A 72089-nucleotide genomic window follows, 5' to 3' on the forward strand; every position below is an offset into this window, starting at 1 on the left:
TTAGTTGCTCATGGGTCAAGGTTCTTTTCAAAACTACTCATGCACCATCATGCTCACCCTTGCCATGCCATGATCCAAAGAAGAACCATCTCATCCCAATACTTGTGAGTCCTCCACATCTTGCAACAAAATAGAAAGGCCTGGATCCTTTGAACTATGAGGCCCACCATCGGACCACACCTAATATTGCATATGAGTGACACCCTCTTGTTGTAACCAATCATGGTGTAGCATGAAGCAATGTTTCATAAACAATGTATCATGCACCTTGTCAGCTGATATGAAGAAGTGGATTGTTTTGACTACCTCCCTTGCCTTGCGGGTAGTACGTTATGTGTATAAAAATGGTTACCTACTAGAGCACAAATGCATTGAATGAATCTCATTTTTCTCCTTGAAGGCGTAAGCAAAATCAACAATTGAGCAACATCATCCAAAGACCAAAGTAGACAATTCTTGAATTGTTGTCCTTGCCATCGAGATGCATAGTTATGAGTGATGAAGAGCTTCAACTTGGTCTTCAAGAGTTGCAAAAACTCCAAGCACTACATTTCTTTATGCAAAAGTTCTTTTCTTTTTTAACGCAAATACTTTCACAGTAATACTCTTACTTGGCTTTGTGTCTCCAAGCAACATAATTCTAACCTCTTGACTCCACATATCTTATAGTCTCCCATCAGGCATTCTCTTCTATGGAAACTGCATCTACTGGCTTTGGACCGAGAATCGACTCCCACATTTGTGTGACACCTCTGAATGTGTGATGTGAAGCCGTACAACCCTTGCTAATGTTCTCACATGTGGCATAGAGACTACATGGATAGTTGCAACCCACATCATGCAGCCCAAAGGCACGAGAGTGCATGTGGTTTAGTGAGTCCTTTAAAAAGGACATATGCACATGATATTTGCAACAACATGTGTATTTATCCTTCAAATATCTGCAAAATAATGGCTTCAACATCTCAAACATTCTCATGCCAATCTTGCTATTTGCATGTTTTTCTTTGAATCTATAAAAGAGCTCAACCTACAATATCCATATTTGATCAGTATGTTTACTAGGATAAATAAATCCAAACAGGAATATATAGATTGCTACCTAGGACATATGGCATGTTCATGGAAACAAATCAGAGTGTTAAATAGCACATTCAACATCCTAACATGCATGTAACAGGGTGTGTTAACTACCATATATAGTGTTTTCATTAGCATAATAAGTATGCTAACTAGCATACTCAGTGTGCCAACAAGCACATGTAAATTGCATGTGTGCTAAGTAGTGTACAAGGTATGCTAGCAAGCTCATTAGGTACGCTAACAAGCATAGCATCTATGCTAACTAGCATGGACAATGTTCTGATCAGCATACCCACGATGCTAACTAGCATACTAGCTGTGCTAACAAGCATAATCATTGTGTTGTTTAGCATATGAGTTATGCTAAACTACATAGAATGTGTGCTAATTAGAATAGAAAGTATGCTAACTAGCATGGACTAGGTTTTGACCAGCATAACCTGAATGCTAACAAGAATAATAGGTGTGCTGATCAGCATACCAATTATGTAGTTGATCATACCCAACATTGTAATTAGCATACTAGGTATGCTAACAAGCATAGAATGAGCTAACCAACATACCCATTATGCTAGTTAGCATACTAGAAAGGTACATAGCATACTCATTACGTCAAACAATATACTCAGCATGCTAGTTTGCATACTAGGAACGTTAACTAGCATAAACATTGTGTTAAACAACATATGCATCATGTTGGTGAGCATACTAGGTATGTTAACTAGCATAAATGGTGTTAATTAGCATGCTTATTGTGTTAACTAGCATACCATGTATGCTAGGTAGATTACTAGGCATGCTAACGAGCATAAAGGATGTTAATTAGCATACATATTGTGTTAAACAACATACTTAGCATGCTAGTGAGCATACTAGGTATGCTAATTAGCATAAAGGGTGTTAATTAGCATACATATTGTGTTAACCAACGTACTATGTAAGATTACTAGGGTGTTAATTAGCATACATATTGTGTTGACTAGCCTACTCTCTATGCTAGGAGGTTACTAGGAATTCTAATTAGCATACTCATTATGCTAAACAACATACCCAAATAACCGAGAATGCTAACTAGCATAAACCTTGTGTTGAACAATATACTCAGAATGCTAATGAGCCTACTAGGTATGTCAACTAGCATACATGTTGTGTTAACCAACATTCTTTGTAAGGTTACTAGGCATGCTAACTAGCATACTCATTATGCTAAACAACACACCAATATACTAGGAATGCTAACTAGCATAGACTTTGTGCTAAACAACATACTCAGAATGCTAGTGAGCATACTATGTATGTTAACTAGCATAAAATGTTAACCAACATACTCTGTATGCTAGGTAGATTACTAGGAATGCTAACTAGAATACTCATTATGTTGAACAGCATAGTCAACATACTAGGAATGCTAACTAGCATAAACGCTGTGTTAAACAACATACTACGTATATTAACTAGCATAGCATATTGTGTTAACCAGCATACTTTGTATGATAGGTAGATTACTAGGCATGCTAACTAGCATACTCATGTCATGCTACCTATCTTACCTAGCATATTAACAAGCATTTTTAGGGCAACACCTTCACCTACGCACTATCTTCCACACTATCTTTTGATCCCACAAGAGCATACATCACTCTTAGCTAAGATCACAGGCTCCCATTGCGTTCTCACAAAGCTTCCAATCTTTCTTGATCTCTCTACCACTGAGAAAGAGCAAGCTATTGCCTCAAAGCTCTTGAAGCCGCCATGCTCCCCGTGATTGCCATGCACTCTGATACTAGTTGAAGTGCGCTATGCGGTGTGTGTAGAGAGAGAGAGAGAGAGAGAGAGAGAGAGAGAACACACGGTGTGGGGTGGAGTAGAGCGGCAAGAAGCAACACTCACTCCTTATTCTTTGATGTATAAAGAATAAGTAAGTACGTTAGTAGAGTCAGTGGATGCTAGGACAAAGGATGTCCAACCTCAACCAAAGGGACAATGCCTTTACCCCAACACGATGCAACCACAATGGAAGGGGAAGAGGCTACCTTAGCTAGGAGATGAACGGGCACCTTTGCTATGCACCTTGATGGGAGGTGAAGAGGCAGAAGACAAGAAAGGGGGGGGGGGGGGGAGAGAGAGAGAGAGAGAGAGAGAGAGAGAGAGAGAGAGTCCTTTGCCCAAGTTCTTGAACAAGAAGCCATGAGAAGAGTGCAACAACTAGGAAGAAGGCAAGAGCAGTACTTGCCAACTTGTAGTGCCACTTCTTGCACGAGAAGCTTGCAATAGCTAGGAAGGAGGCAAGAGCAGTGGTCGCCAGCCCGTAGGTGCCACACACACTCTGTGTGTGTGTGTGTGTGTGTGTGTGTGTGTGTGTGTGCATAGTTGGGACAATTGGTTGTCTTCTTGCAGCAACCATCATTGTAACTCTAGGTGAGGCTCATATCTCCCAAACGATGCAAGTTCTGGGTGTTGTTGCCAGTCACAAAAGTGTCCGCCATGGTTGAAGGGCTCAACTACAAGCGTGGGGAGTAGGCACTAGTGGGTTTGCATCAACAAACATAAGGTCGGTGAGGGTAACAAATGATGGCATACAAGAGTAGCTGACAATGGGGTTGGATTATGAAAAAATTAACAAGGTGAAAGTTGTGGCAAGCAGTAGGGTAACACACTAGCTACATGTTTGTGGCAATTGTAGGCAATGCAGGGGGTGGGAAGGCACATGCTATGGGGGCATAGACAAGGTAGTTGAAGGAGGAGTAGGGACCATAGCATGCGGTGGAGTTGGAGAAGTCGTAGCAAAGACCATGGCACAACACACACAGGCAAAAGTGATGGGGTGAAGGTCGACCCCTACTGTAGCATCTCCTCCTCCTCCTCTTCCTCTGCACCATTTGCTTGATCAACCTGCCTCTATCTATGGACTCTTTAACATAGGTCAACTCTAGATACGAAGCATGAGCTGACGAGGTGGATAGTGAACGAGCTGAACAATCGACCCTCAAGCATCGAAATCAACGGGAGAGAGAGAGAGAGAGAGAGAGAGAGAGAGAGAGAGAGAGAGAGAGAGAGAGAGAGAGAGAGAGAGAGAGAGAGAGAGAGAGAGAGAGAGAGAGAGAGAGAGAGAGAGAGAGAGAGAGAGAGATCTCGCAGTCAGAGAGTTGTGAGGTGGGAGCCTACATTTTTTGGGGAGTTGCGCTAAAAGAGGAATCTCCCATGAAGGGTAAAAGCGGTCTTGATGAAATTTGCAAAGAGGCATATTTTCTTCCCGTGCTCTTCACAAAACCTAAGTTGGTCTACCATGTGAGACAACATTGTAGAGAACTTTGGGTGCAAAACTTTAGAGAGATTTGTGTTGCACAATACCTCAAAAGAACCTAAATTTAGTATAATCCAATCGACAAAGTTTAAATTTACCTCTCTAAAAGTTAAACCTGAGACGTGAGAAAAATTATAATATTTAAAGAAAAATGTATAAACACGTTCAAATACAAGCAAATCTTTCTATTCTATTATGGAGAAGACTATTTAGGCGAGTCCACGTGGTAGTTGCACAAGACATTGAGACTGTAGGACAATCGAGATCTCATTTGGGAGCTTGGAGAGAGATCGCCAAGAGCTTGGACAGGAAGGAAAATATGCACGGAGTGGAGGGAAGGAAAACAGGCAAGAACAGATAGTCAAAGCGATAGCTAAATAGACAGCACACAAGGAGAGAGAGAGAGAGAGAGAGAGAGAGAGAGAGAGAGAGAGAGAGAGAGAGAGAGAGAGAGAGAGAGAGAGAGAGAGAGAGAGAGCTCAGCTTGCCCGAGCAGCCCGTGAAGTTACAAGGATGATGACAACAAGGACTAGTTGTTGCCAAGTAACCCCCCCCCCCCCCCCTCTCTCTCTCTCTCTCTCTTGTTGGAATTAAGGTTGCAGAGAAACGCACACAGCTTGGAGAAGACGAAGGAAGCTCAAGGCATACAATAGAGAGTGTGTTACTTAGTGCCCTAGAGTGATGGGCGTATATACAATGCTCGGGGAAAAAAATCCTCCTAAAGAGAGAAAAATGCCCCGGTGGTCCTAATGTGTGCACACACATCACTACCACATTTATATGGTAACAAATCCCCCCTGGAGTGATGCGGTGAACGAGAGTTGGCACATGAGTAAAGGGAAGTGCCATGCCTTGAGGACATGATCAGTCAACAAAGGGGAGTAAGCCCAAAGGTTTGCGAAAAGCTTCAAGCTTCTCACGAGACAATGCCTTTGTGAAAAGATCTGCAAGGTTGCCTTGTGTTGGCACATAAGCCAAGCTGATCTCTCCTGCTGAGAGCATCTCCCTGACATAGTGGTAATGCACCTCAATGTGCTTTGTGCGAGCATGAAAAACTGGGTTCCTCGCAACTGCCAATGCACTCTGACTGTCAGTGTAGATAGTGTTGGCAGTGTCCTCTCCAACACCCAAATTATCCATAAGGTGTCTGAGCCATACACACTCAAACGTAGCTGTGAAGACTGCCCTGTACTCAGCCTCACAACTCGAAGTGGCCACAGTAGGTTGCTTCTTTCTCAACCATGATATACATGAACTGCCAAGCATGAAACAAAAACCACTTGTGGACACTCGCGTGTCAAAACAACCAGCCAATCTGAGTCCAAAAAAGCATGTAAGTCTGGCGGCAATGATCCCCCCTTGGGAGAAAACAAGCCAAGATGTAAAGTGCCACTAAGGTAGCGGAAAATACTCTTGACAACCTGCCAATGCTTAGACCCTGGGCTATGCATAAATCTGCTGACCTGTGAGACTGCAAACTGAATATTTGGCCTCGTGTTGCATACATAAATGAGGCAGCCAACAGCAGTTTGGTAAAGAGTGACATCAGCAGGATCTCCAGCATCATGTAGACTCAACTTCAAACCTATTTCCATGGGAGTGGCAATAGGTTTGCAATCCTAAAGTACAAACTTACATAGCAATGTCTCTATGTAACTTTTCTAACACAAGGCAATACCACCATCACACTGCTTAAACTATATACCCAAGTAATGATGCAACAGTCCCAAATCTTTCATCTTGAAAGTAGCATTCAAATCAACCTTAAATTCAGCAATATGTCTCTCATTTGGTCCAATGATCAACAAATCATCGACATAAAGAACCACAATGAGAAGTGCATCACCCTCACGCTTTACATACAATGTGCTTTCTGTTGGACTGTTATGAAAGCCTCGTTTGACCAAATGAGTGTCAGCTTTCTCATACCAAGCACGAGGAGATTGCTTCGACCCATACAAAGCCTTATTACATCTGCACACTTTGTCCTCGTCCTTTTATGACAAAACCGCGAGGTTGCGTTACATAAACTTCCTCAAATATATCACCATTTACGAAAGCAGTAACAATGTCTGATTGATGTACATCCCAACCAAAATGAGTTGCCAATGCACATAGAAAACGCACAGTAGTCATACGACAAGTGGGAGCAAAAGTCTCTTCATAATCTATGCCTTTTTGTTGTGCATAACCCTTTGCAACAAGTCGAGCCTTATGGCGATCGATCTCACTATCCGGCTTGCGTTTCAACTTGTAAACCCACTTCGTACCGATGGCCTTTTTGCCAGGAGGCAGATCACATAAAGTCCGTGTGTCATTTTCTATATGTGCATCATATTCTGATTGCATGGCAGCCATCCAATTTTTTGAATTTTGTGCTTCATCAAAAGATAGAGACTCCTCAACATTATGTAAGCTAGACACAGCCAAAGCATAACAATCTGATGCATAAGATGCATGGCGAGAGCCTGAACGAGTACAGCTAGACAAAGGTGGATCCAATTTACTGTCACGCAAAGTGTGCACCAGCCATTTTGTCATACCTCTAGCCTGCTCATTTTCAGCCCTTTCCTCATCAAGTACATCATGTACATGTGCATCAGTAATAGGCTGATCTGTAACATTTTTAGAAACCCCCATAGGCTGTACATTTGCCTCATTGGAACTTACATTCGTATTTCCACCACTGAAAAGAGGCAACAAAGTGTCATAAATGTCCTGTGAGCTTACATTACTGTCTCTAGTACACGACAGCAAGGGCTGAACATAATCTTCCACAAACACTACATCCCGTGAAACCAGAATACGTTTTGTTTGCGGATGATACAACCTGTAACCTTTGCTTTCAGCACTATAACCAACAAAAATACATTTGACAGCCTTATCATCCAATTTTCTGCGCTGTGTTTGTGGCACCAAAGCATATGCCAAACAACCAAAAACACGCATGTGCTCAATAGAAGGCTTTCTATCATGCCATGCTTCATATGGAGTAATAGACTGTAAAGATTTTGTAGGACACCTGTTAATTACATAAGTGGCACACATGATGGCCTCAAGCCAAAAAGAATGCGGCAAAGCTTGACTTTTGACCATACATCGTGCCATTTCCGTCAGTGACCTATTTTCCCTCTCAGCAACACCATTTTGCTGAGGTTTATAAGGCACTGTACATTGGTGTTTTATCCCACGACTAGCCAGAAATGCATTAAATTCATGAGACATATACTCCCCCCCTTGATCGGAACGGAGGGTGCCCATAGTATATTTCGAGACATTTTCAGCCATAGCCAGAAATTGTTTGAAGCACATAAAAACTTCGGACTTCGCTTTAAGCGGAAATATGCATGAATGCCTGGAGTAATCATCAATGAAAGTCACGAAGTACAGGTAATTGCCCAAGGACGGAGTTTGCATGGGCCCACAAACATCACGATGCACAAGCTGCAACCTGCATGTGGCCCGAACTGAACCGTCCTTTGGAAACTTAGAACACTCAGATTTCTGCAAACGTAGCAAACTAGCAAAATTTAGATGACCAAAACGTGCATGCCAAAGTTTTGCATATGAAATAGCCCTTGAATCTGCAACAGCATTTGCAAAATTTTGTCCACACTTGTCATACAAAGTGAGCTTATACAGCCCACGGCACAGAAGGCTAGTTGCAACAATTTCATCACCAAATCTGAGATCATGAACTGTACATCTGTCATTCACAAATTTGACTACAAGTCCAAGTCTAGCAACTGCGGATACAGACAAGAGATTCTTCTTGATCCCAAGTACATAAAGTGCATCAACAAGTGTGAAGGAACTGCCATTTGCAGCAGTAAGCACAATCTTTCCAACTCCATTAACCGGATAAGAGGCATTGTTGGCACAAGTGACTGAATTTCCATGAGGGACAGACTCGAGAGAGGTGAACAATTCACAATGTGAGGTAATATGCTTTGTGGCACCACTATCAAAATACCACACATGTGAATCTGCAGCAACTGACAAGCATGTATCATGGATATCAGGATTGTAAGTGCACTCTGCGCTAAAAGCCCATTCTGTATCAACATCAGCAACACAGTCTCCTTTCACAGAAGACTCAACAATGGCTGCATTTGTAGTGGAACTAGCATTTGCAGTGGAACCACCCTCTTTCTTCTTAGCCTCTTTGGCCTTCAACTTAGGACACTACTTGATCAAGTGATCATTAGCTTTACAATAATGGCAACGCATCTTCTTTTTGCCCTTATCACCAGAATTTCTAAACGAATTGCTGCCAGCAGAAGCATTAGGAATAAAACTTTTGCCACTCGCAGCAGAACCATAAGAAGTGGCCGCATTGTTGTTACCACCCTTTCTTTGAGAAGCAATAAAAGTTTGTTCAATTGCACGCTGCCTACTTCTGTTTTTTCTGGAAAGTGACTCTTGCAACAACAATGTGCATAATGCATCAAACTTGACAACTTCAGGATTTCCTTGGGTCATCAGTCTCTAAGTTCTAGCAAAAGTCTGGTAAGAATCTGGTAAGGCATCAAGAACAGTCTGCACAAGGGAACTGTCTGAAATGAATTCACCTACAGAAATAAGTTGCTCATTGATATCTTTGACACTAGCAAGGAAAGTGTCCATATCATCTTCCTCATGCATAATGTTCGACTCCAGCTCTTTACGTAGCAAAGCAATTTTAGCCTCATTGCGGCTTGCATAAAGACCTGCTAGAATATCCCAAGCCTGTTTTGCAGATTTTGTTGAACGAATGTGAGGAACAATGATGTGCTTCAGAGACAATGAAATCAATGCAGGAGCCTGCGCATCCTTTACATCCCAACGAGCTTGTTCTATTGTAGGCAAAACAACTCTAATAGCAGCAATCCTTGCAGCAAGACCTACAAAATCCTCAACATCGCCTACATCCTCAGAACCAAGACGTACATCAATGCCCTGCACAATGTTCCAGACGCCCTTTGACACAAGAACATGTTGCATCATATAATCCCACATAGGGTAGTTGTCCCCATCCAACCTGTCCTCATCAGCAAACATCTTGAACACATTTGTGTTGTTGTCAACCATGGTAAATGCTTCACCTGATGTGAAAACTGCTCGAAAATAGGAGAAACAGTGCGGGAATAACACGTGGTATATAGCACAAACCGTAGAAGATTATAAGGCACCTATTATGCAGAAAACGGCGCTGACAAAAATTTTGCACAAATGATGAAATGCATGTGCAATACTACTTGTAGTGGAAACGGAGGCCGAAATGAGGCCGAATAAAAAATCTGAGCAGACTAAGCTCTTCAAGCTTGCCCAAAATATTTATCGACCTGTGAACGCTCGCCAAAGAAACGCACACAGCTTGGAGAAGATGAAGGAAGCTCAAGGCACACAATAGAGAGTGTGTTACTTAGTGTGCAATGGAAAGATAGATAGCCCTAAAGTGATGGGTGTATATACAATGCTTGGGGGAAAAAACCTCTTAAAGAGGGAAAAAATTCCCCGGCGGTCCTAGTGTGTTCACACACATCACTACCACATGGATATGGTAACATCTCTCTCTCTCTCTCTCTCTCTCTCTCTCTCTCTCTCTCTCTCTCTCTCTCTCTCTCTATTTTTGTTGTTGGCAGGTGACTTAATAGCTACAACACATCGATGAAAACATGGGACTATCTCACAAAGTTGGAGGCGCTCACAAAGCTATGTTGATGCCTTGCCAGAGCCACATGATATGCTAAAAGTGATGTGATGGACTCTCTCTCTCTCTCTCTCTCTCTCTCTCTCTCTCTCTCTCTCTCTTTATGTGTGGGCAGGAAATCCCCAACATGACTGCAACATGTCAATGAAAAACCTGTAGCTCATCTTTTCAAGGTGCTTCAACTAGCTCTCACAACACTGTGGTATGCTACCATTGCAACATGATATGGAGAAACGACGAGGATGATGGTCTCTCTCTCTCTCTCTCTCTCTCTCTCTCTCTCTCTCTCTCTCTCTCTCTCTCACACACACACACACACACACACACATACACACACACACACTGTGTTTGCTTTGGTGTTCCCAACTAAGAGCGCGTTTGCACGGTAGAATTTAACTCTTTCAACTGATCTCAACAACAAAATTGAACAAAGCTTTCGATTCCCAACTCCACTAAAACTGGCAGAGTTGCCTCAATGAAGCCATTTTCTCTCTTCTTGGATGTTGAAGCTGCCGCTGCATGACAACTTCTCTCTCCTTGAACTGTAGTTATTTGTGAGTATTGAAGTAAAATTGAAAAATTAGCTAACCTCCCCTTCAAATTTGTCTTCCTCCCATGTGAAACATACCAAACAAACTATAGGAACCAATTATCAGCCAACAGACTCTGTAGATGAGTAGACGTGGATGATGGCAAAGCGAGAACACAAATTATGGGCATTGAGTAGAGGCTAGATGCCACCGTCGTCGAGGGAAAACGTTATGCAACGAGGTTTGTAGATCCAAACATGAATTATAAAGTAGAAATGGAAATTTGAAGTGTTGGTTATTAATGCGATCACTAGCAGCTACTCGGGTACACAAACATTGCTTGATGTTTCTACGTTTTTTTTCATAGCTCTCTTTGCTAGGTGCATTGCAATCAATGACGGAAAGTTTTATGAGAAGGTCTCCACTTCAACTCTCTTTTCCATCAATACACACTTGAAAAGTTCAATTATAAAGAGAGACCAATCGAGTTTAATTTGGCATTGACCACTTTATTACATAGAATAAAATTTAGGCATGTCTTGTTGCTCTACAAGAGAATTTTAGGCTCTCCTTCTCTCTCCATGTTTTCAACCCAACAAAATTAAAGTGGCACCTATACGTGCTAGAGGAGACCAAGGGGCTGTGTGTGTGTGTGTTTTTTTTTTTTTTTGGGGGGGGGGGGGGGGGGGGAGAGAGACCCTGCGTTCTGCAGCCTTTGCACGCGAACAACCTGCCCTTCGCCCTGCAAGTCTCTGTGTGCTGCCCTGTCCTACGCTCTGCTACCCCTGCACGCTTCCTAACTCTGCACCTACAATCCCTGCATGTTGCTCAGTTCTGCGCGTAGTTGACAGCCATCCCCCTCTACCTGCTTTCAGTTGCTGTGTTTTTGTCTAGCTCTGTGTGTGTGTGTGTGTGTGAAAGAGAGAGAGAGAGAGAGAGAGAGAGAGAGAGAGAGCGAGCTGCACAATCAATTCTCTTTTTTCTGTACAATGTTTGTTGCCTTTTTATGCTTTGCCTTGTTGTGCATGTGTCTGTGTGTATTCAACCTTCATTATAATTTTTTTTTAAAAAGGATCTGTGTGTATATAGCCTTGACCCTTAGGTTAGATTGTTGGTCTTCTTGCCTCCTCAGTCGATCGGAGGAACGGAATCTCATTAGAGGGTTAGATATATTGCTTTGGAAATATCAGAGTGCTTAAGTTCCATGACAGATTTCTCTTGCATGTATAAAAGACGCAAAGTGATGGACTCCTCTTTAGATGATCCAATGGCCCTCATTAAGGAATGTTTGCATGAAGATTTTGAAGACGCATGTAGGGCCTGGGAGGTTCCTAAACCTGAGAAGGAAGTTGTGATTCTTGTTCAGCAGTTGATGGACCTATTGCCCAGTATGCGTTAAATGTTTCTATATTGTTCTTTCCTCGTAGAATGCCTACGGCTCAAGATGTAGGACAATGGATGGATTTCATGCGAAAACGCCTGGCGGTTCGTGGGGTTTACTTTGGAGCTCGAGGATTTTACGAGGTTTTGTTGGCAGATAGTGAGGCCAGGGAGGGCCTGCTTGGAATGTCGCCATTATTCTTCAACACGCAAATGACGCATGTATTACCATGGGCTCTCACTAAGGGCTACCAGAGTCTCATTAGACATAAATGCCTAGTATGGGTGGAGGTGGTGGACTTCCCTCGTACATGGAGTCACTTTCTTCCGCTTTTGGCTGACCAATTGGGAAAAGTGGTGTGTCCTTTCAGATTGGATGCAAATACTAACAGATTTTACGTCTTGTGGGCATAGATGTTCCCACACCAACTGGTATAATGATAAATTCAGGTGACCGGTTGGTAGGGAAACACCCTTTTTAGTTGAAACGGGGCAAGTTTGCCAACTCTTGTTTTCGATGTGGCAAGTTTGGTAACATGCAATCAGAATGTCCAGAACCTCACTTGTAGCTTCCTCCTTCGGCATTACCCCCTACACAATCTTCTCCACCTTCAAAGTCCCCTCCGAAATTTAGACACAGTGGTGCTTTGAGTTCGGCAGCGCCCTCTTTGTGGATAAGGGGAAAGGGAAACACGTGCTGCACCCCCTTCTACGATTTCAACAGAAGGGGGAAAAGAAAAGGAAAAAGAGAAAGGGATAGGAAAAGGCAAAGATAAAAACACATTGAGAGATGCTTGGATTGTTCCCAAAAAGACGATCAAGGTTCGAGCTCCAGTCTCCTCTCAAAATTATGTGCCCCCATTGACGAGTGCATCTCAAATGAAGCTCCTTTATAATGATAATAAGTCTTTGGTAGAGGCATGGGATAAGGTGGTCTGGTCATATAAAGAAGCACTTACAAGAGAATCGGCTTCTTTGTCGGGAGGCTTCAGACCTTCTCTGCTACCCCTGCTTGTGATCTACCTTTGGTTGTTTCTGTAGTGGATGTGGATGTGCTCATGGGGACTTCCACTTAATTCTCTTGCCTTGTTGTCCTCTGTATATATCTCATAGGATGCATGTTTCATTGAGATGCATTTCATATAACGTGCACGGGTTATGCAATCATGACAAGTGGAGGCTAACCTGGCATTCTGTACATACATGTAAAGTGGATGTGGTAGTGCTTCAAGAGCATAATCAACATCACTTTGCTGGTCAGACTTCTTATTTTGCGGGATACTAGATTGCCTGTGCAAGCATTACAAATTACTCGGGAGTGCTTATTCTTGTTCGGCATGAATTACAATCAATTATTGCTTATAATGACCCAAACAGAAGATGGGTAGTGATTCAATGTATTGTTAATGGGGCAGTCTTCGAATTAGGAGGGGTTTATGCTTTTACAATTCCTAATGATCGTGCCATATTATGGGGATATTTCCATGTATAGTTAGCGTTCATATGCATTTCTCTGTGGAGATTTTAATAATGCACCAGCCACTGCCGATAATACTAATGGCCAGCCATATGTTGCGTATGGAATTTCCGGCTTGGGACCATAAGGTGCGTTCCTGTGATGCATTGGATCTGTGGCCACTTTTGCATGATGGGGATTCAGGATTTACCTTCCAGCATAATGTTCATCCTCTTATCGAGCTTGCCTTGACTGATGGTATCTTTTTCACAAACAGCAATGTGATACTTTTGTATGTGACATGAGGGTCAACTACACTTTATGCCCTTCGGATCATGCTCCTATATGTTTGGCTTTACACTTTGGTCTGTATACGGAGATTGCTTCTTTGCCTAAGAGATGACTTTTACATGTCAATAATGCATATCTTTGCCTAAGAGATGACTTTTACATGTCAATAATGCATATCTGAAGCATGAAGTTTTCCGTGCTATGATTGTGGACATAATCTCGCCTTTGCTCTCCCATATGTACATAGATATGGATGCTACGTGGTTCCGCTTTGTGATGCAGATCTAGAGTGTTGTTAGCGATTATGGCAAGTATTATATGTCTTGGATGCCTCATGATGTACAGTAGGCACGAGACACATGTCAAATATTGATGCATATGGCTGATTCCTCCACGTTTTTGGAAACTGAATTTAATGCATTGGTTTCAGCCCATACTGCTATACGGCATAATGATGAGCGGAAATTGGCTAAATGACAGACGCGTGCAAGGCAACAACATGCTTTTGTTGATAAGGGATGTGCTTTCAAACAGTTTTTCAAGCACTTGCATCATTCTCATCGCTCGCAGGACATTAAAAGAGTTAATCTTTCCTTTGGAGAGTAGACATCTTCATCCCGACAGTTGACAGAGGCTTTGGTTGCGCACTATGGACAGATCTTTGAAGCTCCGGCCCTTCTTACCCATGAAGCTAGTCAGGCATGTAATCTTTTCCTGTCACATGTTGCTCATGTTATCTCTGTACAGCAAGCACAAGATTTGGAGGTTGCATTCACTGAGGCAAAATTGCATGCAAGTCTGAGAGACTTAGGGAGATGGAAATCTCCTCGTTGGGACGGGCTTACTGTTGAGTTCTTCCTGTCCTTTTGGGAATACCTTGAGGAACCTTTATTGGTAATGATGTATATATCTTGGGAAAAGCAGGATGTACCCCTTTCTTGGAAGGAAGGGCTGCTCAAGTTATTGCCAAAGCATGTCTTTTGTGAACAATTTTCCCATTGGCAGCCTATCACCCTTCTGCCAGTAGTATACAAATTGATGGGCCAAAATGATAGTCAATCGTGTTAAAAATTACCTGCATGAAGGACTTCATCAATCCCAGTATGGTTTCATACCTCGCTAGCACATCACTGATAATTTGGCGAATGTCATCATAGGCATGGAATATGCAAAATACACTCAGCAGGATGTGTTGGTTATGCAAGTTGATATTGAAAATTCTTTTGATATTGTTTTATGGGATTATATCGCAGAAATAATGCAAAGGCTGGATTTGGGCCGAAAATTTCAAGGGTGATTTTTCTCATGTATGCTCAAAGCAATTTTGCAGGTTTGTTGGGTGGTTTTATCACGGAAACTTGGAATCTTGGGCGCTCGGTTAGAAAAGGGTGTCCTCTTAGTACTTTGATTTATGCAATTGCTTCGCACCCCTTGTTGTTTCATCTTGAGGCCCTCACTTCCTCGGGTCATCTACATGGTCTTGCTCTGCCTTCTGGAAAGCAATTTACTGGCCAAGCAAATGCTAATGAATCTCTTTTCATGCCCAAAAACGTTAAGGAGGATGTGCAATAGATAATGCATGCTCTGCATTTATTTGGCTTGGCAGCTGGATTGCATGTTAATTTTCGTAAATCCAAGTTGACGCCTCTGAAGGAATTTGATTGGCATAGGCTTCTATGGCCCGAGGAGATTGTTTCCCCTCAACTATAGTATGCCATTTGGGTTATCCGATCAGTTGGTATGTGTCCGCAACATAGAAACTTGAATGGATGTTACAAAGAATCCACTTAAAGCTTAGCTATTGGAAATTGTCAACTTGGCCATTGCATATGTGACTTAGGATTGTTCAATGCATAATGATGGCCTATGTGCAGTTATATTTGCCACTCTTATATTGGCCTCAGCGGTGCCTTGGGTCTCTTATATCATGTATGCTAGAACATTTCTGGTGTACATCCTCCCACAAAAAAGGATCGCGGTTTCTATCTATGGATAAGCTATACACGCATAAGCGACTGGGAGTGATTGATATTCTGGACTTTGCGTCAGCACGTTTTGGCTCACAAAGCCATGCTTCTGCCTACATTGGTGATCCATGGACACTCATAATTCGCGTTTGTGTGAAGGCACTATCACGCATTCCTTTGATCATTGGCATCCTTTGTATTGGGATGTCGTTTTTGGGCAGTTGGATGTGCATATTCCAGGATTTCCCTTCACTTCATCTCTTGTTGCGGATTGGAAGGCTGTCACCTTGCACTTATCCTGGCACGGTCAATCCCTTCCAGGAAATTCACTTAGCTTGGAGAGCATTCATTGGAGTAAAGCATTCTCTCTTACTTTGGTTCAGTGTTCTCCTCGACAAGCTTACTTTCTTTCGCAAAAAGAGATCTGCCAAGTTGATCAAGTGGTGTATAATGAGGGACAGGTTCTTTCTTTTCCGCTTGCTGCTATTTGTTATACCTTGGGAGCTCATTATCAACACTTACGGCACCAAATTCAGCAGCTACTTGCCGATGTTTCTCGGGTGCCTACATTGTTTGGGGACTCTCGGCTTTCTTATTGGCATCACAATATAATATTAGGATGGACTCTATATCCATAGGGTCTGTTTATGCCTTGCTACAGTCTGATGCATGGATTGTGGCTCGCTCTCCAAATCTCAACTGTGGTGGGAAAAAACACTCTCGGGGAGTCCACTATGTAAAAATTGCATATAGCACGTGCGAACATGAGGTATTTAAATAATCCCCTACTTGTATATTTTCAAGTATTATATGTACCCCTTATGTATGCATTTTTGTAAAAAAAAATTAGCCCTTATGTATGAAAATTTTCACTTTCTCGATTAAAAAACCTTTGATGTAAGTACATTTTTTTGTATATGTACCTAATTATAAATTCCTTATTTTGTTCACGCATGCTATCTTACATATTTCCTAGTGGACGCCTCGAGAAAACACCCTCTCGCATTTGGAGGAGTCATTTTCCACTCCTTAACGCATTTTCTTGTGGAGATGCATGGTAGGTGCTCCGGTTGGTACTTTGTTGCATGCACGACGTATTGCTTCCGCTCGTTGTGTCCGGTGTCATGGGGCTGATGAGTTGGTTATGCATTTGCTTTGGGATTGCCGCTACTCCCAAACTTTCATGAGGCAAGGGTCCTTTGCTCTGCGCCTTTGTTTCCCATGTGGAATCTTTCATTGACCATTTTGGATTTTTGGAGTTTTTCAACCGCCCATAATCTCCGTTTGAGATCTTCTTCAGTTGGGTCTGATTTTGGGTTATGTGGACCTTTTGGCATCAGCACAACTCCCGCATGTTTCATACATTACAACTTGACCCTTTTCCTTACTTCAAGTTTTCCCTTGGACAAGCCCTACATTATGCTTATGATGTGGGAGACATCTCTCTTGAAGCTTATAGGATTTTCTTTGATTGTTTCTAGCTTTTGGAGCATCATAAAGCTCCGCTCACTGTACTTTTTCCTGTGGGTTTTCCTTGTTGAGGTTTCCCACTTGTAAAATTATATCATGATTTACAAAATAAAAAGAAGTGTGTGTGTGTGTGTGTGCGTGCGCGCGCGCGCGTGTGTGTGTGTGTGTGTGTGTGTGTGTGTGTGTGTGTGTGTGTGTGTGTGTGTGTGTGTGAGAGAGAGAGAGAGAGAGAGAGAGAGAGAGAGAGAGAGAGAGAGGCAAGCCCGTATTCAAGCAAGCCCACGCAGAGTGGTCGGGGATGGTGAGCCATGAAGTTGATGCGGGACGTGAGCCAGGAGGCCAAACATGCATAGCTATGCAAGGCAAAGAGGCGGCTGCACAGGTGGCCGAGGGAGAATGAAGAGTCAAGAAAGAGAGAGAATGGGCAGTACCAAGCAGAGAGAGAGAGAGAGAGAAGAAGAAGAAGAAGAGAATTTTTAATGTCGTAGGAGAGAGAGAGAGAGAGAGAGAGAGAGATCCTTCTGTCCATGGCCACCTGAGAAAATAGAGATGCAGCATCAATGAGGAGAATCTATCGGAGAGAGAAACATTGGGCTATTTTTCAATGAACATGGAGCGAATGAGGGTTTCTCTTCAAAAGATCAGATATATGCATGCACCTTGAAGGAATGTTGCCTTAGGCAAGAAGTTGACATTGGCAAACAAATTTGGGATGAGAAAGTGAGCCTAGGGTGCTTTTAAAAAATGAACATGTATGCAAAGCATCACAATGTAGGTATATATGTTTATACTTTTTGGGATGTGTGTATGCACATGCCTCTCCCTCTATTTCTTTATCACAGTAAGCTGGCAATGGGAGGTGGGGTGGTGGGATAGATCTTATTAGTTGAGTTCATTGCAAACAAAGTACTATATCAAAAATGCCAAAAACAAGCATTGCTTTGTCATCAAAGGCTACCTTGATTAATAACCAAGTCAATAATTTGAAGGATGAGCTAGACACCATCATTGATAGCCTCTCTCTCTCTCTCTCTCTCTCTCTCTCTCTCTCTCTCTCTGACACACACACACACACACACACACACACACTCACAAAATTAAAAAGCAATTGGATTTTGGCACACGTGTGAAACTTTCATTGTGGCTTCTAGCAACAAATAGAGAGAACTTATTCCAAATCTTCTATTTTTATGTGAGAGAGAGAGAGAGAGATAAAAATCTCTTTTGTGCGAAAAAAAGAAATACCAACGAGTAAGACTTTGTAGAGTAGATAATGTTGTCAACTAAAAATTTACATTCAAATCCCTTAAATTTTGCTGAGTAGATGATGTTGTGAACTAAAATTTACACACAAGTCAATATGGTTTATCAATCAAAGTGAGACAAACGTGTGGCTATGAGAGGGAATAAGAAGAAGAATTTTAACGTCATAGGGAATAATCCCTATAGAACTTCAAGGTCTATCTGATGAGCAAAGAGAGAGAGAGAGAGTAGTTCAAGGTTACTCTTATCAAAATTTGTTTCCTTTTGTTTGTATCCAGTATTGGTTTCTCCCAACCCACATGATCAACATAGGAAATGTCTAAAGTTAGTACAAATGAAAGATGGATATATATATATACACTTAGGTACATACACTCATATATACATAGTTACATGCATACATAGATAGATAGAGACATTCAAAAGCAAGAATAGATACATCAGAGAAAGTGTGAGTTTCTAAGTGTGCTCATGAGAAAGCTTGAGGAGATATATAGGATTGGACCGTTGGTAAGAGCAAGCGAGACCCACAGTAGGCGGGTCACTCGAGCTCGTAAGTAATAATTTCATTGGATTGCCAACGAGGCTGCACACTAGGATTTATCACATGGTCTATCACAAGTCATAAGTTGACTAGGCATCCACATGTAAGAGGGTCCTCACGCATGTTAGGTGCTACAAAACCCACACCCTTACATTGAGCGGATGGACACCTCGACTCTAATAAGATCCTCTGACACTAGAGAACACCTACAATGCCACATGGGGGGGGGGGAGGCCTTCCATGCTGACAACAAATTGCATATACAAGGGACCCAAGGGTGGTCCAGCATGGATCTAAGATGCCCTCGAGGAAAGACCCAAGGTACCCAGAATGGCTACTATGACTGCCATCTACTTTTGCACATGAAACTATTGGCACAGCATCCACATGAGTACCACCTATAACATCCTCTGAGAGCATAGATCTAGTGCACCTTCTCCTTCAAGATTTAATATAGATCAAAATCTCCGATGAGAAACTCTATCACTGCATGATTACAAAGCCTATGTAACGCTGCCTTGAGAAGGGAACTACACCGTAGAGAGATTGCCCAACATTGCTCTTGCTGTTGAGAAAAACGCTAGCAAAAATTTGGGGAACTCCATAAGAAGAGAGCCAAAACGCTAGAAAAGGATCTCACAAGTGCCTGTCGACTGCCTCTACCTGGCCAAGAGGCTACCCAATGAGGGTGCCCCCCAAAGGGCTCTGCAACGCAATGCCTAAGGGGTGAACCTCCTAGGCCCATATATATGCCCTCATCCAAGCTGCCCGTCGACCCACATCCCTGACCCCAAAACCCCCAAAAAGAGGGAATAAAGGGGAGAGAGAGAGAGAGAGAGAGAGAGAGAGAGAGAGAGAGAGAGAGAGAGAGAGAGCAAAGCTACCCCCTTGGGCTCTCGGAGGGCATAAGGCTAGCTAGGAAAAATACCCTAGGATTGCAGGAGACTCTATGGCCATGGAAAGGAGCCAAAACCCAAGAATACACATAACTTAAAAATCCTAACATGAGAAAACTGCCTCACTCTGGCTATGCACATCCACAAAACATCCTCACTTGCTATCACCTACCCTAGGAGATATCGAGACTGATTGGACGAATCCAAAGGGATGTCATTTAGGTGTTCTCCTATGTATCCAAACTTCTTGCTCCAAGGTTGCAATCTAAACGCGTATTTATCAGTCTTTCCATACTGTACATTTTGGTATTCAATCCTTTACATATTGATTGTTATTTTTACGCACATACAAACACACATACATCCATGCATGCATGCATTCAGGGTTGTGTACATATGATGTGTACATGTTATACCTATGTGTATATACACGCATGTATATATGTATACATGCATAAGTAGACATGTACATCTATTTGTATTCAATACATAACAAACTTTTCATATTGGTAGTGATTACCTCCAAGCGTCTTCTAACGTTTTTTTCGAATATCTACTTTTTTTCGTACCGTACTTATCATATCTATCCACCTTGTCTTGCTCACATCTTTGGCTTACAAACAAGGAATTATTGATATGTGTCCACCAACTATGCATCAATTTGATCTCTATCCGAGGGGGTACAAAAATTACTATGATTTGCTACATTGCGTTATGAGTTGTGTGGAAAGCTCATTGTGCTCACATTTTGGGCTCACAACCTTCCCAAACATCTACCACCTTGACAGCTATCTAGTCAACATTGTTGCATACTCTTCACAACCAATGGGATACATCAACAAGCTTCCCGGAGGCAACACAACGACTAAGCTACCTTTTTCTATGGATGTGGGCACGTCCTTCCATTTCTTTCAATCTCGATAAAGGACACATCAAATGGCATTATGCACCTCCTTGGTGGTTCATAGTGCGTTCTTCCTATATATCACTGTGATAAATAGCTAGCGCTCATACTACAATCCTCCAATTTGTACTTTTAAGTAATAATCCATAATTAATTATCGACCTCGAAGGTCAAATGACCTTTGGGACCAAAGATACATGTGATGCACTATGTGTGGGGCTGGTAAGTCTCTCTCCATGCCCAAGGATCAAGGTGATGAGAGTCGTGATGGACAACCCATACATACTTTGGCTAGGAGAGGAAAGTATGTAGGTCTAGGTCATGGCTGAAAGTGCAAGGGAAGCAAGTTCAGATGTGAGCAAAAACTGAACACTCTAGTGACACTCCAGACTCTCGAACTTATAGTGAGCATAATGTGGATAGCTGATGCGACTCTTATCCGTTGCCCCAACACCGGTCTCCTATCGAAGGGAGTGGGAACTAAGCGGAATGGCTGTGATAGTGCATATCGCTGACAAGGGGATAGGCTCAAGCATATAAGGGTAAGGTTACAGTGAAGAACATGGTTAGAGAGAGAGAGAGAGTCATATATTGCATCATTACTGAACTCAACAGGAACATGCAAATCGCATACAGATAGATGATAAAACTCAAAATCAACTCGTAATGGAGCGATCTCTTCCGATAATGAAATGATGACAAATGAATTTTCTTCCCACAGTTGCGCTCTCAACTTGTGCAATAGCAAGCTCTAAGATGTTGATTCCGCATGGAAGAATCAACATCAACATTTGACATAAATTAAAAGTATCTGCACCTTGGACAAAAGGCCGACAGTATATGCACTGCTTTGGAATATAGATGCAGTACTGTCCATGCAGCCTGTAAAACTTCATTGTTCTCTGGTACTCTCTATGTCATCTTTATCAAAACACCGCGTGCCTTAAGAGCTGCAAGCCATCCCCATCGATCATACAGTTATCTGCCATGTCTCACATGCAGGAATAGCCACATGCTTCCACATTTCTGCTCACATGGCTCTTTGAGAAGAGAAATCAAGCCTTGATCATAAGCAATAACTTCCAAAATGGAGGGCCTCATCGCAGAAGCAACAAAGACGGGCAAAGAAATATTGAACTTAATTTGCTGCACCAAGTTTCTTCTTTTTCTCTAGGTGCCTTAGCAAAAAGAACGTCCGTGTCAACTCAAATACACAGAAGCCTAGTGCTGAAAAACAAGCACTGTAAAAAACCCTTGGTGTCATCCCTTTCATCAATGCTTGAAAGCCTTCTTCTTGGCATATCTGTTGTAAGGTGGAAAAGACACCAGTATATGTGTAAGCAGCTATGGCTTGAGCTCGAACCATTGCCTCTGCCCTTACACCAGTCATACCAGACGAGATGATTGCAGACCGAGCCTGTGTCATTAGCCGCGTTTTAGCGACATCCAATGGAGTTGTAACTGCTGCTGATAGTGCCCCAGCCAATGCCCCTGATATTACACTTTGCCAAGGGGCAAGAACTGATGCATCGCTCATACTAAGCCAAGCCAGCTTGAGATACTCCTGAAAATTCCATTTCAAAAGCAAATAAAACAAATATCCCTTTGCTAAACAGAAAGATTCCTAGACTCAAACAAAAAGACTAGATCAAACTTACAAAAGTCGAGAAGCTGATCATGTTGGAGGGCACATTCCTCAAAAGGGCAGCAGAATAGCCTACATAAAGCCCTGTAATCCCCTCAGATTTAATGGTGTGAACAAGGACGTCACGAGCAGAACCAATAGCACCAGCTTGCATGCGTTGCTTCACGACTTCTTTGGGTACAAGTATCCCCGAGGATACTACATTGCCCAATGCAGCAGCTAGAGGTGGTGTAATAGCCTTTGGGATAGAGATAATACTCGAAAAGATGCATTTGGCAAGCTCATAAGTCCCAAAGTATGTGGCAGATGACATGACGGAGCCTAAAAATGCTGCTTGCACTCCACTGTAAAAGCCCCCGATGCCTTGACTGGCAAAGACCTGTTGCAATGATAATAAACCATGCTCAATCATATCAATACGCTCTACTCATTACTGCAACCACGTAGAAGCCAACATAACATGCGCAATTATCTCCATGGACAGTGTGCTAAAACTTCAAAGCTCTTTGCATAAACTGAAAGAAAAAGTCCACTTACAGTTTTCATTCGTGTATGTTCCTGTCATGAGCAGCTCATAAATAAACATGAGCAGGACTACTGATCCCACAATTAACGATCTCTTCTCGGTTCCTCTTCCTTGCAAAATCTTCCTTTGCCTTTATGGGTAGAGAGACAGAAGTAGGATCCACTGACATTCTCAAGTCTATGGGCCCTGGACATAGAGTTCAAACATACAGTCTCCTCTTGCCTATGAGTGAGGCAAAAGGCACGTGCATCACTAAGCCTCATGGGTCAAGTCTCAGTAGGACCCACTGACATTCTCAAGTCTATGGGCCCCGGACATAGAGTTCAAACATACATTCTCCTCTTGCCTATGAGTGAGGCAAAAGGCACGTGCATGACTAAGCCTCATGGGCCAAGTCTCATTCTTCGCTGACCGAAAAAAATGAATGATGAAAGCTCCTATGGCTTACAGAGGAACTGTGACGAGGGATAGCGAGAGAAAAGAAATAAGAAGCATGCAAAATCTTTTAACTGCTTGAAGAGGCCAAAGTCAATCTAAAAGACAAATCAGTGCCATCCATTCTTCTACATTCCACTTTGAATGTGCCACTAGTGGCACATGAAAAGGAACTGGCCAGGAATCAATGACTCTCCGTGAGAGCTGACCCCCATCCACGTGGCATCAAGAGCAGGAACTTGCCCCAAGTATTCCCGGACCAGCTTTCCCTTCACTTTTCTTTCCTTGTGTGCTAGGGTCAGCTTAGGTTGAGGGATTTCCTCCGTCTCTTCTACCTTGGGCTGCTCCTCAGGCACAAAATCCTCTCGTGCTTGTCCCTTCGAAGCTTGTAGAAGACTATGTGAAATGCATTCTGAATCCACCAATGACCTGGAAACTTTCATCTAAAGGATATATCTTTGAGCCTTTGCAAGATCTGAAAGGTCCATAGTATCACATTTTTTGGTTAAATTCTCCTGTTTCCCTTCATTTTTTTTCAACCTGGCCTTTTTGAACTTAAGCACCCAATCTCCTTCCTTCAACTACAGGTTGCTTCTATGCTTTATCCACTACTGCTCTATTTGTTGTCCTGAGACTTTTGCAGAGCCTGCTTAACCTAGGCAAAAGGTGTCACAAATCAGCCCTAAAAGTGAGGTGCATAACATAAATTAGCACTAAAAGTGGGGAACCCTTCCTTTTATAAGCCAAGGGATTGGGATAATTGAAAAGCCAAAGGTCGAACAATTGAAAAGCCAAAAGCCGAACAATTGAAAAGCCAAAGGTCGGACAAATGAAAAGCCAAAGGTCCGATAAATGAAAAGCCAAGGACGAACGATTCAAAAGCCAAAGGTTGGACAAATGAAAAGCCAAGGACGAACGATTCAAAAGCCAAAGGTTGGACAAATGAAAAGCCAAAGGTCCAATAAATGAGAAGCCAAATGTTAGACAATTGAAAACCCTATGGTCAAGGGCACCCAAAGGGCTAGGCTAGTACCTACATAGAGACCTCTTAGGGGCATTTGTAACTATCATCAGTTTTTGGGCGATCTCTCTCTTTGAGCATTTGTGCTTTGAACTTTCTTGGGGATGATGAAGGCTTTAGCACTTGTGAAGATCAAGAAGGCCTCAAGCACTTGTAACAGCAACTTGTATTGTCTATCTTTTGCAATATTAAATCAATACCCTTTGGCGGTGCTCATCTTGAGGGCCAACGCTTCTAGGGAAGGAGCTCCACCTCCTGTGTCTCTTGTGTTTGATTTCTCTCTCTCTTTTCAAGTTAAGTGTCTACTATTGTATTCACCGTCTGTTCTTAATGGACAGAAAGGCTTCAATGGTGCTTCATTGTGGCTGACTGTAGAATTTGAAGCTGATATCCTCAAGATTTAGAATCATCTCAAACTAAAGAAGAGAGATTCAGACATTACGAGTGGGTACCACAGACTCGCTGCTGCCCTCGCCCAACTCCCCTGCACACGCTCTGCACCCCCCCCTCTCTCGCCATCGCCCCCCTTCCACCCCCCCCCAAGCCTCCCTCCTGCCCGCCCGCCCGCTGCCTGCAGATCAGCACCAGCGTGCAGCCAGCCCTCAGCGCGTCCGCCCCAGCCCGCCACGTCTCAGCCCCTCGCTCCCGCCGCGCCTCAGCCCACCCGCCCCAGCCTGGCACTCCCGCTCTTTCCGCATTGCAACCCCCACCCTCTCCCCCCTGTTCTTGCTTGGCTGAATTCGTCAGCACTTACGACGTGCTCGGCCAACAGAGGGACACCTCTCGCCATCGTCATTTCGCCCTTTCTCCACGGCAGCAGACACTGATGGAGGCTCATGCTCCACCTCAAAGGGACTCTCAGGAAGCCCCCTCGCCCGATCCTGCAGAGCCCACCATCCGACTTGCCCTTTCGCCGCCGACAGAGCAAGCAAGCCTCGCAGTAGAGGTGGAACGCCTGTAGGCGAATTCCGTCATTTGCAAGATTCTCGGCACCAGACCAAGCAGAGGAGAGGTGCACAATCTTCTCCAAGCCGCCTTCTCGCTGAGGTGGGCAAGATCTTGGATGTTCAGTTCCTCGGACGCGGCTAGTATCAGATAGAGTTCAAGACCTCCGAGATGGCATCCGAGGTCATCGCGATGAGTCCCTTGGCCATCAGAGCAATTCAAGCCCACTTTCGACAGTGGAGACATGGTTTCGATCTAGCTACAGATGTTCTGGTAGAGGAGGCAGACCTTCCCATCTCCGTCTGCTTTCCCAATTTGAGGAGGGAGTACCTACCACTCTTGTCCAGGATAGACTCAGAGATTGGGACTGTCCTGGAGACACCTCGCACGGCAGCTTACTACCTAGGGTGAGTGAGGGTTGGTTCCGTCAGAGCGTGGAGTATTCGGGCCTCCCGAATCAGTGTTTCATTTGCAGACAGATGGGCCATTTGGGGAAGGCCTGTCCTCGCAGGAGACCTCGACCCACAGCGCAAACGCAGCCTCCCAAGGCTGAGCATGCCCAACAGCCAGACACACTGGACGCACAGGCTGGTACCTCGACTGAGACTAGCGATCAGACAGCTAATAGTTGGCAGCAAGTGCCTGGCCGCCGCCGACAGGAGAGGGCTCGCCCCACTGCTCCCCTTGGTGGCCGACCTTCTGCAGCTCAGCAGCACTGGGTTCCGACTAAGAACCGTTTTGACCCCCTTCAACAAGACCCGTCTAAGGAGGCCCCGTCCACTTCAGTTCCTCCACCTCCACCTCCTCCTCCCTCAGATGCTGCCGCTCCGCCTCCTCCCCCTCCCCCTCCCCCTCCCCCACCTCCGCCTTCGCCTCCCGTCTCCCCTTTCTCCCCGGTGGGACCCACAACCTCATCTCCCGACCCCTCCTCCACTCCTCCTCAGACGCAGGGGACCGAACACGCGTCTGCCGCGAGGCGATCTCTTGGTAATGCTTTCGCCATGTGCCGTGTGGCTGGAGAGGGACTTCCCCACCTGAGGCCGCCTTTTTTGGTGCAGACTTCTCCTTTTGCAGCAGTCCCTAGAGGTTTGACTTGCTTTGACATTCGCAGACGCTGGGACTTCTTCGACTACAGCTTCACACAGTTCCTGGGTGACTCTTCTCCTAACTTAAAGGAGGCTTGCTTCTGAGTCCACGTCCTCTTTCTAGCAGCTAGAGGCATTGAGGCTTTGAACACAGCGGTGGGTTTCTCCTTTCCACTGTGCGGCACAAAGTCGACCCAGCACAATGTTCTTGATTGGCTCCAGATTCAGGCTACTGAGTTCTCACACCACAGAGGGGACTTAGGAGTGACAGATATGGTGCAGACACTTTGGCCTCTTGCCAAGTTCAGCGTGACGCCTCCGGATGAAGCGGGTTGCACGCACATTGTGGTGCATTTGTTTGCTGACACTCAGAGCCCTCCTTGTTATGTATTTGTACATGAGAATTCTTGGACAGAGGATGTAGCCCTTCGAGCTACACACTCGCCTTGGGCCCGCGGGCAGGACAGTCACTCCTTTCACGCTTGTCTAGAGGTCGTTCGGATGCGGATTACTCCCCATCCAAACCGGCCTCAAAGATAGCGTGGTTGCTGTTGTGGCAACATCTGTTTTCTCTCACTGACTCCATGAGGATCATCTCATGGAATGTGCAGGGACTGGGAGGGCCCCAGTTTCAAAGTCAGAGGGGTCGGCTACGTCAGGAGCTTCAGAGATACCTTGTGGGTGGTGAGATTGACATTCTTATGCTACAGGAGCATCATCTTTGTGAGAGCCACAATAAAGGGTGTGGTCAGATTTTGCGTGGTCGCTATGAGACGTTTTGGTCAGCTACATTTGGACCTGGAGGCATCTAGGGAGGGGTATGTATGACTATTGCGGTTTCTTTGCAGCAGGCCATTGTGGGTAGAGGGATTATTGTGTCAGGCAGGGCTCAGTGGATCACTATGCAGGTTCAGGGTTGCCTCGTGGGCTTCCTGAACATCTATGCGCCCAATGTGGCGAGTGCACGTGCAGAGTTTTGGTCTCATATTGTTCAGTCTCTGTCGCAGGCAGAGCAATGGTGCATTGGGGGTGACTTCAACATGTTGGAGGACCCCTCTGACAGGATTGGAGATAGCCATACAATTGTGCATGGAGTTGAGTTGGTAGCTTCGGAGAGGTTTTGTATGACTCTGTGGGTTTCAGATGTGTGGCAGCATTCTAGCTTTGTGAGGCCCCCAGATAGGCTGGCCTTCTCTCGTTCGGACCACAAAGTGGGAGGAGTGAATCTATCTCGGATAGATCGCTTCTACACTAGTGACCACTTCTGTGACTTGGGTGGGACAGTTTGCATTCTGTCTAGGACTTCCTTTTCGGACCATGCACCAGTGATCCTCACAATGACAGATAGATAGAGGAGAGGGAGCACGATGCTACGCATTCCTGAGAGGGTCTTGCTGGAGTCTGTGCTCAGAGAGAGAGTGGTGGCTCTTTGGATAGAGAGCTTAGACATGCAAGACTCTCCTGCTGACAAAGTGGCCTCTGGACTTGCTCAGCTTAGTCGGCTCTTTCTTCAGGAGTCTTCGGCCCGCCTGGTTGCAGCGAGAGAGGAGCAGCAGCATCTCCGACGGGGCGTTGCTTCCTTATAGAGGATGCAGGAGCAGCATCCAAACAGTCCTTCGTTGGAGGAGCAGTTGCAGCAGGCTCGCCAGGAGCTTGCCAGCACAGAGGAAAGGCGCCATGAGTTTGCTTTCCAACGACAGGCATCTCAGTGGACCCAAGTGGGTGACAGAGTGACAAGGGCTTTCTTTGAGGTAGTGGGACCCCGGCATACGCATGCCAAGGTCAGCCAGTTGAGGAGGCCCGACAGGTCAGTTGCTTTAGAGCCCGAGGACATGCGAGCAGTAGATACTGCCTTTTACCGCGACCTGCTATCAGCAAAGCCTCAATCTGAGCGTCAGGATGCATGCAGAGAGCAGGTTTGGGCACAGATGCCTTGTCTTGTGACAGAGGAGATGCACCAGAGGCTTGAGCTGCCTCTTCAACTAGAGGAGCTTCACGTGGCCCTTAGAGCACTTCCTTGTGGTAGCTATCCAAGAGAGGATGGTTTGACTCCCAATTTTTTCTTAGAGTACTGGCTCAGATCTCTGCAACGCTTTTCAGTACATCCTGCACACAGAAGAGATGCCTGACAGCATGAGTGAGGGTCTGATTTACCTCATTCCCAATGAGGGTGGCTTCTTGGATGAGATTCAATAGTGGCAGCCCATCACCATCCTCAACTCAGCCTACAAAATTCTTGCCAGGTTTTTGAGTTTGAGGATTCAACCACTTCTAGAGAACATTATACATGGGACACAGACTGGTTTTGTCAAGGAGCGTAGTATCCTTGACAGCATCTTTACGTTTTGGGAAGCTTCTACCCTCGCTCGCCTTCGTGGTGAGGACCTGGTGATACTTCTTCTTGATTTTGAGAAGGCCTATGATAGAGTTAACTGGGACTTTTTGGAGGGCACTCTACGCAGGATGGGCTTCTCAGATACTTGGATCAGAGGTGTGTCAGCTCTTTACAGACGGGCACACAACCAGGTACTTTTGGCAGGTGGTAGAGGAGATCGCTTCATGCTCACACGTTCGGTCAGACAGGGATGACCCTCTTGCCCCCTTTCTCTTTTTGTTCTATGCTAAGGCGATGAGCAGATTTTTGGTTTCACAGCAGGTTTGTCTACGTGGTTTAGCGCTCCCTATTCGGGGCGACGAGTTACTGGATGCTGAGTTTGCAGCCGACTCAGCTTTGTACTTGGAGGGCCAGGAGGCCCACCTTCACAGGTGTGAGCAGGCTCTTGAGACCTTTCGTTGTGCATCAGGCGCATGGATCAACTAGAGAAAGACAGTGGCTTTCTCGGTTGGTAGTGCTTCTACGCCTGATTGGCTGCCAGGTGAGGGTTTCGGATGGATTCCCCCAGGGGCTACAGTTCGGCACTTGGGTTGTCAGGTTGGTTTGGACTTGTCTCCTGAACAACAGATTGCTCCCCTCCTTCTGTCCATCAGGAGGAAGCTGTTACATTGGAGCTCCACACTTTCTTTGGCAGGCAGAGTTATAGTGGCCAGCCAAGTGTTGTTGGCTACTATGTGGTACATCACATCTTGGTGGATTTTCTCGAGTTCCTGCATCAGCCAAATAGAGAGGCTGATCAGGAATTTCCTTTGGTTAGGGCGCGACACTCAAATAGCCCGGGCCAAAGTGGCCTGGCGGGTCATCACTCTTCCTTGTTCTCAAGGGGGGTTGGGGATCATAGACCCAACACGGCAGAGGAGAGCCCTTCTTGGGAAGTTTGTTGTCAGAGGATTGCTCCCAGGGAAGGAGCCCTGGAAGGAGTTTTTGCTTCAGGAGCTTAGTGCTAGAGTGCCTCAGGCTTGAGGCCCTTGGAGAACTTCGACCATATGAATTTTAACAGAGATGCGCAGAGTTGGCCTGAGCAAGAGACCGGAGGACCGTTTTGCTATGAGTCTGCTCCGCTCCTGGGAGCATTTGAGGAGTGGCCTGGAGCAGCACCAGCCTACTTGCACGGAGGAGGGTTTGCGACAGCCCCTTGTTTAGAACCCCATGGTTAGCACTCAGAGAGGCCACTTGGTTGATAGTAGGCCTCATGTTTCTTGGGTCCCATGGCAGAGGGTCCATCACGCACCTTAGGTGACTGGTTACAGTTCCCAGGCTTGTCAGAGAAGCTTCAGAGAATCTAGTTACAGGGCATGAGAGGGGTGCAAAGCATGTGTCAGGACATCACAGAGGCAGTACCAGCTGAGTGGCTCACACCTCTCAAGTCAGCAGCGCCCAAATGGATGGGGGCCTTCACGCAACTGGAGGTCCTCATCGCAGTTCGGGTTTGTTCAGAGGCTGTACCTTCCTTGCTTTTCGAGCTACAAGGTGAGGGTCGTTTACACCGAATGTCAGCTGAGGCCCCACACGTTGCAGAGTGCTGTTTTCAGAGGATTCGAGTTGTGGGTATCTGTGGGAGGACTTGTGTCGTAGATCTTGACCCAGCAGCTCTTGAGACTGGCCACTGGAGGCTGTGGGCTTGGGAGAACTGTCCACTTGCACGAGTGTACTGGGATCCTGGAGAGTGGTTTTGGCGGGACCCTTTCGCCTCACCCGACCATCCAGGCGTCCCTTTCTTTCAGTACACTGTTCGACTGGGACGTCACATACTGGCAGCACGGAGAAAGGCTCGTCCTGCTGCAGCACCTCATTGGCAAGAGGAGGGTTTCACAGCTGAGTTCTTGTCAGCTTTTTGGGCGAGGTTGTGGGACGCCAGACAACCACGGCGAGTCACTTTGTTCCAGTGGCTGGTTGCACATAGGGCTATAGCAGTGGGGAGCTGGCTTGTGCATAGCGGTTTCTCGGCAGCATGTGCAGCTTGTGCCCACCCTGTCGAGAGTCAGCGTCACTGTCTCTGGGACTGTCCTATGGCACAGCAGGTTTGGCTTCGGGTTCTTCGGCTGATGCCAGCTTTTTCCACAGCACAATAATACACTTGGGGGGCAGCTGCTTGGTCCAATCTCACAGGCCCGGCTCTCTACAGTTTGAGCTATCCTCCACCAGCAGGATGATAATGATCCAGGGGGGTCGACCTACACTCCAGCCTGCTACAGAGCTTACTCCACAGGAGTGGTGCAGTGAGAGAGAAGAGTGTTGGGAGCTCATTTGCGGCCTGACACTTTGGTTCGTCTGGCGGGCCCGCTGCTTCCGCATCTTTGAGACTCACCCTATACCTCCAGCAGAGACAGTTCGAGATCTTTGGCTAGAGCCGATCCATACTCTCAGGGGACAGTTCAAGAGACTCCAGGGCAACTCCGACCGCATGCCGGAGCGTAGAGAGGCTTTCCTTCGACTCTCGCGCCCTCGGCCTTTCTTCACCATCATCCAGGGTGGGCTCAAATGGCACTACCGTCCACTTGTGTGGCGTTTCCCTCCTCCCATCTCCTGATTTAGCCTCATTGTACATATGTTGTTTTTCCATTGGGAGAGTCTCCCTTTATGATTGTTGTAGACCTCTCTAGTAGAGGTGTTTGTAGCCCTATGGGCACTTTCATTAACTGATAGAAGAATCTTTTTCTCGGAAAAAAAAGAAAGAAGATAGATTCATTGGTCTGGTACAATCAAAGATACACGGAGGCGTACTATCCAGTGGCATGTTTTAAACAAGTTCCGCTTGCAAAACGCATTGAAGAATATTGCTGTGGATTTCCTACGGAGCTTCATCTATATCGCTTGATGCATAACAGTCGAAGCATTCAAGAGATGATGTGACGTGCACAAGATGGTTTCTCTTATTAAAATAGCTTTATCTACAAGAAAACAAATTCAAAATTATATTGGATATAAAAGTGAGAGGGTTTTCTCGCTAGAGACATCCGAGTACAAATATTTCTAGTGCATCATTCAGAGGAACCACGGGAGCACTATGAACAGAAATATTTGTAGGCCACCAAGAACGGATACTTCTGATGCACCACATCGGATGGGTAGCAGAGAGCATCAAGGAGGGGTATTCGACCATCCAGAACGGACATCTCTGATGCATTATGAGATGGGTAACAAAAAGCATCGCAAAGAAGTTGACTCGTAAGTTCGATGAGAAAGGACTAAGTGATGGGTATTCTTGATGCATCACATGTGGGTGATGGGAGCATCGGAAAGCAAATATTCCATAGTCAAAAGGAATTCCGAACTGAGTTAGACTTGTGCATAAGAGATGAGACAAACACTTGAATGAAGATGGGTACAGATTAAGCTTTGAGGAAATACAATTGCTTTCTGAAAAGCGAGTTGCTTTTTCGGGAAAGCAGATGCTTTCTCGTAAAGGAGTCTATGTTCGCCTTGCTTATGTGCATGAGACTGCATCCAATGACGCCTCGGTTGTGAATGTGTAAGCATTGTTTTCAGCTTATAAGGTTTTCTTGAGTTTTTAATAGGTTCATACCATTTGGAAGGAGTTGGTGAAAGGAACCCTAACTCTCTTCTGCATTCATATTCGCATATAGTGTGCATCCACTTCCGTCGACAAGCAACCTGGAAATACCTCCGGCACCCTTACCTTTCATCTTCACGTGCAATGTTTTCACGACAAGACTATACGAGTGGTTAGTTTTTGCTCGCAAGGTAGAGTCAGCATCAAGGTTGGTATTCTGCGACAGTATTAAGGCTACCTAGTAACTCGTATGGTCGGTGTTTACATTGCAACAGAACCTACATCCACAATATCCACGAGTTTGGAGGAGTTTTCATCGGTTTATGCATCCACAAGCATCAGAAGCATTCAGCATCAGAAGTCGAGGAAGCATTCAAGGAAGAAGTTAGGCAGTTGTGCCGCACCTATAACAGGGGGGGATGTCACATGCGAATACATTTGCGCCACATCGACAAGCTTCTGCTACAATCTAGCGTCAGTCTTAGCTTAGGATCTAACCTGGCATTTGTGAGCCTCTAGAAGGACGTGCATGATCAGGCAGGTCATAGTTGCATACCCTCACTTGCACAGTTAAGTCACTTAAGCATATTGACATGACACTTATTAAACATAGGTAGGGCAAATGGCTAAAAGACCTATAAATGAAGCCCCTTGGGCATCAGAGAAGCAAAGCCTATCCAGGACCAGCGGCATTTTTGCAGCCTTGCATCAGTGTTTTTCAGCCAGCATTCAACCCTACCCTCGCCGTCGATTTCAGCCCTTCGCCTCATCAATGATTCAGCCACCATCAATTTTCAGTTTCAGCCATCGCCACTCTCGGCAATAGCGGATCAGCCCACAGCCTCCTCCTCCTCGTTGTCGATCCTGCAACATCAAGTACCAAGAACCCGCAGTACCAAGTACCAAGTACCAAGCACCCACCACACTACCCAGCACTTAGCCTCTCAAGTACCAAGTACCTGCAGTACCCTTGAGTATCTCAGTAGTACGAAGCATCTGCATCAAGTACCCATTAGTATCTCAACATTTAGTCATTGTATCAGCATTGTGCAAGTAATAAAGCAAGTACTTGCTCTAGCAATAGAGACAAAGGGTGGTTGGGACCCGACATGCCGTGTCTACTCTCTCTCTCTCTCTCTCTCTCTCTCTCTCTCTCTCTCTCTCTCTCTCTCTCTCTCTCTCTTTCAGTTCAGTTCAGTTCTTTGCAAGTGAAGTTAAGTAACCTTGTGTTTGTGCGGAGTACTAGATCCGAGCAAAATCCTTAACCACTTCCGTTGCACCTGACATTGGTATCAGAGCTCTGTGCGTGCTTCGGCTTCGCGAACTCAAGGGAAGTACCAACTACCCAAGTACCCAAGTACCCAAGAACAACCAAGAACCCAAGAACCACCAAGAACCCAAGCATAACCAAGAACCCAAAGAACCTCTCTCAATTTTTTTCCTCAAAGAATCTTCGTGTCTCATTCCCGGACTTATCAGTGACTCCCACCCTTAGTCCATCACGTATCGGGCGTGCTGCCATCTTCATCGCTATGTCTTTGAAGGAAGATCAACATCGGATGTTAGGTGCTCAAGGGTTCCTTTTACTTACGGAAGGGAGAGCCTTCCGTTCCTTTAGTGATAGAGCGCAATGGACACAAACAAAGTGAATGGACACTGTGAATGGAAATGCATGAGACCGAGAGATGGATAGAGAAGAGAATACGACACCAGAGATGTTGTAAAACCCTCCTCCGAAGGCCCCACTCTCGTCGGCGAGAGTGGTCTACTTATGATTTGCACAATCTGGTACAACGGTGATGCATGAGACTGATGCAAGTCTAGGCTATGTCGGCGATGACGACGGTGATGACGAGACCGACCTAAGGGCTGAAATCTGCAATCTTTCTACTGCTGTCCAAAAACGCTATGGGCTGAAATCTGTGGCTAGTCCAAAACTCTGATTTTGGGGGCTGTTTTCGTGGGTCTTTGACGCTGAAAATCTGCAGGTTTAGGGCTGAAAACTGAGGTTTCTTTAGGCTGAAAACTAATGGTCTTTCCGGGCTGAATTTGCTACTGCTTATGGCTGAACTTGAAGGTCTTCTACTGCTGCAAATCTTTGCATTGCTGTGGCTGAAAAACGCTGCAAATCTGCATATGCTGGGAATCAAAAACGCTAGGTCAAGGATCTGTCAAAAACGTTGGCTTCCTTCAAAAACGCTAGGTATTGTGGATGCTATGCTGGTGATAATCTTCTTCAAAACACTAGGGGATGGGATATGCCGGTGGTGAAGATCTGATTCAAAGGACACCTGTGGAAGGAAAACGCTAGGCTATGGGAATGGTTCTTTCTTTGCTTGGAGGAAATCCGCCAAGGGTCTTGTTGGAGAAGTTGCCTGCTGAGCTTGGCTCTTGTTGCCTCTTCTGCCAAATAGTGCTAGCTCTAGTTTGCTTATATACAAACTTAGCAAAATTGCCCTACCTACCTTCCAATAAAAGTCACTTAAAAATAATAAGTGAAAAATGTCAAAATAGGTAAAATAGGCTAAATGCACTGGAAAATTCTCCTAATGGAATCTGATGGATTCTGGTGGGAATACTGATGATCATGCTGTGCAACCAGAGGATATGCATCTATACTAAGTGACTGGGCATGCACGGTCTACGAATAGACTCACAAAAGTGCCAGATCACTTCTAAATCTAGACTGACTGGACTGACTGAACCCTGATCATGCTGTAGCTTGTCCACGGACACATAGGGTTGGATGTGTCACGTGACATCCCCTCCTTTTCAAAGTGAGGTACTGGTACCGAACTGTATGGCGTCGAGGGAGATCACCAAAAGCATCCGGAATCCTGGAAGGGACTCTTCGCCGGCCCACTCTGATGTGTGGGTCGTACAGTACTTGAATTTCATAAAGGTCTGCAACGCTTGCTTCTTTGGGCCGCGCCGAAAGCGACACAAAGTCTTCTGTGGCTCCTTCAATGCTTCAACTTTGTCGAGAGTCATGCTTCGTCCATCTTCAAGAATCTCCACGGCTGAAAATTCCTCACACCATTTCCAACACAAAACCATGAACATACCTATTCCATGTAAAGTGAGTGGAAAAAAATCTTGTCTTCCTCAAAGACTGTGCATGCCATGTAGATGAACCAATAGACGGAGTACCAAACCGTTCACCACACACACGCAAACAATGAGATCGAATAGCATCTTTCTGATCTAAATCAATCAACTGTGGCAAAACACAATGGAAATGCCTATGCTTGATGCTCATACTTTCATGTGCTCTTGCTACAAATGTGTCATGCCAAGGAAGAGACATGGAATGTGACTTCCTGAAATGCATACTTTTCAGCTTTTCATGAAAATTCCGCATACATTCGTGCTCATTCATGAGTGAAACGTGCTCAACGTACAATATGTCATGCCTAATAAAAGGGATAAACACATAAAGACGCCGACTAAAATACAGGAAACGATCACGAATGAAACACTCGAACAATGCGTGCGTATCAATCATGCGAACATATAATACTTCCTGTGAGGGTTCTTTGGACCTAGGCTCGAGAGCCAAGATCGGTTCTTCCTGAATGATCGAATCGTCCTGTGGGGGTTCTTTGGACCTCGACTCGAAAGCCAAGATCGGTTCTTCGTGATTGATCGAATCTACAACAAGGTTAGCTTCGCTAGAAAAAGCATCCACTAACACATCATCCTTGTGAACAATCACATCATCTTCATGCAACTCATCATGCTTGTGAGAAATCACATCTTGATCATGCAAATCATCATGCTTGTCTTTATCATCCAAATCATCATGTTGATCATTGTCAATCAAATCATCATCATGCAAATCATTGTCATTCAAATCATCATGTTGTTCACAATCATGCAAATCCTGTGTGTCATGCTTTGGAGAAGAAGAGACTGAGAGAGTCTCCGTCTCCTAAATCTCTTGCATCTGTGCCGGCACTTGAGAAAAGAGTCGCAAGAACTCTTGCATGCGTCGCTCGCTCTGTTCTTGTCTTGCCTTTCTTTCTGCTTCTCTTTCTGCTTTGTCTTCTGCGTGTCTGCGTTTCATTTCTGCCATTCTTGCTGCATTTCTTGCTTCGCGTTCTAAATTCCTTTCCATAAACATCAGCTCCAACTCCTCCATAGGAGTTAGTGCAATCCTTGACGTAGATGGAAAAAGGGGAGGGTCAGAAAAACCTCCTGGTGGAGAAAATTCTTCTTCGCCTCTCTCATGCTCATCACCTCCAAGCGAAGTATCCATTCCGCTTCGAGTGATGACCATTCTGAAGTCGTAGGTTCTTGTGGGTTCTTGGGTTCTTAAGTTCACGAGGAACTTGGATTCTTGCGTGTCTTGGGTTCTTGGGTTCTTGAGGGTCTTGAGGTTCTTGAGGTTTTTCTTTCGCTTGCAAACCGCGTTTGAGAAGGATCTTCTCTTCACCGGAGTTCTTCTCCTTTCTGTGGACGCACCCCTTGGCGGCCTTGCGCTCACACCAAGGTTGCTTTTTCCCACCTCACGTCGATTGGCCAGCCGCTAAGTGCACAGTCCGCTCTCAATGAGTGAAAAGAGACACAAGGGGAGGCTGGACAAGGCCTTCTTTCTTGGAATTCCTGTCACTCTTCAAAAAAACAATTAGGAATTGACATGCCCAAGCGAACTTGGGTTCGTGCGACCGCAACAAGCAAAAAAAATTATGTGGTTCTTTCCTTGAGTGATATATAACACTGCCAAAGCTCTGATACCAATGTTAGGTTCAGCGGAATGAATGTTTGAACTTTGCTCAAGATGAGTGCTCCGAATGTGCTCAAGGGTTCCTTTTACTTACAGAAGGGAGAGCCTTCCGTTCCTTTAGTGAGAGAGTGCAATGGACACAAACAAAGTGAATGGACACTGTGAATGGAAATGCATGAGACTGAGAGATAGATAGAGAAGAGAATACGACACCAGAGATGTTGTAAAACCCTCCTCCGAAGGCCCCACTCTCGTCGGCGAGAGTGGTCTACTTATGATTTGCACAATCTGGTACAATGGTGATGCATGAGACTGATGCAAGTCTAGGCTATGTCGGCAATGACGACGGTGATGATGAGACCAACCTAAGGGCTGAAATCTGCAATCTTTCTACTGCTGTCCAAAAATGCTTTGGGCTGAAATATGCGGCTAGTCCAAAACGCTGATTTTGGGGGCTGTTTTCGTGGGTCTTTGACGCTGAAAATCTGCAGGTTTAGGGCTGAAAACTGAGGTTTCTTTAGGCTGAAAACTGACGGTCTTTCCGGGCTGAATCTGCTACTTCTTATGGCTGAACTTGAAGGTCTTCTACTGCTGCAAATCTTTGCATTGCTGTGGCTGAAAAATGCTGCAAATCTGCATATGCTGGGATTCAAAAACGCTAGGTCAAGGATCTGTCAAAAACGCTGGCTTCCTTCAAAAACGCTAGGTGTTGTAGATGCTATGCTGGCGATGATCTTCTTCAAAACGCTAGGGGATGGGATATGCCGGTGGTGAAGATCTGATCCAAAACGCTAGGGACACCTGTGGAAGGAAAACGCTAGGCTATGGGAATGGTTCTTTCTTTGCTTGGAGGAAATCTGCCAAGGGTCTTGTTGGAGAAGTTGACTGCTGAGCTTGGCTCCTGTTGCCTCTTTTGCCAAATAGTGCTAGCTCTAGTTTGCTTATATACAAACTTAGCAAAATTGCCCTACCTACTTTCCAACAAAAGTCACTTAAAAATAATAAGTGAAAAATGTCAAAAATAGGTAAAATAGGCTAAATGCACTGGAAAATTCCCCTGATGGAATCTGATGGATTCTGGTGGGAATACTGATGATCATGTTGTGTGCAACCAGAGGATATGCATCTATACTAAGTGACTGGGCATGCACGATCTACGAATAGACTCACAAAAGTGCCAGATCACTTCTAAATCTAGACTCACTGGATTGACTGAACCCTGTTCATGTTGTAGCTTGTCCACGGACACATAGGGTTGGATGTGTCACGTGACATCGGATCCATGAAAACCCAGATCATCTTGACTACCAGATCTACTTGCATCCTATGCGGATATGGAAGGAGTTGGTGAAAGGAACCCTAACCCTCTTCTACATTCACATTCGTATATAGTGAGCATCCACCTCCGTCGACAAGCAACATGGAAATACCTCCGAGCACCCTTACCTTTCAGCTTCACCCGCAATGTTTTCACGGCAGGACTATTCGAGTGGTCAATTTTTGGCTGCAAGGCAAAGTCAGCATCAAGGCTGGTATTTTGCGACAGTAGTAAGGCTACCTAGTAACTTGTATGGTCGGTGTTTACATCACATCAGAACCTACATCCGCAATATCCATAAGTTTGGAGGAGTTTTCATCAATTTATGCATCCACAAGCATTGGAAGCATTCAGCATCGGAAGTCCAGAAAGAATCCAAGGAAGAAGTTTGGCAATTGTGCCTCACCTTTAACAGGGGGGAATGTCACGTGCGCACTACACTTGCGCCATGTCGACAAGCTTCTGCTACAATCTAGCGTCAGTCTTAGCTTAGGATCTAGCCTGGCGTTTTGTGAGCTGCTAGGACATGGATGATCAGGCAGGTCATAGTTGCATACCCTCACTTGCGCAGTTAAGTGTCACGTGACACATCCAACCCTGTGTGTCCGTGGGCAAGCTACAACATGACCAAGGTTCAGTTCAGTCAAGTCAGTCTAGAATAGGAAGTGATCTGGCACTTTTGTGAGTTTGTTCGTAGACCGTGCATGTCCAGACAATTAGATTAGATGCATATCCTCTAGTTACACACAACATGATCATCAGATTTCCATCAAAACCCATCAGGAGCATTTTTATAGTGCATAGACCTATTTTCCCTATTTTTGACATTTATTCACTTATTATTTTTAAGTGACTTTTGTTGGGAACTAGGTAGGGCAAATTTACTAAGTTTGTATATATATAGAAACCTAGCGCTAGCACTTCCTGGCAGAAGAGGGAGCAGGAGCTTGCAACAGACAAGGCCTACCGTTTTTGCATGAAGAACCACCCCTGACGTTTTTGCACAGTAGATCAGCCTCGGTGACAACACGACACAGCATATCAGCCCTAGCGTTAGCAGATTTCCACCGCAAGGTCAGTTTTCAGCCCTAGCGTTTTTGGTTGCAGATCAGCCCTTAGCGTTTTGCAGTTCCATTGCGACAGAACCACAAGAGGAACCAGTGTTTTCAGTTTTCAGCAGTCAGACATCACAGAAGAAGCCCCGAACCTCGCAGATCTCACCTTCCCACAACAGTTCCTCGCCACACGGTGGGATCCATCTAAGTTTCCAGTTTCAGCCCGGGAAAACAGATTTCAGAATCTGCGTTTTCAGCGCGTCGTCGTCGCATCGTCACCAACATAGAGTCAGAATTCAGCAGATAAAGATTTGCAGATTTCAGCCCGTCTCATCGTCGTCCTCATCATCGTCGGCAAGTCCAAGCATTGTAGAGATTTGTGCAATCAATAGCAAGGGCTGCTCTCGCCATCGAGAGCGGGGCCTTCGGAGGAGGGTTTTGATAACATTTTGGTGTCGTATTCTTCTCTCTCTATCTCACAGTCTCAGCACCTTCATTCACAGTATTTATCCACTTTGTTTGTGATCACTTGCACTCTCTCATTAAAGAACGGAAGGCTCTCCCTTCCCTAAGTAAAAGGAACCTTGAGTACACTATGGAGCACTCATCTTGAGCAAAGTTCAACATCCACTTCCGCTGCACCTTACATTGGTATCAGAGCTTTGGCACTGTTCTGTATCACTCAAGGAAAGAACCACAAGAACCACAGATTTATTTTATTTTTCGCTTGTTGTGGTCGCACGTAACCCAAGACCTCTTGGGCGTGTCAATTCCTAATCGTGTTGTTGAAGAGTGACAGGAAACCCAAGAAAGAAGGGCTTGTCCAGCCTCCCCTTGTGCCTATTTCACTCATTGAGAGCGGACCGTGCACTTAGCGCCCGGCCAATCGACGTGAGGTGGGAAAAAGCAACCTTGGTGTGAGCGCAAGGCCGCCAAGGGGTGCGCCCGTGGAAGAGAGCAGAACTCGGGTGAAGAGAAGATCCTCCTCTAACACAGATTGCAAGCTGAAGAAGAACCTCAAGAACCTCAAGAACCCAAGAACCCAAGTTCCTCGTGAACTTAAGAACCAAAGATCTCAGTGAATGGTCATCACCCGAAGCGGAATGGATACTTTGCATGAAGGTGATGAGCATGGAGGTGGTGAAGAACAATTTTCCCCACCAAGAGGTTTTTCCGACCCTCCCCCTTCCCCATCTACGCCAAGGATTGCACTAACTCCTATAGAGGAGTTGGAGCAGATGTTTATGGACAGCAAGTTAGAACGCGAAGCAAGAAAAGCAAAAATTGAGCGTAAATACGAAGACAGAATGGCAGCCATAGCACATGAGCGCGACGAAAGAGAAGCAAGATTTGATCGCGAGAACAAAGCAAGAATGCAAGAGATGTTGCGACTCTTTTCTCAAGTTCAGGCACAGAGCAAGAGATTTGGGAAAGGAGACTCTCCCAGTCTCTTCTTATCCAAAGCATGACACACAGGATTTGCATGATGATAAGCATGATGCTTTGAATGATAATGATGAGCATAATGATTTGAATGATGATGATAAGCATGATGATCTGCATGATCAAGATGTGATTTTTCACAAGCATGATGATTTGCATGAAGATGATGTGATTGTTCACAAGCATGATGTGTTAGTTGATACTCTCTCTCGTGAAGCTAACCTCATTGCAGATTCGATCAATCACAAAGAACCAATCTTGGCTCTCAAGTCGAGGTCCACAGAACCGATCTTGGCTCTCGAGCCTAGGTCCAAAGAACCCCCACAGGAAGTATTATGTGTACGAATGATTAGTCAGCACGCATTGTTCGAGTGTTTCATTCCTGATGCTTTCCTATATTTTAGTCACCGTCCTTATGTGATCCCTTTTCATAGGCATGCCATATTGTATGCTGAGCACGATTCACTCATGAATGAGCACGGATGTATGCGGATTTCTCATGAAAAGTTGAAAAGTATGCATTCAAGGAAGTCACATTCCATGTCTCTTCCTCGCCCTGACACAGTTTCTGAAAGAGCACACGAAGAATTGAGCATCAAGCATCGGCATTTTCATTGTCATTTGCCACAGTTGATTGATTTAGATCAGAAAGAAAATATTCGATCTCATTGTTTGCGTGTGTTTGATGAACGGTTTGGCACTTCGTCACTTTGTTCATCTGCATTGCATGCATAGTTTTTTCGAAGGAATAGCATTCTTCCAGTCACTTTACATGGAATGGGTATATATATATATACCTAGATGAATCCAGGATAAGCCCAGATTCACCCTTGAAGGAAAGTGCAAGGTATAGACCCATGGTAGTCACCCACAAGACAATATAACCATCAGCTCCATCATACATAGTATTGACTAAATACCACGACATCCCCACTAACGTCGTCAGTGCCCAATAGTGGGTGTAGAACTAGGTACTAACATATGCTCCCCAACACAACACACACCACACGCACACACACATGAGCATACATCAACACAAAGTTCAGCGTGCTGAGTTTCTGTCATGACTCCGGAGATCAAGGGCAGACTCAGCCATAATGAAGCCTAGCACTAAAAGAAGCATTAAATCGGAAAAATTAGCACAAAAATGAGGTAGTTGATAGGGCATACGCACCACAAAAGATAGAAAGAATTAGCACAATATCTTTTTGTGTTGAAAGTGATTTCAAGAATTTTCATCCTCGGAGATTCTTGAAGAAGGTAGACGCATGACTATCGACGAAGTTGAAGCATTAAAGGAGCTACAGAAGCCTTTGTGTCGCTTTCAGCGCGGCCCAAAGAAGCAAGCGTAGCAGACGTTTATGAAGTTCAAGTATCGCACGACCCACACATCAGAGTGGGCCGGCGAAGAGTCCTTTCCAGGATTCCGGATGTTATTGGCGATCTCCCTCGACGCCATACAGTTCGGTACCAATACCTCACTTTGAAAAGGAGGGAATGTCACGTGACACATCAACCCTATGTGTCCGTGGACAAGCTACAGCATGACCAGGGTTCAGTTCAGTCAAGTCAATCTAGAATAGGAAGTGATCTGGCACTTTTGTGAGTCTGTTCGCAGACCGTGCATGTCCAAACACTTATATTCGATGCATATCCTCTGGTTGCACACAGCATGATCATCAGATTTCCATCAGAACCCATCAGGAGCATTTTTACAATGCACAGACCTATTTTCCCTATTTTTGACGTTTTTCGCTTATTATTTTTAAGTGACTTTTGTTGGAACTAGATAGGGCAAATTTAATAAGTTTGTATATATAGAAACCTAGCGCTAGCACTTCCTGGCAGAAGAGGCAGCACGAGCACTTGCTCAACAGGCACCTTCTCAACAAGACCCCCAACAGAGGAACCCTAGCGTTTTGCAGCAGGCAAGGCCTAGCGTTTTTGCATGAAGAACCAGCCCTGGCGTTTTTGCACAGCAGATCAGCCTCGGTGACAACACGACACAACAGATCAGCCCTAGCATTAGCAGATTTCCACCGCAAGGTCAGTTTTCAGCCCTAGCGTTTTTGGTTGCAGATCAGCCCTTGGCGTTTTGCAGTTCCATCGCGACAAAACCACAAGAGGAACCAGCGTTTTCAGTTTTCAGCAGTCAGACATCGCAGAAGAAGTCCCGAACCTCGCAGATCTCACCTTCCCGCAACAGTTCCTCGCCGCACGGTGGGATCCATCGAAGTTTGCAGTTTCAGCCCGGAAAACACAGATTTCAACATCTGCGTTTTCAGCGCGTCGTCGTCGCATGGTTGCCATCGACATCGTCACCGACATAGAGTCAGAATTCAGCAAAGAAGATTTGCAAATTTCAGCCATTAGCATTTTCAGATTTCAGCCCGTCTCGTTGTCGTCCTCATCGTCGTCGACATCGTTGGCAAGTCCAGGGATTGTAGAGATTTGTGCAATCAATAGCATAGACTGCTCTCGCCATCGAGAGTGGGGCCTTCGGAGGAGGGTTTTGACAACATTCTGGTGTCGTATTCTTCTCTCTCTCTCTCTCAGTCTCAGCACCTTCATTCACAGTGTTTATCCACTTTGTTGTGATCACTTGCACTCTCTCATTAAAGAATGGAAGGCTCTCCCTTCCCTAAGTAAAAGGAACCTTGAGCACACTACGGAGCACTCATCTTGAGCAAAGTTCAACATCCACTTTCGCTGCACCTTACATTAAGTCACTTAAGCATGTAGGCATATGAACAGTCACTTAAGTCATTTATTAATGAGTGACTTTGACATGACATTTATTGCAATAGGTAGGGCAAATGGCTAAAAGAACTATAAATGAAGTCCCTTGGGCACCAATAAAAGGAAGAGGATTAGAGAAGCAGAGCCTCTCAAGGACCAGCAGTACCAAAGTTTTTGCAGCCTTGCATCAACGCTTTTCAGCCAGCAATCGGCCCTACCCCCGCCGTCGATTTCAGCCCTTTGCCTCAACACCGATTCAGCCCTCGGCATTAGCAGCACCAATGATTTTCAGTTTCAGCCATTGCCACTACCTGCGATAGCAAATCGGCCCACAGCCTCGTCCTCGCCGTCGACCCCGCAACATCAAGTACCAAGAACCCCTAGTACCAAGTACCAAGTACCAAGTACCAAGCACCCACCACAGTACCCAGCACTCAACCTCTCAAGTACCGAGTACTCGCAATACCCTTCAGTATCTCAGTAGTACCAAGCATCTGCATCAAGTACCCATTAGCATCTCAACATTTAATCCTTGAGCATTGTGCAAGTAATAAAGCAAGTACTTGCTCTGGCAACAGAGACAGGGGGCCCTTGAGGGTGGTTGGGACCCGACATGCTATGTCTACTCTCTCTCTCTCTTGAGTTCAACTCCTCGTCGGCTAGATCTTTAAGGTCTCTTGGAATAGTTTCCTACGACGTTAAAACTCTCTTCTTCTTCTTCTTCTTCTCATCTCTCTCTCTCTCTCTCTCTCTCTCTCTCTCTCTCTCTCTCTCTCTCTCTCTCTCTCTCTCTCTCTCTTTTATTCGGTTCAATTCAGTTCTTTGCAAGTGAACTTAAGTAACATTGTGTTTGTGCGGAGTACTAGATGCGAGCTAAATCCTTAAACTCTTCTGCTGTGCCTGACACTATCCTAGTTGTATCTGTTGCAACAATTTCTAAGTTAATGACATCTCATATTTCTACTTACTTGATTTTTGTTCGAGACAAGTCTCAAGACAGTCGGGCTTCATATGTCCTCTCTCTCCACATTAGAAACATCTTCCTTCTTCCTTGAAGGTTTGTACTTGGGCAGGTGAGAGAGATTTAAGTTGCTTACAGGTGCCCTCTGGCTTCTTAGACTGATCAAGGTCCTCAAAGGGACGCTTTCTGCCTTGGTTTCCATGATCGTCATATACCGCTTTGTCTTGCACGGTAGGTGCTTTGTTCCATTCTTCTGGGAGTTCCAAAAGAGTGTAGGTCTTCGACTCCATCATCCTGTGAAGGGTATCATGGGGATACACCTTCATGCTCTCCTGAAGCTGTGATGATAGACTTACCTTGAGCTTTCACATCTTTTTCTCGTCGAAAATCTTCATGAAAGGGGTGACTTTACGACGAACCGACCAATACTTGTCAACATAGGTCGTGACTTTCTCATGTTCCTTGGAGGCTAGCTAGTACCATTCCTTTCGGATATCCTTCTTAAAGTCGGACGGAAGGAAGGAATTGTTCATAAAATTCAGCCTTGAACTAAGTCCATGTTCTTGCTTGAGTACCTTCCAGAATCTTTGCCAACCACCACTAGCTTGCTGTCTCCTTGAGATACATCCCAACATGACACAACTTGGATTTTTCAATGAAGTTTCCATTTGCAAAAGCAACTTCAAACTGACTCATAAGGATAGTGCCTTGGAATATTTCTTCATCCAGTGTAACTGGCAAACTTGACATCCTTGTCACTGGATTTGAAACCTCGCATCCCGTGGTGACGCTTGTTGTTTTGTCCTTCTTAAACTTGGGCTTCTCTTTAGTGTTATGTGAGAAGTAGAGGTGGTATAGTCAGGAGAGTATGATAGGAAAGAAATAGAGACCTCTTTATTGTCATTCACCAAAGACAATTCTTTTTCTTGGCCTTTGTCCTTGGTAGGCCGGTTGTTCCAATCCGGAGATCCCTTGTGCACTGCAGCACCTCTTTTCGTATTTTCTTCCTGCCTGTTGTTACCACCACCAGCGTTTTCCTGATGCCCATCAGCGTCTATTACTTGCGGTTTCCATAGCAGCTAAAATACGCGTATTTTATTAAGAATACACGACGTCCCGTATTGAAACGTGCAATACGTCTCATAACGTTTTCTATTCTAACGTTTTTTTGCTCAAAACGTATGTCTTTTTCTAATTGATCAATTGTGTTTTAGAGCTTCATGGTGCTTGTTTATATATGCTATGGCTAAATATTGAAGAGTCATTGAGGAGGTCCATGAACCGATTCATTTGTTCTTATTAAAGTATCATATCTAAAAAAGTTGACGTATTTTATTTTTTATTCTAAAAAACACGTCTATTACGCGTATTGTACACCGCGTATTAAACGTCTTGTCCCGTACCGTAGCTGCTATGGCGGTTTCTTGAGTCCGTCTAAAACCTTCTAGACATTTGGCAACGTAAGAAGCTGCTGCAATTCTGCAAGTTGAACTCATACTTGTTGAAGCTCTTCTTGAGTGATTCTCCCTTGACTCAACGTGGCTCTTCCCATTCCTTTTCAGAATCGTCCTTCTTTGCAGAAAACCACTGTCACGAACGCGAGCGCACATGAGTAATTGATAAGCTGAAAATAAATATGACATGATAGACACATAGAAGGGAGAAGATCGACAAAGTGTTGGGGACCAAAAAGAGGCTCCCCCCCCCCCCCCCCCCCCCCCCAACAAAAAAAAAGAGAATCTTTATTATGGGGAGAATCTTTTTACAAGCACAAGAACTGGAGTAAACCCCTCCGTTCTAGATCTCAGACTCGATGGTCGTTTCCTTCCCGTTCGGAAACCTGAGAAGCTAGCTCTCAACTCAGATACCTTCCGGTTTGTCCTCAGAGCGTCAAAGCTCTACAAACCGTCTCGGATTCTGTTCCCGGAATCCCCGAGCGTAGGCTGAAGCCTCCTTGCTCCTTCCGCTAAGATGGAGTCCTGCAAAACACAAACACAGTAGCAAGATTCTCGTGGCACAGAAAACAACTCCATACGCAAACTTGTCGCGAGCACTTGCAGATACGTCATGGCAAGGTCTCCTTTTTCTTAGCACTACAATCTTGCTGAGAGTGGGGACGTCCATGTTGCTTTTATAGGTCTAGGGGGGTGACAAGAATAGCAAGGGTGCTAGTGCTTTTTTTCCCCTACAACAGCAGGTGGAAAGGGGAGGAATAGGGGGGAAGAGAGAGAGGGCTGGCAAAAGCCTGAGAGAGAGAGAGAGAGAGAGAGAGAGAGAGAGAGAGAGAGAGAGAGATCGCTAGTTCTTTGTTGTTTTTAGCCAGATAGGGAACGCCTGCTGCTTTTTTTATGAGGGTTGCCCACTTCTTAAGTGGGCAGCCCGACATATTTAAAAATGGTGTAAACCTGTTCAAACTCAGTTTAAAAATCAATGCTTACACAGCACTCCCCAAGCGTCCCTAAATGCAACCTCATGCACAAATGCAATCTGCAGGAAAGCATCTGCTTCCCCAAATAGCACTTATAAACGTCCTACTTTTCTTCAAAGCTTCTCAAAACCCATCTTTATTCATGTGCTTGCATCTTTAAGCATAATTCTTACCCAAATTGGATTTCCTCCTCAAACCAATTGAATAAACCCTATTTGATGCTCCCGTCACCCATCCTGTGACGCATCGGGAATACCCATTACCTAGCAAAAGATGTCACAAATCAGCCCGAAAAGTGAGGCGCATAACACAAATCAGCCTAGAAGTGGGGCGCCCTTCTTTTTATAAGCCAAGGGGTTGGACAATTGAAAAGCCAAGGGTCAAGAGCACCCAAAAGGCTAGGCTAGTCCCTATACAAAGATCTCTTGGGGGCATTTGTAACTATCATCAGTATTTGGGCGATCACTCTTGTTGATCATTTGTGAAGATGACCAAGGCTTTAAAAAGACAGCGAATGCTTGGGCACTTGTGAAGATCAAGAAGGCCATGAGCACTTGTGTAACAGACTTGGACACTGCAAGTCAAGAATCAATCGCGACAGTACCAAATAGCCACTTCAAAACAATTCACAGATCACAACAGATTTGCACTGGCCCGACGGAGTTCCGTGCCTAGAGATATTGGCCCCAAAGACTGGCGCCCCTTTCAATATTTCTTTTTGTATTAATCAGTTCAAAGTACATGAGAGTGGCTCGGGTTTCACTCTCAAACTCTGCGTCCAGATGCTCTGAGAAGTGAGGCCCTCACCACCAATTTAAAGGTTACCAAAAGCAGAGCCCCAAAAGCTTAAAAGCAAAAGTAGATTCTCTCTCTCTATCTCAAGAGAGGGCAAATTAAAGCAATTCAACTCTCTCTATCTCCAAATCCTTGCGTAGCAAAAAGCCAACAGATTTGCGTCGCTCAAAACAAACACCCAAAAAAGAAAAAAAAAATTTACCGCCTCCGCGATTTTCGGAAATTAGGGTTTCTAGCAGAAATTAGGGTCTGCAAGAATTTTACGATTTTTGGCAAAAATTAGGGTTTCTGTTGTCCATAGCCACGTCATCACTTTGTGACATACCCCCTCTACCACGATTACGCCTGCAAAACCGACAAAAGCCATAAACCGTCTTAGCAAACACTAATTGTTAGTACCTACGTACTAGGAACACACATCTAATTTCCTCATCGATGTCCAATTGACTAACCCCTATTGCAACCATGTCTATTCGAGATCAATCAAACCAAAATGCTGCAGTCATTTTGGCTATCAGTTCCTGCACTCAAAAGAAGTCAAGAACAAATCAGTATCTTTATCAGGAATTCCATTTCATAAAGTCATACAGCAGAATACTGTCAACTCTCAGTATCCCTGAAGCTCAAAGAGACATCAGTGACTTTAGTATCAAAATCAAGGCATCTGTTGACAAAGGAGCGGAGTAACTCCCCTCTTGTGCATCCTACTGCACCAGATCTTCGGCCAAGCTGAATTTCTGGGTTCCGTTTGGAGTAGACTATGCTAAACCAAAACATCGAGGTAAAGTTTCACAATCCGAGTAGTATCTGCTAGGTCCTCCTCCTCCATCCACTTTGCATCAAATGCAGGATAGTTCTTGAACTTAACCAAGAACTGCCTTCGGACTTTAGCTTTAGTCTTCGTATCCTTATGTACCAAAATCTGTTCAAGAACAAGGATCTCCTCGTTTTCTTCCACTTCGGGTTGCTCATCAGGCTCCCCATCATCAGGCACATCACCCTTAACAGGTTTCAAGAGACTCACATGGAATGCATTGTTAATCCTCCAAGTATTTGGCAGTTTCAATCGAAAGGAGACATCATTTATCTTTTCAGTGATCTGGAAAGGTCCGTAGTATCGCATACTAAGCTTTGGAAAAAGCCTCTCCTTTCCCTTGTTCTTTCTTAGGCGTGCCTTCTCAAAACGTAAGAGCACCCAATCATCCTCCTTCAATTTCATGTCGTGACGATGGCGATCCGCTGCCTTTTTCTGTCGTTCTTGAGACTTCTACAAAGTCTCGCGAACCTTCGCAAAAGCCGTATCCAAATCTCGTATATATTCATCCGCTTCAAAGATCTTATCTTTCGTGCTCAGGAAGGATGGAACCTTCGCAGCACTTTCAACAATCTCAAATGGCGTCTTCCCCGTCGAAGAGTGTATCTTGTTATTGTAGGCAAATTCCACCAAAGGTAAGTTCTTTTCCCATTGAGTCTTTTGATCCGAGATACAAGACTTCGATAAATCTAAAACCACTGAATTGGCAATCTCAGATTGCCCGTCAGTCTGCAAGTGGAACGATGACAAGAACTGCAACCGCGTGCCAATGTTCTCCCAAATTGCCTTCCAAAACAAACTCACAAATCTGGGGTCTCTGTCGGAGACAATCGTCTCAGACGTGCCATGTAATCGGAAAATCATCGTGATCATTCTGTGTTCTCGGGAGATCAAAATGAAATCCATTTCAATATTTTCCCAAGGGCGGATGGTTATGGGTAAAGGCTGTAACAATTCCTATGCCTTATGCCTGTCAAACTTAACCTTCTGGCATACTACGCACAAACTCTTCCACATCCTTTTTGAGTCTCGACCAAAAGAAGTATCTCTCTACCCCTTCATGGTGGTAGCAATGCCGCGGTGACCCGTAAAAGGTAGACAGTGGCATTCAGTCATAACCTTTTCCCGCAACGGCTGTGTAACGCACAACATAGTCTTTCTCATCAAGTAGCCTTCCGGAAGGGAGTATCCAGCTACTGTCTCCCCATCCGTATCCGTGTGAAAATATCTGCAAAATCTGTATCTGTGGCATACTGATCGACCATATCCTCGAAGCTCCTATGATGTATCGCGGAAATAGCCAGAACCAACGGCTTCCGAGACAAAGCATCTGCCACCACATTCTTCTGTCCCTGCACATGGACAATCTGGAAGTGAAACTATGACAAGATGTTCGCCCACCGCATCTGCTTTTCCGAAAACTGCTTCTATGACAAGAAGTAGCGCAAACTCTGATGGTCTGTAAGGACAGTAAAATCCGCTCCGAGTAGGTAATGCCGCCACTGAGTAAGAGCATGGATAATCATCAAAAGCTCTTTCTCATAAATCTGTGTCATCATCTCCGGCCTAGAGAACAATCGGCTCTCGTAAGCAATGACATGGCCTTCTTGCATCAAGATAGCACCCAGACTACGACCACAACCATCACAATATACTTCAAATGACTTCTGCAAGTCCGGCAAAGTCAAATCTGGTCATGTAGTCAATTTCTCTTTCAATGTCTGAAAGGCAGTCACCTTTGTGGATCCCCACGAGAAAAGGACTCCTTTCTGTATCAAGATATGCAAAGGGGAAGCAACCTCTGCAAACTTTCGTATGAACCGCCTGTAGTACGAACACATTCTTCAAATCGAGCCAATCACGTATAGTCTCTATCTTGGCCGAATCCACTTGCACTCCTGCTGCTGAGACAAAGTGTCCCAAAAAGTCTCTGAAGCAGATGATCTCTGTGTTCTGCCTCATTCTTGGAGAAACAATGATATCATCAAAGAAAGTGCCAACAAATAGCCTGTACTCTCGAAAAATCCCGTCCATCATCCGGTTAAATGTCGCAGGAGCATTGGTTAAGCCAAAAGGCATCACCAAAAACTCAAATAATCCAAAAAGTAGTCCGAAAGGCTGTCTTGTAGACGTCTCTCGGCGCGATTCGGATCTGATGATATCCACTCTTCAGGTCAATACTGCTAAAACATGAGGATCCCTGTAACCTACCGAGTATATCATCGATCCTAGGAATCGGAAATCTGTTCTTGATGGTGATTTTGTTGAGAGCTCTACAATCGATGCACATTCTCCAAGATCTGACTTTCTTCAAATCCAACAACAGTGGAGAGCAATACGGTGAAGTACTAGTCTGGACAAGACCCTTTTCCAAGAGGTCTTTCACTTGGTTCATAATCTTTTCATTTTGTACTCGGCTCACACAGAGGTGGACGGTTCGGTGATGTGCTTCCAGGTATCAGGTCAATGGTCTGAAAAACAATCGGCATGAGTGTGGAGAAAAATCTTGGCGTCTTTTGATAAAGTCAAAACATATTCAACCTTTATCCATCGTTCAGGTCTCTCCCATAAGAATGAGTAAAGAAAACTGAAGTTCATCAAGTACAATCTCTGAGCCCTTCATTTATCAAAGTCGCTTTCTCAGCCAGGTAGTCAACCACGGCGTAGCTCTTGTGGTACCAAGGGATCTTGAGTAGAACGTCACTCGCGTGCCCTGAACACCCCTGTCATTGCAAACGAAGTTTGCCAATGCTCAGTGTAATGGCAACATCCCATCTGGGTGCCAGTCGAACTACCTCCACCTGTGGCGTCAGTCTGTCAGGCGTAATTCCAAATCGAGCCGCCAATTCCAAGTGAAAAAAAGTTGGCCTTGGCTCCTTCAAAAGAGCTTCCTGATCCTTCACTTTGCCCCAAAAAGCGGTAAAGTTAGTACTTTCATTCATTTGATTCGGTGCAGGTCCCATGCCATGTGGTACCCATTCTGCTTTTTCTATCTGCCTTTCCTGCCACGTTCCTCAGCTGCTCTCAAACTCTCAGGCCTGTCGTCGTCTTTATCATTTTGTTCTTTCTGTGCCTTTTTAGGGCACTTCGCGGAGATATGTCCATGTTCCCCGCATCCAAAGCACTTCCCGTCTCTAATGAAGCGAGCTCGCTCCTCAAGAGTAAGCTCGGGTCGTGCATCCTTTTTCTCTGGGTTGCTCTTTTTCTTTTTACTTTCATTCCCAGAAGTCTGTTCGGCTCGTAGGGTCATGGTCTCATCTGTGGGGTAGGTCAGACTGCCAGAGTGAATGGCAAAGCCCCACTTCGCATGACTCATCAACTCCTGGATAGAAGCTGACTTCTGTTCCAAGCAGTGATCTCGGATCTCTGTAGATAGACCCAAGGTAAACCGCTCAATCTGTTCTCTGAATGAGACCTTGAATGAAGAGGCAAGTAGAAAAGAGCTCCAGAATCTTTCACAGTAAGCATTGATTGTATCTTTCTTGGTCATCCGAAGATGGTTCCAAGCAGCTCGTATATCTCGTTCAAATTCTTGCGTCAACCAAGAAGAAATAAAAAGCTTTTTGAATTTCAGTCATTTAACTGGCGCAGTCTTGTTTAAAAGAAGCGTGGACCATCAAGTACGAGCATTCCCCTTAAGGTAAGAGGTAGCTCTCCGAATCTTGGAGTGCTCTGAATAACGTCCTCTCGCGAAAGCGATGTCAAACTGTTGTATTAAAGACAAAGCCTTCGAAGCATCTGAGTATCCTGAAAAAGTATCAAACTTGATCGAGTGGCCACCTTCCTTAAACTCTCGAACTTTCTTGCTTTTATCTTCGAGAAAGTCATACTGGTTGGCTTTGTAAAAATTCTTCTTGTTCGCATAAAAGTTTCTGTCATCCGAATCTGAGCTGTCTGTAGACGAGTCCTCAGTAGAACTGTCAGTCTCTAGGCGAGATTTAGCCTTCTTTGCCTTTTTCTTGCCCTTTCCGAAGCTTTGTTTCTTGCTTCACTTTTTACCTTTTCTGTCTTCTTCGCTCGAATCTGAAGAGCTAGAAGAACTATCAAAAGAAGAAGAAGAAGAAGAACTGGGTACTCCTTCAAATCGAACACGCTTCTTCCGTTTCTTTGCCTTGTCAAAAGTCGACTGACGACCCAAATATCCCGGAAAGTCAGTGCTTTTCTTCTGCTTTTTGCCGTGATTTTTGGCTTTCTTTTGCGCGTCAAAAAGCTAAGCAATCCGTGCATCAACCACCTCTTCTAGTTCCTTCTCTGAATATTGCTTGTGATCAGAAGGTTTCTTGAGAGCGGGTTTCGGGGATGGTGTAGTGGTTTTCTGCCACTGCGCATGCACTTCCTGAAAAGAAGTCTCGCTCCTATATTTTGCCAACTTCGGGTCCTTCGCAAAACTGAGCATCATCTTCGTTGCATCGCCAATCAATTGACGACGCTTCATCTCTCTTTGCTCCGCCTGAGTAGGTCGAGGCGGGCCCTACTCTCTGCCGGAATCTTCGTTGTGATCCCTGCCCACATCTCCAGATGCAAAGGGAGTCGACTGATCCTTGCGTGAAGCCATAGGTGCCGCGGAAAAAAAAATTGGGGATCGGATTTCCCGTAGAAGAGAAATTGGCCGTGCTCTGATACCACTGTAACAGACTTGGACACTCCAAATCAAGAATCAATCGCGACAACACCAAATAACCACTTCAAAAACAATTCACAGATCACATTAGATTTGCACTCTCCCGGCGGAGTTCTGTGCCTAGAGATATTGGCCCCAAAGACTGGCGCCCCTTTCGGTATTTCTTTTTGTATTAATCAGTTCAAAGTACAAAAGAGTGGCTCGGGTATCACTCTCAAACTTTGCGTCCAAATGCTCTGAGAAGTGAGGCCCTCACCACCAATTTAAAGGTTATAAGAAATGCCCATAAGCAGAGCCCCAAAAGCTTAAAAGCAAAAGCAGATTCTCTCTCTCTCTATCTCAAGAGAGGGCAAATTAAAGCAATTCAACTCTCTCTCTATCTCAAAATCCTTGCGTAGCAAAAAGCCAGCAGATTTGCGTCGCTCAAAACAACACCAAAAAAAAAAAAACCGCCTCCGCGATTTCCGGAAATTAGGGTTTCTGGCAAAAATTAGGGTTTGCAGGATTTTAAGGGTTTCTGCTGTCCGTAGCCACGTCATCACTTTGTGACAGCTTGTGACAACAACTTGTATTGGCTATCTTTTGCAATATTAAAAAAATCCCCTTCGAGGGCGCTCGTCTTGAGGGCCAACACTTCTAGGGAAGGAACTCCACCTTCCTCTGTCTTGTGTTTGGTTTCTCTCTCTTTCAAGTTGAAGTGTCTGCTATTGTGATTCACCATCTATTCTTAACGTGCAAAAAGGTTTCAAAAGATAAAGCTCTATAAATTCTCAATAAATTGATCTACTTAAATGATCGACACGAACTTCCTGCCCACTTCGACTACCTCAAAAGGTGCCTTCCCTATGACTTGTTGAAGTGCTATGTCTCTTATCACAAGTCTGAGTGAGACAAGTATCTGCCATTGGTGTGTTTTCCTACAAGGCAGTTCAAATGTCTCGTTGAATCGGTAATCTCTGACTACCCATCGATCGAAACATGAATGACATGAGAACTCTACAGTGGTACCCAAACTCTCACAGACTGCCCCTCCAAAACAAGTTAGTCATCTCAGGGTCTCTGTCACAAAACACAATAGACTATGGCATCCCATGACATCTCAAGACCTCTACAATGAACAATCTAGTGGTATGATTGGCCTAGATCGTCTTCTTCACTCACTAGTACAAAGTCAGTTTGCTTGCTAAATGTGTCTACTACAGTCGAGATGCCATCATGCCCACTCTCAGTCTTCAGGCGGTCAAAGATAAAATCCATAGCCATACTCTCCCGCCGTCCACAGTCGTTCTCATATGAATAAAGGATGTAAAAGTTCATCTTCTGACATACCATGCAAGTCCACACAAAAGCATCCAAATCTGACTTGAATTGAAGCCACTAAAAGAAGCTCTCTACGACCTTGAGCACTGCCGAAACGCCTCTATGTACAAAAAAAGGTGGATTATGACACTCCGTCAACACTTTCTGCTTGTCAGGTGTAGCGGAAGTGTTTATGGATTTAGATCGGATCTAGTACTCCGCACAAACACAAGGGACACTTTACTTCACTTGAAAGAACTAAACTGAAAGAAAGAGGAGATACGAGAGAGAGCGAGAAGAGACACGGTATGTCGGGTCCCAAACCCTCAAGGGCCCCCTTGATCTGTTGCTAGAGCAAGTACTTTCTTTATTCTTGCACAAATGCTCATACAATGACTGGATGTTCAGATGCTGATGCTAATGGGTACTGATGCTACTGATGTTGGGGTACTGTGTCGACGAGAGTGACGGCGACGACAACGACGACGACGGGCCTACGATTGGATCCTGAACTCCTAGCGAGGTCAATGGTAAGGGGGCTGCAACCACGACGAGGCTAGGACTAGGATCTGCAAACGCTCCAAAAGCTAAACGCTGGTTGTCTTGGGCTGACAACGTTGGCTTCCTTGTGCAAAAAACGCTGGTCATGGGAGGCTGAAAACGCTGAGGAAAACCTGAAGGAACGCTGGACTTGCTCCTCCTCCTGCTTCTTGCCTACAAGCGCTGCCCCTTGCTGCCTATATATCCACCAAAAGCTGGGTCGAGCAGCCTTTATTCATCCTTCCACGATTCTGATAATTAAAAATCACATAATAATAAAATGTGCCATAAGAGGTGGTTCACATGCGGTAAATTACAACATGCTGGAATAATTGTCCCATGCAAGAGAGGTATGCAAGTGTGACCGGCCTGGACATGCACGTCCTGCTAGAGGCTCACAAAGGTGCCAGGCTCAATCCTAAGCTACTGGATCATGTTAGACTATGGCAGAACATGTCCACGTAGCGCAAGTGAAGTGCACACGTGACAATCCCCCCTGTTAAAGGAGGCACAACTGCCGAACTTCTATCTGTACTTCTGATGCCGAATGCTTCTGATGCATGTGGATGCATAACCAATGACGATTCCTCCAAATGGGTGGATATTGTTGGTGCGATGTAAACACCTACTATACGAGTTACCAAGTAGCCTTACTACTATCGCAAAATACCAGCCTTCGTGCTGACTCTGCCTTGCGAGCAAGTACGAGCACTCAAATAGTCTTGTCGTGAAAATATTGCGGGTGAAGCTGAAAGGTAAAGGTGCTCGGAGGTATTTCCAAGGGTTTCTTGTCAACGGAAGTGGATGCACGCTACATGCGAATGCGAATGCGAATGCAAACGAGGGTCAGCGATCCTCTCTCCAACTCCTTCCATATCCGCATAAGAGGCAAGCAAATCTTGGTACTTAAGATCTGGGTTCTCGTGTATCTGATGTCGCTCTTCCTTCAAAAACATGGCAATGAAGACAACTTCTCCTTTAGTCGCTCAAATGCAGTATCCGAGTAGGTCCTAAAGTGAACGGAACTCCTTTTTTTGAAAGGCCTGCAATGGTGAGGCAATCTCTACAAACAATCTAATAAACCACGTATGGTATTGCCACGACTTCGGTCTCTACCATTGTCACGTTTGGGATTCATGGCGCATTTCCAAGCATGTGTGCTCTACTCTAGCCGGCAGCTCTACGCTCTTCGGGTACGATCTTTTGACACATCATCATTATGTGACAATTGTTACATGGATAGGCACCAGGGACATGGGTGGGATTCAAACAATTGTTTCCCTATGGTTGACACCACCATGTGAGGCAGCTAATTGAACTGCATGTAACCCCCTACGGTTCAAGAAGAGTAATACCCTTCAATCTTACAACCAAAACTTTTGGGATGCCCTTCTGCTAGTGGCTTCTTTTAAAATGGTTAACTGAGCACATGACAATGTCACGTGAAAGGTTTCATGGTTTCGGCCATTTCTAGGTTCAAGGTTTTGAAACGTCTCGTTTCAAGGCATACAAAAGGCAAAACAAGTTTTGTAAACAGATGGTTTTTCCTATATATTCATGTATATATACATATAGATATATGTTATATATTCATATACATACATACATATAGATATATGTTATATATTCATATACATACATACATATAGAGACATGTATATATCTATGTGTGTGTGTGTGTGTGTGAGTCCCTCACAAACAACAATAACATCTTGGAAACCCCAGCCTTCTGCCTGACTCGGGCTTCTGAGTCGCTAATCTAAATGGGCGGTTAAACAGTCTATAGGTGCCCCATTAATAAACAGACCAAAGAACAAAAAGTCGCCAAAACAAGACTACAAAAAAAAAATCCGGGCTAAAATGCATATGCTAGGCCAAATTGGTCGTACAACCCTGAGATGCAGCCCACGTATTACCATATCCTAACGACACAATCTCCATCAACCTCTTACGCGGCATCAAAATGCATTTCTTCTTGACCGTGCCTTGTGAGTCCTAAAGTTATCGTATCTCACGACTTGTATCTTGATAGATCCGGCAAGCGCAATTTTAAGGATGCCAATAGAACACAAGAAATAGAAGGAAGAAGGGCTCAGTAGCATATAAGCACTGAATCACTAATCTGTTTAAGAAAAAACCGCTTCATTTATAGATAAATGGTGCATTGTACTTGACACAAAGGCAAACTACCAGACACCTCCTGTCAGCTAATGACTGAGCTTTGATAGTTAAATCACCGTTATCACTTGCTTTGGGACTCAGTTTATGTGTGAGAACAAGTGACAGTTGACCGTCAATATGCAGCTGGATAAAACTATCCCATGCTTATCCATACAACATAAGAGCCACTCATGACCAGAAGGTGAAAGCATACCTTTGAAATGACATCAAAGGGACCAGAGTAAATGGAAGCTGAACCACGAGTCTGCAGCTTGGTCTTGACGGTGTCAATTGGGTGCAAGACAACATTCGTGAAACCACCAGCAAGGCCTCCGGCAAGGGCACTTATACCCACTCTCTGCACCAGACTCACCTCAGCTGCGCCCCTGCTCCATCTCTCCAACGCGCGCCTTGCTCCATTGCTTCCATTGGCGGCACTGCAGGACAGAGATGCGAGCATGGCCCATCCCTCTCTATCCCTCTCTTCTTGCAACTCCAAGTTTACCCACCTTATTCTACAGTCTGCCTTAGCCATCGCCACGGCGCACTGACGCCGTGGTCACAACAGGAAGGATGATTAAGCTCGATGACGTAAACGGACAGCCCCGACTCCCGAGACAAGTTCACATTTCCAAAAGAAGTTCCTCATCAAGGACTCGAGGCATGTCTCAACACTAAAGGGCACGGAGCCTTAATGAGGGGCAAGCGGTGGGATCAACGGGTTGGAGAGAAGCGCGCGAATTTCGAGACGAATGGAAGGTGGAAAAAATAGGCGCTCGTTGCAGGCACCCGGATTCAAATCCTCGCCACTGTCGTGAGAGCCCAATGCACTAATTGCTACACCCGTGACGATTTCGTTGACATGTGGGCAAACCATTAAATGATAAATAAACTTGGACATGCTCCCTACTTGTCCAAGTTTACTTTTCCGTGTCCTAGTTTACTCTGTCAATCTTACGGCTACGCGCGTCTTGATCTCCGTGTCCTAGTTTTGTTGCCGTAGATCCCACCACTTGGGCTTTATTAAATTGCCTATGCCCTTTAGTGTTGAGGGAGTCATAGACAAGCTGTACTGACGTTTTTTTACCAAAGTAAGGCAGGAATTCTCCTCACATAAGGGGTAAAGGGATACACCATATACCTACCAGGGATGAACCATACATCAAGTAGAAAACCATACAACTAGGCACGGATAAACCATACATCTATCCTTTGAGCACATCCAGCTCACTCTTGATTCGAGTCAGCAGATCTATAGTGTGTTTCTAGCTGTCTTCCAGAATGCCAATGTCATTGTTGGTTGTGGTGTCTCTAAGCTCTTTAAAGAAAATAATTCATACAAGTTACAAATGCATTTCTAATAACTAGGAAATAAGTGGATTAGTGCCAAAGACAAGAAGCTCTAGAAAATTCAAAAGATAGATGCCATGTAGCGAGGTTTAAAAAAAAAGAGGAAAACTTCTAAAACATAGTTGTAAACGTGTTTGATTGAAGGCTAACTACTACCATGCACCTATAGTAAATGCAATAGCCTTACTTAGCATTTAATTTGTGAGCAAAAATATACTAAGGCATAATATTGTGGTAAATGATTTGGGTTGCATAGGGTTTTAAAGGAAAATGGCACCATAAAAGTCGACAAAAGTGGCTTCAAAAGAGGTACATGTAGGGTAGACAGAGTAAAATAGAATGACTAGGGTTGTATTGGGTACCATGACATTTTCCATCTTGTAGAAACAATGTATCTACAAATAAAGCAACTTTTACATTGAAAAGAACCTACATAGAAACAACATAGCACATATTACTTCATAAATTGCACACAACATCTTCAAAGAACAAATAACATGGAAGGGGGTTCAATAAATCCTCCACCTCCAATCAAGGTAGGGAAAATTGCTTAGTCTGCCAGGAGCTGCGGGTTCAATCCTAATTTCCTTGGACTTGAAAAAATTGATGCTTTACTTCCCATCTTCTTCTCTTCTTTTGAATCAATGCCTTGTACGTATGCAATGCCTTTGATAGTTGTCTTTGTCCATAGTTGCATCAAGCTTTATCAAGGACTTCGAGCATCTTGACATTCTTTATCAAACCACCTTTTGCGTCGTCTATCTTTGTTGATACCATGGACATGCTTTATGGCAAAGCATTCTTTGGCACAAGAACAAATAACTTTCCATTTAGTTTCCAATGGTTCATCATGTTGAAGCTTTGTCATCCATAACTTTTGCTCAACCATTGCAATGTACATTGGTGCTTGTTTGAAATCCATACATAGTGATAACTTCTCTTTCCTTTGGTTGAGATTATCATGCTTAGTTGCTTCTCCACATGCAAGTTTAATACATAAGGTCTGATGGTCTGATTTCAGGTTCCATCAACCAAGCATAAACTCTTTATGCAATACATGATGGCTTTGGAGAGTAGCATATAACCAATCACACTATCCCCATTATGTTTTCTACATGTAAATCCATTGGTTTCACTCCACAAAGATACACCATTGACAATGAGCATACACGTGCTATTGCACATGTGTAAAAGTAGCTTTCCATAGTGATACGGCTCTTTCTCATCCATTGAAGTACAATCATACATGTGAACTTCCTCCACTTCCTTGAAATGTATGGCATATCAAATTGTTGGATATCATGTTGCAAATTTTTTTGCGAGCATTCATATCTCCAAAGACAATAACATCACCTTTGCCTTTAAAATAAGCAATGTCCTCCTCTAAATCAAAAAATGGTTGATCTCTATTCATGCAAGCATAAAAGGGGGGATCATGATGAGGAATGTAGCAATTGGCTACAAAAATGGGTTCTCCTTTTGGTGTCATAATTTTCAGCCATACATAACGTTTGTGCTTGTCATCTTTCACAATTGATACAAATTCCTTGCCCTCTTCGTTGCTTGCAATTCCCCAGTTAGCATTATGCTAGCTAGGTTTGGTTTTTTAAGTCAAAGTTGATGATATCGATGGAAAAGAACCTAGGTACCTTTGTCCTTTGAGTAGAGCATGTAGCTAAAAAACGACGTTAGTCTCTACTTGTTTTGTTTGACCAAGTGAAGCAATCAAGTGCTGCACCGGATTGATAGTCAAGTAGCCAAAAGTATAGCAATCCTACATTTTAACTCAAGCACCATGGGGCACTCAAAATCTCATGTGTGTAAATCAACGAGGACCACTAAATGTTCCTGCAAGTTGTGGCCAGTACGTGGCATGTAATCATTACTTCAAACTTGGAGGTTAGTTGAACTATGGTGACTAGATGTAGGGAAGACTTGGGTTTTTCGATGTAGTTGTGATATATTCAACAATTATGATGTTGACATACAAAATTGTATGTTAGATTCCCAATTTGTTCAGGTAAATTCTTCATCATTTAAAAGCGGCATCACTTGGGTAGGTTTGGTAATAGCCTTCTTAGTTAGGAACATATTAGCTCTTGCTTGAAAACTCTTAAAAAGGATCTTGCTTATTCTACCGTGTCTCGGTTGGTTGGAGTATATGGTTTAAGCCATGAGCATTTGTGCTTATTGATCTATCATGTTCCACCTCAGTACACATTCCTATTGCAAAGCTTTTGTTGTTTTTTGGAGCTAAATTTTGCTTTTCCCTTTTTTGACTTGATACTTCTATACAAGAAGAGGGGCAACAATCCTCTCAACTACAAGCCTTAATTCCATGATCTACAATTGTTTTGTGTTCATCCCTTTGAGGTGGTCATCCCTTTCCCAAGGATCTCAAATTCCCTATAAACAAGAAAACCCTATCTTTTTCTTCGATTATCGTCAAGTGGGTAGGTAACACGAGGTACAAGATTAAGAAGAGAAAATCCAAGTGCAATTACCCTCTAGTCTAGAGAAATGGATTTAGCTTGTCTTTTGGAGTCCTAGATTTATTGGTAACAATCTTGGTGTAACTATTCTTTTGTTTGTTTTGCTACTATCATGCCACGGCACAATGGCTACCATTATCAAACTATGTAGAGCCTTTTTTCTTTAGCATGCCACAGAGTAGTCAAACCCATCTCGATCCTCCTTTTTCCTTTTCTTTCTTCAAAAAGTAAGAATCTTTTGTGCCTACTAATAGTGACATGCTTTTAGAGTCCATGTTGCCATCAAAATCTATGCAGCTAAAAGTTGTAGCCATAATAAAGGGGCAAAGAACAATGAAAAACACATAAATAATATAATAAAAGTGAAGAACTAGAAGCCAAATGTAAACGAAGAGTTTGAGTGGCAACAAAGTCAAGGCTTTAGAGTTATTGAGCTAGTCGTTGGCCCTAGAGTATTCAATAGACAAGAGCAAATAGTTCACAAGGCAAAAGGCTGAAAAGTCTTACCAAGTAGAAGGAAAGGAAAAAACCTAGCAAGCCAATAAATTAATGGTATTTGTTAGGTCAACAATTTTTGGTTGGCGAACGGTTTTCATTCATTAATCTTTGGCAAAAACAAGGAATTCGAGTTATGGTAGGCATATTTAGTAATCAATCATTTTTCCTTGCAAATGCATTCGTGGAAAGGGTCAGGTGGCTTAGTAGATCCTTGAAGATGTTATGACTAGATAGGTGTGCACGGGCATGGTGCAATACCGTTCACATGGTAATCTATGATAAACAGGTCATTGGCTTTTGTACATACCGAGTTGATATAGTAGAATAATCTAGGTATAGTAGAATAATAACATTTTCCAAGAGGTGGGATTGTGGATTCGTGATCAATTCATCATATGAAGGCATCATTTTCAATAGCTTGAACACTCACCTATGTAGTAGTTGTAACAAGAGCTATAAATGTTATCCATAATCATAAAATGGCAGGTGCAGGTTTGACTTTTCACCTAACCTCACCCAACAAAATACTTTTGCTTAGAGAAAATGTGACGCACCAAAAAAGACACCAATTGTTGGGGTACTGGCGGTATGCCTCACCCCAAGTCCAGACCCAATGTCCAATCACCCATTTATCTAATACTTTATTCATTATAGATATATATGAATAAGGGACTCCTCTCGTTTGTGAGGTTGGCTCCACCCCACCTTTGTCTATGTGTTATCTCCTTCACTACATATCACACATGCATGTCATACGCTCCTGCACTCGTGATTCTTTCAACTGTTATTAGAGCTAAGGTGGTGCGATGGACATTCCTTCAGCGACATCGTCTTTGCAATGACTTCTTTATGCATTGCTTGAGCTCCAATTTGGCTATGGAAGATCGGGGGGATTGCGAAAAGAGGTGAGGAGCATCCCAAATGACACTCTCACTCCCATTGCATGCAGCCGTTTAAGAGGTGTCTAAGGTTCCCTCTAAGTAGAGCCTACGGTCTCTATGAGTGGATAATTGGAGCAGATTAAACATGTCACTCAAATTTTGGTAGCTTGATAGCAATTCTGTACTTTTGCCATGACTTGAGCTAGAAAGCTCCAATTTGAACATTATTTTTGCATGCATGGAGCGGACTTCAAGATCTAAAACTTTGTAGAAGAGTTCTTAGATGATTAAAAGTGTAGATGGGTCAAATATTCAAAACACAAAAACTCATTTTTTAAAGGATAGTTTTGTGCGCACTTGCGTAAAGAGTGAGTAGAGAGAGAGTGAAGGGAGAGTGAGAAGAGAGAGGGGGGGGGGGGGGGGGGGGAGGGGGGAGAGAGAGAGAGAGAGAGAGAGCTTCATCTCATTTCTGGCATCGACGGCCTTCAACGGACACTCCTTGTCTTTGATTTCCTCTCCGACATCTACTCGACATTTAACAGTTGTATCTCTAGCTTCAACCATTGACATCGATCGCGACGGCTTTGACATAGTGAAATAGACGCAGAGAGAGTGGCTTGGCTCCCTTTCATTTGCGCACACGCACACACACACACACAAAGAGAGAGAGAGAGAGAGAGAGAGAGAGAGAGAGAGAGAGAGAGAGAGAGAAGAAGAAGAAGAAGAAGAAGAGAGAGAGTTTTAACATCGTAGGAAACTATCCCAAGAGACCTTAAAGAACTAGCCAACGAGGGGAGTTGAACTCAAGACCTGTTATTCAAGAGGGAAATGGCATAACCAATCTACCATGCTTGGGTGATAGAAAGGTTATACCATTTTCCTCTTTTTATTAGCACACACACTCACACCCACACACACACCCGAGAAGAAGAAAGTTTTAACATCTTAGGAAACTATCCCAAGAGACCTTAAAGATCTAGCCAACGAGGAGAGTTGAACTCAAGACCTGTCATGAGAGAGAGAGAGAGAGAGAGAGAGAGAGAGAGAGAGAGAGAGAGAGAGAGAGAGAGAGAGAGAGAGCGGTTCGTCGGTGACATCTCATACATTAGATTCGATATCGGCTTTGACGTTATCCTTATTCTTGACACGCATGCACGGCTTTGATGGACCTTTTTGGATGAGTCTTGTGTGTGTGTGTGTGTCTCCAAATAACAATATAACATAAACACCAAAGAATTCTTTCAAATTACAAAAGACACTAGAAACTATGTCAGTGAAGAGGTGGTATAATTCCCATTCATGGTACAGAACAGACTTTATACATAAGTAGAATAGAGTAAGAGCTTGAAGATGTATTAATCCACCATCTTCATTCCAAGGAACTTTGAAAACCATAGTTGAGAAGGTAACCCTCACATGTACCCATAGAAACAACACAACTTTCAGTTCGTATTGCACCGTATGCAGGTGATGCATGGGTATCCCACATGTTATAGATGTCACCCAACTAAAAATGTTTTCAAAGATAATTAATAAGAAATGTGAAGCTACTCATATAATCAGCAATAGTTTCCTTTACAAGGAATGCCACGATCCATAACTGTGATCTAGAACAATGATGTCCAGGTCCTTGGGAGAGACTCTATGGTCCATAACTTTGATCCAATAAACAGCCATTTACAGCTTTATGAGGAGCCCATTTACAATCGTATTTACCATAATCCACAGCCTTTCATAACCATTATCTTACCATACTCGGCCACAATCAGTCATAGCCCTGTTCACAACATTAATGACCATATTTAGCCAAGTTGAGCACTTTTACAAAGGATCAATATACCACCACTACGTCGGCATAGATCATATATGAGCAAGAATGGTAAGCTCGGTACCAAGCCCACAAGCACACATCAGCCTAATAACCATTGTGCCCACAATCAATCAAAACCCTGTACACATCACCCATTCATGGCTAAGAGATTAGATGTTAAAGTTCTAAATCCATAACATTAGAATGGTATAGAATGAAACCGAGTGGTAATGGCAAGCTCGATAACCAACTCAAAGGCACAAGATCAGTATAATATTAAACACGCCAGCCATAACAGAGTATACTAGGTCGTATGTTAACCCCTCAGTCAATCTTATAATATAGGGCCATTCGCAAGAGCTTTTGTCATTATATCTTAGCAAAAAACATTAACTGCGGGCAACATTTATCTTGTGTTTGTAAGAGGATACCACCTTTAAAAGTATTCTAAAACTATGCAAATGAAAAAGCCTCTAGCTATTTATTGCCCATACTCACTAACCTCAAACGGAATTTTGCAGCGCAAGCAGAAGGATACACATATATATGCCAATGATAAGTAAACCACAAACTAAAAGCCTTTCTTAACATGGGAGCTCACATTTATAGTGTTTGGAGCAAGTGGCCACATTCCTTCAGTGCAGTATGGCGGGCCCATCATCAAGAAGTACGATGAATATAGCAGCGCTGCCTAGTACAGAGACAAGGGAAGAGAGAGAGGGGGGGGGGGGGAGGCAGAAAGAAAGAGAAAGGGGGAGAGAGCTAAAAGAGAGAGATTGAGATAGCCCTTAGAGGGTGTTGTGTGAGGACGTGTCAGGATGGAGCCACCATGAAGTTAAGCAGAAAATGACAGGGATTACAAAGCCAGGGAATCCGTCGAATGGACATGTGTGTGTGTGTGGTGGCATTTAATGTGTCAATTAAGTGTCCTTTAATACACCTCCAAATTCTCATCTACCAAATTACCTACCATATTTTACCCAAGATTCCCTAGGTCAATTAGCCCCAGTAAATAATGTTTAAGGAATTTAACAAAATATCCTTAAATTTTCGTAGTCGGGCAAAAAGACCACCCAAATTTACACCAGTTCTAGAATTACCAGTTCCAATATACCAGTACATAAGTAGCACCAGTCCGAATATTAAAGAGCACAAACCATACTAGTACCAATACCAATTTAATACCAATACACAAGTAGTATCAGTACCACTATTACAAGTAGCACTTGTATCAGTCCAGTATAATACTATACACAAACAGTACCAGTTCCAGTACTAGTATATCACCTAAGTAGCAACAATCCTAGTACAGTATAATACCATACCAGTACCAATACAATATACTACCAGTTCATAATGTCTATACACTCCTTACCATATCTTAGCCGGGTAAGGGTCAACCTATTTTTTCACCAGTTCTAGTATCACCAGTACCGGACCAGTGCAGTAACAGTCCACAAGTAGCACCAGTATCAGTCCATTATAAAACCTCACCAGTTACAATACCAATATGTCACACTAGTAGCAGTTGTATGAGTTCAGTACAATCCAATTATAGTATCAGTAAAATATATACACACGTAGCATCAGCACCAGTACATATGTAACACCAATATCAATCTAGTATAATATAGTACTAGTATCAGTCTAGTATAATATAGTATCGGTATCAAGACCAATCCACAAGTAGCATCAGTACCAGACCTGGCTCCAGTATCATTAGCACCAGTGTCAATATAGATAAATTAACACACTATCCCTAGCAAAGTGTGTGTGTGTGTGTGTGTGTGTTAAAGTTCAATACAATACAATACGAGTACGAGTTTTACAAGTAGCACCAGTACCAGTCCAATATAATACTGTACCCAAACAACACCAGTTACAATACTAGTTACTATAAGACACCAAGGACTCCCTAGGGAAACTCGCCCTAGTAAATAATGCCCAAGGACATTTACCCACTATCCTTATACTATCCTAGCCGGGCAACAGGTCCACGCATTTTTTTACACCAGTACCAGAATCCCCAGTACCCAAGTAGCATCAGTTCTAGTTCAATATAAACCAATATCAATACCAGTATGAGTACAACACTAGTACACAAGTGGCACCAGTACCAATACACAAAATAGCTCCGGTCTTAGTCTTTTATAGTAAACAAACAGTCTAAGTACCATAACCTGTTCATTACCAGCACACAATTAGCACCAATACCAAGATCATAAGTAGCCCCAGTATCAGTTTGATATACTATTGTTCACAAACAGTCCAGTCCTAGGAACAATATATTACACAAGTGGCAGCAGTATCAGTTCGGTACAATGAAGTATTAGTACATGTACCATTACTAGTTGTGTATGTTACAGTACCACTACGAGTACCAGTTCAACTCTCGTACACCAGTGTCTACAGTACCCGTACCCAAGTAGCTTTGATCTAGTACATTATAGTACACAAACAATATTAGTACCAATACTAATTCGGTACCAGTACACAATTAACAGAACATCATTAGTGACTAAGCCCAAAAACCATTTAGTCGGAGTAGAAAGTGTATAAACAAGGGATGCGCCACAATTGCCATATCCATAATGTAATTCGCAACCACATACTGCTATATGAGCAGCTTTTACCAAAATTATTATAATTCACAACCCATTATGACCATAACAATATTCTGCCACCGTCATCATAACCAACCATTCATTCAGTGCATTTAATCAGTTTCCTAGAACCAGAGTCGCAATAGTTGAGTAATAATAATGTACCAGTACACAGTTAGCACCAGTACCAGTCTCTCAAGCAGCCCCCGTACTAGTAGCATACACAAAAAGTATCAGTCCCCCGACCAGTATATCACACAAGTGGCAGCAGTATCAGTTCAGTGCAATAAGGTACAATAAAGTACCAGTATTAGTACAGAATAGCAACAGGACACAAGTGAACCCAGTATGAGTACCTAAGTAGCATCGATTCATAAGTATATCATTTTAGTGCAATAAAGTACCATTACCCGCGTAGTTCCATTTGCTTCAATAAAAGTACCGGTACCTATTCAGTGCAGTACCAGTACTCAAGTAACACCAGTATTAGTCCATAAGTAGTACAAGTGCCAGTCTAGTATAATAAGTACACGTACCAGTACATAGGTATCATCAGTACCAATACCAACTCTAGTACCAGTACACAAGTAGTAACAATATCAGTATAATGATTTTGACACTTTATCCTAGCAGTGTGTGTGTGTGTGTGTGTGTGTGTGTGTGTGTGTGTCCACCCTTACCCAGGCACCATAACTAATGAGTCTAGTAGGCCCATTAGATATGGGCCTAGTTCCTCAGTAAAGGACTAAGTAGTGCAACATCAAACTTGACCTCAGGCCATTCTTTTTTACTTAGAGCCGCCGTTATGGTGGAAATCAGAACTTGTTTTTGGAAGCCTTTAGCTTGAAATTTTCTAATAAGGACCCCGGTTTCTTCAAGGACTGAAAATACATTAGAGGAAGAGTAGATAATTAAGTGAAGAATACCTAAACAAGTATGTAGAGCCATTTTGAATGGTCTATTGCTTTCTTTTAATACAAACTCAATAGCAGAAAGCCTAAGGTGATCCCGTTTCCAAAAAAATATAGTAGAAAAGTTACCAACAAAGAAATTGTCAATAATCAATTCAATGGACAGATAACTAGTACGCTTAGTGAAAGTAATACCATTGACTGTATCTTGTTTTAAAAAGGTGGGTTCAATTGCTAAGCAAGTAGGATAGATATCCAACCTGCTGGGCAAAGTTGGGATTATTAATACTTAATATGTCATCCATAAATCTAAAGGCGTGATTACATTTTATAAGCATAGAGAGTCCTTCTGCTTGGGAAATTTGCCTAATATTCCATTTATATTCAAAATATAGTAAATAAAGGTTACACAGTGGGGGAACTAGAGAATCCCATAGGAATGCCATTTGTTTGATGAAAGTAGTTATTTTCCAGTACAACATAGCAATGGTCCAGAACCCACTGAATGATTGTTTTTAACTGACTACTATTCATGTGAAGAGGTGAGGCCTTGCTCACTTTCTTCACCCATCTACTGACTATCTTAACAAAGGAGATGCCAGAGAATCCATCTCTTGCTTTAGTAGAGAAGGCCATGTCTACGAGACAATTTAATACATTTGTAAGACCATATTCACCAACTAAAGGAATATTTTCATAGCAATGGGTAATATATGCTGTATATCAAATAAATGGTAGATGGTAGGTTTAAGATGACATCATAGGAGTTGCCAACAATCCAGAAAGGTTGAAAGTTTACTTGTGAGAAGCACCTTACATCATTTCTTTTAATAGCGCATATATTTTTGAGTTCGTCACTTATCAAATTAAGTCCTACAGTGACACTTTTCGTAATCTTAGAAAAAAAAAGGCAATTGGAGGCATCTAAGATCCGTCAAAATTTTCCTTTATGACTTTCAAATGTTGGAAACAGGATGGGAAGCTTGGTAGTTTCTTCCTGAAATCCTATCTCAGTCATACTTTTACATGTTCTTTGGATAATAATATCCAGGTCTTTTGCAATGTAACAGAACTCGTTTCCTTTGAGTTGGTTTCCAGCTGCTTCAAAGGCAAGCTTTTTGCGGATGACAGTTGTCGTGTTCGATGCTTTATCTAGACCCACAATAAACCATTTCGACTTAAGCTTGCAAAAGGCTAAGGAAAGCTCAGCGGTGAGCCACGTCGACTGAATGAGTATCCACTCATGTGGGAGTTGTGAGACTAGACTAGAAAAGACTTCCACTAGCGTTTTTTCAATTCTTGTTGAATTGCTAACTCCAATTGGATTTTACTGCCCAAGTCAGCTAGACATTTAGAAAGTGCTTTTTACAGCAATATTAGGATTAAGTAGTTGAGGCCTTTAGACAGGAGACTTCTCGTAGAGCTATTCTCAATAATAGAAAGATTCGTAGTACAAACATGCCTTCCAACATCGTCAATTTTCACTATAAACTCATTAGACTATACCAGATGTCGTATGGAATCAGTAAATCTCCACTCAATCCTCACTTGGCTGAGTAGATCCAAGTTACCAAATGTAGTGAGAAAGTATTTGTTAAATATAAAACGAGGTGAAAAGAATTCCAAACTTTTGTTTGCAAAGACACTATGCACAAACACTCCATGCCCACTGTCCTCTTGAGAAATCAGATGCATTCTGCCAACCTCATTACATAGTACCTGCATTCACAAATCCAATAAATGCTTGACAAGATATCCTCTTCCTCTCCCTGTGATCATGCTTCTCGCTTTCCCTCTCCCTCCATATGACTTAGCAAAAGAAGAGGCTGGAGTCAAAAACGATGTGTACAAGGAAGTGGGTGATATAAGAGAGTTGGGTCTTTTAAGTGTAGGTGAATCCTCAGCATCCGTGTTAGGTTTTAGCAATCCTAGGAGAGTTTTAATACCAAGATAGTTTACATATGTAGTTAAAAGGGCCCAGGTTTTTTTGCAGCCAGTTCTTTGAGAAGAGAGAGCATAAAGGGAAGAGAACTGAATAAACGCCATTTGAGCTAGCACAAGTTCTTTGGCCTGTCCTCCAAGCCAAGAGCAAAACAAGGAGAGGTAGTGAGCTGAAGGAGTGTCAGGGAACATGAGATCCAAGTTGTTGAGGGCATACCATATAGCATGACCAAACCAGATAATGCTTGATTCACACGAAGCCTTAGGCTCAAGAAACCGACAAGCACATTTGACATAAGGCCTTCAAATGTTCCAAGTAGACTCAATGTAGTACTCAAAGTTACTTCTGGAGAACTCCATCAATCCCTTTATACGTACATATAAGCCCGTAGTTGAGCCATATTTCTTTGAATCAAGAAATCGCATAGTAAAGGGAGCTTTAATAAGGTCACCTTTATCAAGAGATTGGACACCTTTTGACACTTTGAATTGTGCTTCTTCTATTGAAGCAGCCGAAAGGTTGGATAGAAAAACCCAGGTCTCGATAGAGATGGGAGCTAAAAACCCTTTGTTGGGCAGGGCCCAAAGGTGATGATCCACATCAAGAGACTTGAGTTCAACTTGTTTGGAAGGCAAGAAGGGAAAAACTCGAGAGACTATAGGTACCATTTCCATTAGCGAGGTTTCACTAAGAGAACACATCTCTTTCTGAAAGGCTTTGACAGCATCTAGGGCCAAGGGGTCCCTACAAAATAAACTGTTTGATACAATTTGAACCGGAATAGACGGAGCTAAAACAAACCCAAGTGAAAGACCATATAATTTGCGTAAGTAATTGGTCAATTCAGCACCTTCAAAAGAGAGTTTAGCTAACTCTCCTTTAAGAGAAAGTGTCAGACAAGGGACGCTCCCTATGAATTTGGAGAGATTTGCAACCCCTTCCTTAGAGTTATTGACAAGTTGGGTGAGGGTATGGAAACACTTATCAAACGACATGGTTTGAACAAAGGAATTGGCTAGATCAGTAGAAGCTCTTGCTATTGGTTCTTATGCCAAAGGATCATGAATGCATCTGAGTACTTGAAGCGATGCTTTAGAAAGAGGTTCTGTAGGAAGCTCTAACCGATAGTGCTAAGCTCTGCATTGTCCAAAAAACTCGTGTTAATAATTGGCATAAAAGACTAATAGTGTTGGTAGCTTTTTCAACCTTGAACCGGCCAGGAGAACCTATAAGGGTCATGTGAAGAAAACCCCATCCCACATGCATCGGTCCTAGGAACAACTTATAAGGGATTAACACCCCATGATATAATATAGGAACTAGGTCTTTGAATAGTATCTCTACTACCCTTGGTGTTAGGTGTGTGTGTTCTCAATAATAATATAACATAGACACCAAAGAATTCTTACAAATAACAAAAAACACTAGAAACTATGTCAGTGAAAAGGTGGTATAATTCCCATTCATGGTACAGAATTGACTTTATACATAAGTACAATAGAGTAAGAGCTTGAAGATGTATTAATCCACCATCTTCACTCCAAGGAACTTTGAAAACCATAGTTGAGAAGGTGACCCTCACTTGCAACCATGGAAGCAACACAACTTTCAGTTAGTATTGGCACCGTATGCAGGTGATGCATGTGTATCCCAAATGTTACAAATGTCGCCCAACTAAAAATGTTTTCAAAGATAATTAATAAGAAATGTGAAGCTACTCATATAATCAGCAATGGTTTCCTTTACAAGGAACGCCACGGTCCATAATTGTGATCCACCAGAACATCGATGTCCAGGTCCTAGAGAGAGACTCCATGGTCCATAGCTTTGATCCAATAAACAACCATTTATAGCTTTATGAGGAGCCCATTTACAACCTATTTACCATAATCCACAGCCTTTCATAACCATTATCTTACCATACTCGGCCAGAATCAACCATATCCCTGTTCACAACATTAATAACCATATTTGGCCAAGTTGAGCACTTTTACAAAGGATCAATATACTATAGTCTAATAACCATTGTGCCCACAATCAATCAAAACCCTGTACACATCACCCATTCATGGCTAAGAGATCAGATGTTTGAGTTAAATCCATAACATTAGATTAGTATAGAATGAAACCGAGTGGTAATAATAAGCTCGATAACCAACTCAAAGGCACATCATTAGTATCATACCAGCCATGCCAGCCATAACAGAGTATACCAGGTCGTATGTTAACCCTTCAGTCAATCCTATCATATAGGGCCATTCGCAAGAGCTTTTGTCATTATATTTTAGCAAAGTACAATAACTGCAGGAAACATCTATCTTGCGTTAGTAAGAGGATACCACCTTTAAAAGTATTCT

The 72089-nt window shown here is 43.7% G+C and overlaps 1 protein-coding gene across 2 annotated transcripts; it reads right to left on the reverse strand.

The window, feature by feature from the left end:
• Positions 1 to 21361: 21361 nt before the first annotated feature.
• On the reverse strand, positions 21362 to 57886 carry LOC147417501 (protein MITOFERRINLIKE 1, chloroplastic-like). Of its 2 annotated transcripts, XM_086507390.1 has the most exons (4): positions 57460 to 57886; positions 22439 to 22804; positions 22173 to 22344; positions 21362 to 22083 (listed from the first exon to the last, which is right to left on the reverse strand). In XM_086507390.1, exons 1-4 carry the CDS (start codon positions 57778 to 57780, stop codon positions 21986 to 21988), a joined length of 957 nt encoding a protein of 318 aa, XP_086363516.1. In that variant the 5' UTR covers positions 57781 to 57886; the 3' UTR covers positions 21362 to 21985. The 2 variants fall into 2 exon arrangements, with proteins under 2 accessions (XP_086363516.1, XP_086363515.1); XM_086507389.1 differs by having other exon boundaries at positions 21362 to 22344; positions 57460 to 57885.
• Between the last annotated feature and the right edge of the window lie 14203 nt (positions 57887 to 72089).

Source organism: Adiantum capillus-veneris, chromosome 30 (assembly GCF_014529385.1).
Source record: "Adiantum capillus-veneris isolate H3 chromosome 30, ASM1452938v2, whole genome shotgun sequence".
Taxonomy (NCBI): Eukaryota; Viridiplantae; Streptophyta; class Polypodiopsida; order Polypodiales; family Pteridaceae; genus Adiantum; species Adiantum capillus-veneris.

What these genes read in the sequence shown, in the direction of transcription:
- LOC147417501 (XM_086507389.1), bottom strand. Translation starts at nt 57,780, where the DNA reads ATGGCTAAGGCAGACTGTAGAATAAGGTGGGTAAACTTGGAGTTGCAA. An exon ending in CCTTTGATGTCATTTCAAAG is followed by an intron (nt 22,805 to 57,459) that starts GTATGCTTTCAC and finishes TCATTGCAACAG; the next exon opens with GTCTTTGCCAGTCAAGGCAT. An exon ending in TGATCAGCTTCTCGACTTTT is followed by an intron (nt 22,345 to 22,438) that starts GTAAGTTTGATC and finishes TGGAATTTTCAG; the next exon opens with GAGTATCTCAAGCTGGCTTG.